Source organism: Pseudopodoces humilis, chromosome 27, assembly GCF_049639895.1.
Source record: "Pseudopodoces humilis isolate 2021_Gansu_Grassland_sample_001 chromosome 27, ASM4963989v1, whole genome shotgun sequence".
NCBI lineage: Eukaryota > Metazoa > Chordata > Aves > Passeriformes > Paridae > Pseudopodoces > Pseudopodoces humilis.
The window spans coordinates 5,367,628-5,437,642 of NC_142226.1; the positions used below are offsets into that span (position 1 = coordinate 5,367,628).

Sequence of the window (70,015 nt, forward strand, 5' to 3'; positions counted from 1 at the left end):
CTCCTGGAATTCCCGGTCCCCGCAGGTGTCCCCAGCTCCGGTGACACCGGCAAAGGGTTTGGGAACGTTGGGAGCAGGCGGGGCTGTGATGATCCCGCCGGCCTGCGGAGGTCAGCCTTGGCTCGGGAACCTCGGGAAGCGCTGGGGCTGCGCCTCTCCCGGCCGGGCTTTGCTGCCTCTCGCTGCCCTCCCGCAGCATCCTCCGCGTTTTTCCTGCTGCTCCCCTGAGAGCTCGGGCACCTTCTTCGCCTTGGAGAAATGTTTGTGCCCCCATCCCAAGCCTGCCACATGCCTTGTGCTCTGAGGATGCAGAGGTGACCACGGATGGACCCCGGGACTCCTTTTGGTGCTTTTCTGTGCTTTGGGTGGTGTTTTTTTGGGGGGGTTCTCTGCATCTGAACCCTTTGGGTGTTATCAGAGCAATAATTCTTCCCATTTCCCACCCAGTCAAGCCAGGAGAGCTTTGGGGGCCCAGCAGCTGCTGCCAGGCCCTGCTCCAGCACAGCCAGGAGATGTGGAGAAGGCTTTGGATCCCTGTTTGAGACGAGCTCGTGCTCTTTGCCATTCCCAGGTTCCTCTGGATGCCACAGAGAGTGTTATTAAGCAGATGAAAGGCCAAGGAACGGGTTTGCTGTGCTTGTGCTTGCCCAGGGCTGAGCTTTCTGCCCCTCCCCAGGCTTTTAGTGCATCCATCCTGCATCAAAGTCACTCCAAGAAGGGTCTGTGATGGTGGCGATGGAGCAAAACCAGAGCGAGTTTTGCTGCCTGAATGGCTGAGCCCAGTGACAATTTCATCTTCTGCTTGCTGCAGCCTGATCTACCCAAAAAAAGGGCAGCCCCTCCTTCCAGAGCCTCCTGCCCCTGCCCTGCTCTCTGCTGATCCCTGCACTCCTTGCACGTGTTCCAAAGAGGAACGGCCCCAGCTGGAGGGGCCAGACGAGGTGTGAGATCTCTCTGCTCGGGCTTTGGGGCTCACCCTGGCCAAAATGTGCAAACTCTTGGAGCTGGGCCGCTCCTTGTCAGGGCACAGAGCTCCTGGCAGGAGGGATTGCTCATCCCAGCATCCACAGCTGCCTCCTGCTGCTGCAGATCCCAGGATTTACTCCGGAGAGCAGAGGGCAGGGAATGCTGCTGTGCCGTGGGGCAGGAGAGGCTGATTTCGAGGAGCAGATAAATCCCTGCAGGGCTGGGGAGCTTTGCTGGCACCGTGGTCGGGGTCTCTGGTCTCTGCTGTGCCCAGGGCTGGTTCTCCCTGCTTTTCCATGGATTCTGGAAGTGCTGGGATCTCTGCCAGAGCTCCTGGGCTCCTCAGGTCCTGGAGAGCTCTTGGTTCTGCACCTTCTCTCCAGACCCGAGGCAGTCTCAGAAGCACCAGGGATCCTCCTTCAGCCGCATCCCTCAGGATGTCCAGCCCCAGACTCGGGAATGTGGCTCCTGCTCCCCAGGAAGGACATCCCGAGCATGGGAAGAGGCTGCAGAGGCTGGCCCAGAGCTGCTGGAGGCTCCCCCGAGGCTTTTCCTGCCCGGAGCTGTCGGGGCTGGAGGCTGCGAGGTCAAACCTGAGAGGTCAAAGTGACTTTTCCTGGAATTCCATGGAAGAGAGGAGGGACTGGGAGGCTGCTGTGGGATAAATGAAGGGAGAGGGAGCAACACCTGGAGAAACAAGGACTGGGAAGAGGCACCAAGCCCATGGAGGGCACTGCTGTCCGAGGGAGAGGAAACCAAAGGCGCAGATTGAGTGCTGGGGCAGTGCCCCCATGGGGGTGAAAGCTGAGCTGGAACACCCAGACGTGCTCTGGGTAAACAGCAGCTCCCTGGGGGCAGGGAACAGGTTTGGTGACTCCAGCCGGGATTTGTGGGCTCATCCTGGCCTGGGCTTTCCCTGTCCCACCGAAAGCACACGCGCTGGATCTGGGACAAAAGTTCACATCCATATTCCTTTGCCTGGGCTCTGTCATCTACTGCTGGTCTTGTTGAGAGCTGCAAAACAGCCCCCGGCCCTGAGAGGGATTATACAAATGAAGCTGTTGTAGGGCTGTAATTTCAGAGATTTTTTTTCTTTTCTTTTCTTTCTCCTTTACTAAAAAAACCTTTTGTGCACTCTGGAGCAAGCCTGTCATATTTCTTGGAGTCTCCAGTGACTCCTTCATCCTACAGACTTTCTGGAGTCCTCCTTGTTAGGCCAAGGACTGCATGATTCATTGTGTGCTGGAGATTTAATACTGCACGGAAAACAGGCCCAGTTCAAATTTGTTTTCTTTCTTTCCCCCCTCCTCTCTTTCTTTTTTATTTTTTTCCCCTTTTTCTTGGCTTCTCACTTACATCCTGGAATTTCTTTTTCTTTTTTTTTTTTTTTCCCCCAAGATATAAAATAAATACGTTCCCAAATATGTCCAGGAGGAAATGATCCCGTTGGATTTTTCAGCTGCTGTTTTGAGGCCGTTAAAAACAACTTGGAGCTGTTCAGCTTTCCCAAGGGCTGGCTGTGTTTTGGGAAGATCCTCTCCCATCTCTCCTGGATCTCCATGAACAGCTCAGCCTCTGCTGCATCTGCAGATGTGTATCCCCAAACCAAAGGATTTTAGGGTTGCTTTTCCAGGGATGTGATGTCGATTTTTAATGCTAAAAGGGACCTTTTTGGTTGTTGTCCCATCCTGGTGTGGATCAGCAGGTGATTCTCTGGGTCTGGAGTCACCCCTGTGCTCCCAGCCGTGGCTGGGATTGGGGTTTTCCCAGGACAAAATCCTCTGAGGGGCAGTGGAGCGGTGACCTGACCCTGGGAAGAATTAGTTGAACCCTTTAATTAGAGGTTGCCTGCAGTGAGGTGCCTCTGTCCTGCCCAAGCTCCTCTCCATCTGCATTTTCCAAATCCATGGAAATGAATTCCCGTCCCGCTCGGCCACAACCTGAGAATCGATGTTTCAGAGGAGCCCAAGGCTGGGTTTCTTGGGATTTGGTTCTGGTAATGAGCTCCTTGAGCAGCTCCTGACCTTTCCTGCAGCACTCCAGGAGCCTGATTTCCCAAAGGGCCTCGGCATTCCCACAGCAGGGCCAGCCTGGAGCCCATTCCCGGGATCCAGGAGCAGCCTGGAGCCCATTCCCGGGATTTGGGACAGCCTGGAGCCCATTCCCGGGATTTGGAACAGCCTGGAGCCCATTCCCGGGATTTGGAACAGCCTGGAGCCCATTCCCGGGATTCAGGAGCAGCCTGGAGCCCATTCCCGGGATTTGGAACAGCCTGGAGCCCATTCCCGGGATTCAGGAGCAGCCTGGAGCCCATTCCCGGGATTCAGGGCCAGCCTGGAGCCCATTCCTGGGATTTGGAACAGCCTGGAGCCCATTCCCGGGATTTGGAACAGCCTGGAGCCCATTCCCGGGATTTGGAACAGCCTGGAGCCCATTCCCGGGATTTGGAACAGCCTGGAGCCCATTCCTGGGATTCAGGAACAGCCTGGAGCCCATTCCCGGGATTTGGAACAGCCTGGAGCCCATTCCCGGGATTCAGGATCCCTGCAGGAAGGTGAATGAGCTCCCTGAGCCCGTTGGGTGCAGCCGATGCTGGGGCTGGACCCCGGGATGCCGATCCCACCCCTCTGCTCATTCCCACGGGAATGTGGCCTCATGGCAGAGCTGCTGCCCCTGTGCCCCCAAGCAAAGCCTGTGAGAGAAATGGTTTCCACCCCTCTGAAGGACTTCTGGGCCACCCTGGAGCCGCAGCTCCCACACCAGGACCCTCAGCCCTGCGGCCAGCGCCCCCCAAAGCCGCTCGAAGCGGAGCTGGGGAGGGCGGTGGGGCAGAAGCCGCAGCTCCAGCTCTTTCCTTTCCCCTTGGAGCAGGGTCTGGGGTTCTGCACAGAACCGAGAGGTCACGGCCAGGAGCTCCTGCAGGTGCATCCACCCATCCCCTCGGGCTGCCGCCGCCTCTCCAATCTGCAGCCATCGCGGCGGGGCCGCCGGGACCGGCCCGGGCTCCCCGAGCTCCGCTCCCGCCGCCAGCCCCGAACCGCGGCCGCTCCCGTGCGGTTCCGACCGGGGGCTGCAGCTTCCCGGCCGGGGTGGGGCCGCAGCCGGGGGCTGGCATTGCTTCAGCCTTTAATCCCCGGCTGAGGTGACTCAGTGCCCCGGGGCTCGAGTTAGGTCGCTGTACATGAGAGATGTTTATTCCTGGCTCGGGGCCCGGGGAGCGATACCCGCCGTGGGCAGCTCCGCCAGCCTAAAGCCGGGCCCAGACAAGGAGCCCATCTGCGGTCTCCAGGGCAGCTGAGACTGCTCCTCAGAGCCGGGCTGTGCTCCTCAGAGCCGGGCTTTGCTCCTCAGAGCCGAGCTTTGCCCCTCAGAGCCGAGCTTTGCTCCTCAGAGCCGAGCTTTGCTCCTCAGAGCCGGGCTTTGCTCCTCAGAGCCGGGCTTTGCCCCTCAGAGCCGGGCTTTGCTCCTCAGAGCCGGGCTTTGCTCCTCAGAGCCGGGCTTTGCCCCTCAGAGCCGGGCTGTGCCCCTCAGAGCCGGGCTTCGCTCCTCAGAGCCGAGCTTTGCCCCTCAGAGCCGGGCTTTGCCCCTCAGAGCCGGGCTTTGCCCCTCAGAGCCGGGCTGTGCTCCTCAGAGCCGGGCTGTGCTCCTCAGAGCCGGGCTTTGCCCCTCAGAGCCGGGCTTTGCCCCTCAGAGCCGGGCTGTGCTCCTCAGAGCCGGGCTTTGCCCCTCAGAGCCGGGCTTTGCCCCTCAGAGCCGGGCTTTGCCCCTCAGAGCCGGGCTGTGCTCCTCAGAGCCGGGCTTTGCTCCTCAGAGCCGGGCTTTGCCCCTCAGAGCCGGGCTGTGCTCCTCAGAGCCGGGCTTTGCCCCTCAGAGCCGGGATTCCCTCCTCGGGGCTCTGCCGGCGCTGTCCCCTCTCCTGCCAGCCCCGGCTCCCCCCGGGCTCCGGGGCCGCCTCCTGTCGCTGTGTCTGCAGCCGCTCCTGGAGCCCAGCTGTCCCCGGCACCCCTCAGAGTGTCCCCGGCACCCCTCGGAGTGTCCCCGGCACCCCTCAGAGTGTCCCCGGCACCCCTCGGAGTGTCCCCGGCACCCCTCAGAGTGTCCCCAGCTGCTTTTCATCCCATTTGCAGAATATTTGGCGGCCGTGTCCCCTGCAGAGCACGCGGGCACTCAGGGCTGGAGGTGCCGAGCACGGGGCACAGAGGTCCCAAAACTCCCTGGATTTAAATCTGGGCTCCCTCTGTGCCTGCCGAGCACACTCGGCTGCTGGCAGGGATGTAGCAAATCCCAGCACACATGTTGGTGGTTTTGAGGGCTAAATTGGACCTTGGGAATTAGCAGCCTTGTAAGTCAATAACAACATGTCCTAATGAATGCAAGATGTCCCCAGGAAATGAAAGCTCCTCTGCTGGACTGGGATCCTGGGACTGGGGGAGAGGACCAGTAAACAAGCAGGAATGCTTCAGCTGGAGATGAGCAGGAGATACAAACTCGACATCTCGGCATTGCAAACACACCCCGAGTGTGGGTGGTGGTGGCGGGGGGAGCCCGAGCCACCGGCGCTTGTGAAACGTGGCCGTGTCTGACTCCCGAGTGTCCCCTGTGTCCCCTCGGGGCTGGGATGTCCCTGCTGCCCCTCACCAGCACGGCTGGGGTGACTCCAACAGCCCCCGACCCTCCAGAGCCCGCCCTGGGAATGCCTGAACCCTGTCCCTGTCCCCACCGGGAGGCCTGGATGTGGCTGAGCCATCGAGGAGTGCCGGGAGCAGCCGCAGAGGGGAGGTTTGGGGCTGGGATTGGCTTTGGGGGCGCTGGGAGGAGGGGAGAGGGGCTGGGTGACACGGGCTGTGATGTCCCCTGGGCTGCCCCCATGGCAGGAAGGGGCTGTGGGGGAGCTGAGGGGGGCTGTTCCTCTGCTCTGGCTCTTGGGACATCACCAGTGCCACATCCTCATGGGACAGGGGACAGGGGACTTTATCCTCACGGGACAAGAGAGCAAGTGGCCTCATGGATCCCTCAAGGCGATGGGGCCTTGTGGGTCTTGTCTCTCAAACCAAAACCTTTTCCCCAAACCTGAGACCTCACCCAGCTCCACCGAGCCTGGAAATGGGCTGAAATGGTCTGGGTGCTGTGATTCCCACCGGAGCCGGGCAACTGGGAGCCCCGAGAGGCGGTACTGGGTCAGGATGTCCTTGGCAGGAGCAGGGAAGGGAGCCGGGAATGGCAGCGTTGCCCAATCCACGCGCATGGAAATGAAATGCTTTGTGCGCAGAAAATGCCCTCGTTCTGCAGAGGCGCTGGGTGTGTGCGCGTGTGGGAGTTCAGACTCCGCAGGAGCAACCTTGGATGCCTGGAAAAATCTCCTTTGTGCATTTAATTAGCGGTAAATCCCATTTGCATGCGAGATGCCTCTCGGTCTGAAGCTGCTCGTTGATCAGCGACTGCGGCCCGTTTGTGTTGAGAGCTTTGTGAGCCTCAGACCGCAGCGGCGCTGCCGGAGCGGAGCTCAGCGCTTTGCATTTCAAAGCCGGGCAGGTACCGGGGTTTATTTCACAACCCCGGCCTCCCCTCCCACTTTCCCTGCGAGCTGGGGACGCTGCAGCCGCTGGTGAGGGATCATCCCTGCTCTGACAGGGTCCAGCCCAGGGAAACGGGGTCTGAGCTGGGACCGAGCCTGCTGCGCCAAGCAGAGCTCCCAAAAACCCCGGGTTTGCTGTGAAACAGCGGCGCTGGGACTGGGAAGGGCTTTTCCAAGCGGGAAAAGTCCTGGTGGACCTCGGAGGATGCAGAGAGGATGGAGGGGGATGCTCCATGGCCGGGTGTAGGTGGGAAATGATGGGCTGGGGTCAGCACATCCCTCCTGCCTTCCCTCCGCCCATTTCCTTGGCACTGCTGGGACCCCACAGGTGCTGCCCAGAGCTGGCTGTTTTTCCTGTGGTCGCTGTAAACCCTTCCCAGAAAGCAGCGGAGTGTGGGTTTGGGCTCAGGTTCCCTTTTTCCTGCTCTGGCCCCTCCGGTGCCTGTGCCAATGACCCGGTCACCTGCCCGGGCTGCGCTTTCCCCTCGTCCTGGCAAATCCCAGCGGGAATCAGGGACAGCCGAGTCCGACCCGGCCCATCCAGCACCGGCTGCTGGGCAGGTCCCGGGGGATGGGAATGGGCTCAGAGCAGGGTGTGAATCCCTGGGGTCTGGGCCCCAAACGGAGCTGCTCCTGCCCCCGGTTCCTGCTCCTGCCCCGGCTCCTGCTCCTGGCCCCGGTTCCTGCTCCCAGCCCCTGTTCTCGCTTCCCGATGTGGCCACAGGGGCTCTGCTGCGCCTCCATGCCTTGGAGATGTGGGGAGGGGGCTGATGGTGAGTGCAGGAGCTCCCCTCTGATGCCCAAATTTCCTCCCCGTGCTGCAAACACTCAATTCTGCATTTCTCACCTCTTTTCGAGCAAACAGGGGTTTGGGGATGCTCCCACACTGGGGGGAGTGGGTGAGGAGTGCTGCGGACAGCCGAGCTCGGTGGCTCCCGGGACAGCCGGGCCGGGAGTGGCTCGGCCTTGGCTCAGCCCCCGGTGCCAGCCCCCGCTCCCTCTCCCCGTCCGCAGCTCCGGGACGGGGCGAGATGAAAGCAGCGCCTGAGGTCATTGCCCGAATGTGGGGCAGAGCTCAGAGCCTGCACCTTGCCCGTCCTCCCCGCAGCCCCGCACGGCTCATCTGGGGCACGTTTCTGTCTGTTCGTCCTCTCGCTGGCTCTTGTCCACGGCTCCGAAACCTCCGGACCGCTTTTCTCGGCTCCCCCCCGAGGGGCCGCCAGCCTGTCCCGGCCCGAGCCCCAGCCCGGTCCTGTGATGCTCTTTTGGCTTTTCCAGCCTCGCCAAATCCCCGTCACCGCATTAAAGAGGTGCCTGAGGAGGCGGCCGAGGTCCCTTTGCTGAGCTGGGGAGGGACGGGGCTTTCTCTGGCCCCAGCTGGCCCCAGAGAGGAAAAAAATCCATCCCTGATGGGAGGAGAGGATGGGGAACATCCTTGCCTCCCCCGGGAGCCGCAATCCCCGCGGAGATGAGTAATCCCTTCCCTCCCCAGCTGTCCCGCGTCCCTGCGGGCTGGGAAAGGGATTCTCTGCTCGCTGGTGGCCCTGGAGCCAAGGGGAGCAGCAAAGGATCCCCGCTCCTGCCCTGCGTCCCTGCCAGCTCATCCAGGCTCCCCTGGGAGGTCTGGAGCTCCTGCTCCTCCCGGGAGGCTGTTGGGAGCTCCAGGACACGTCTGTCCCTCAGCAAGGTCCATGTCCAGTGCTCCTGTCCCTGTGCTCCAGCGAGGCCGAGGCTGAAATCTGGGATTGGAGGGGAAAAAAGGGCCGGATCCAGCTCCTCCATCCTGGTGTGGATGTGTCTTTCCTGCTCAGCCCAGCCCCTGCATTCCTTACCAGCCACTTTCTGGGCACCTCCAGCACCTTCCTGCAGTGGCAGCTGGCACGGAGGGGCTGGAATTTCCTCCTCTTGCCCAAAAGGCCTGGCTGACATTTTTAATTTGTTATTTTATTTAATTATTATTACTTTATTTGCATTTATTTGGCTTTCCAGCCAAGCTGTGGCCAGCGGGGCCGCTGGCATTTGTAAGGAATTAAACTGGACTCACCATGCCCAGGTTTCCTTCAATGAACCTCGGCCAGCCCAGACCTCCCTGAGCCTCACCTGAGGCTTGGGGCTGTGGTTCCTCACACAAAAATCATCATTATTACCCTGGTTTTTGTTTTAAAAACCCAGAATAAAAATCCCTTCGCAGCTGTGAAGCCTCACAAGGTTCCTGCAGCTGATGCCAGCCAGGGGCCATTCCATGGATATGGAAACCCTTTTATCCCCAGGTTTTCTCCAGCACAGGCAGTGGGAAGCTGGGTTGGAGCCTGGCTTCCAACCTTTTCCTTTAGTCCCAATTCCTGCTTTTCTCTGAGCCCATCCTGAGCACCTCCCTGCGCTGCTGAGGCTGGGATTTGTTCCCCATCCCAGAACTTTGGTCCCTTCTGGAGCAGCCCTGAGCTCTTCCTGACTCGGCAGGGGGTGAGATCGGGGAGCAAAGAGTTAAATTTTCTCTCTCCACCTGTATATTTTCCCAAGCCTTCCGACAGCAATCGGGAATGCAGGAAACGCTGCATTGAAGGGCTCTGAACTTGCCAAAACTGTGCCACGAGTCAAACGTATAAAGCAAAGTTTATTTGTGAAGTTTCAGCAGGCTGAAGCATCTCCTGTGAAGCGTTGAGTTCTTTCAACCTTTCCCAGGTTTCTTTTTTCCCCCCCCCATTTTCCTTTAAAGGATAAAAGGGCATTTTCCTGCCCTTTAAAGTGACCGGGCTTGGGAAGAGGGACAGGATTCATGCGGAGGGGCTTGGTTTTAATCTAATAAAGGTTTTTTTCTCCCAGTAGGAAAATGCTGGAGTTCTTCAAGGCACAGATCAACCTCGGGCTGGGTTACAGAGGGGCTTTTGATTGGGATCATTTCAGCTCCTTTGGAGCTTTGGGAGGGACCTGGGGGAGCTCAGCCATGACCCAGCTGTGGCTGCCCAGCTCCAGAGGGGCTCAGCAGCCCCAAAACTGTGGGATGCTGTTTTGGGATGCTCTGATGGGATGTGTTGGGATGCTCTGATGGGATGTTGTGTTGGGATGTTGTGTTGGGATGCTGTGTGGGATGCTCTGATGGGATGTTGTGTTGGGATGTTGTGTTGGGATGCTGTTTTGGGATGCTCTGATGGGATGTTCTGGTGGGATGCTGTGTGGGATGCTCTGATGGGATGCTGTTTTGGGATGCTCTGATGGGATGTTGTGTTGGGATGCTATTTTGGGATGCTATTTTGGGATGCTGTGCTGGTCCATGGCCACACAACAACCACGAGGTCCTTGGCCATTAACCCAGGCCAGCTCCACGCGCTAATAAACAATTAACAAAGATCCTCAAATCCATAGAGGCTCTGTGAGGGTGTTTCATAACCTCGCTCCTCCAGTGGCAGCTGCCGTGGGGAGCTCATTAAAACTTCTTAATTAGATATTAATAAATTAATGCTGTTTGTGTTTCTCGTGGCGGGGGGGAGGAGGGTGCTGGGTTTGGCTCCTTGCTCGGGGGCTCTGGGCATTCCCAGCTCGGAACCAGCCCCGTCTCCTGCTGCTGGTGCCTGCCCGGAGTGAGAGGGGAGCGTGTCCCGTCTTTATCCCGTCTTTATCCCGTCCTTATCCCGCCCTGGAGAGGCGGCAGCTCCTCCTGCCTACGTGAGCTCTGGCACACTCCCGCTCTCCTCAGCTCCCGGAGCCCTGGGGCAGGAGCCGCGATGGGAGCGGGGATGGGCAGAGCCGTCACCCCCTGCCCGGAGCTCTGCAGGGGACAAGAAGAAGCCGTGAGCCCGCGTTGTTCCCACCTCGGATGGGCTCATTCCTGCCTGGAGAAGTGCAGCCCCATGGCCAGGCTCCCATGGGACCTCATCCCATGGGACCTCATCCCATGGGATCACATTCTATGGAATCACATCCCATGGAATATCCCAGCCACTCCAGATCTCTGCTGCTAGGACTCAACACACGCCTGACTCAGTGAACTGAAGCTCAAATCCTGCTTAAACCTAGCTCAAACTCATCTCCAGACCCTGCTCCAAACCCAGCTCAAACCCAGCCCCAAACTCAGCTCTAAACCAGCTCCAAACCAAGCTCCAAACCCAGCTCCAAACCCAGCTCAAACCCAGCTCCAAACCCAGTTCCAAACCCAGGTCAAACCCATCTCCAGACCCAGCTCAAACCTCGCTTCAAACCGGCTCTAAACCAGCTCCAAACCCAGTTCCAAACCCAGTTCCAAACCCAGCTCCAAACCCAGTTCCAAACCCAGCTCAAACCCAGTTCCAAACCCAGCTCCAAACCCAGCTCAAACGCAGCTCCAAATCCAGCTCCAAACTCAGCTCTAAACCAGCTCCAACCCAGCTCAAACCCAGCTCCAAACCCAGTTCCAAACCCAGGTCAAACCCATCTCCAGACCCAGCTCCAAACCCAGCTCAAACCCAGCTCCAAACCCAGTTCCAAACCCAGGTCAAACCCATCTCCAGACCCAGCTCAAACCTCGCTTCAAACCGGCTCTAAACCAGCTCCAAACCCAGTTCCAAACCCAGCTCAAACCCAGTTCCAAACCCAGTTCCAAACCCAGCTCCAAACCCAGTTCCAAACCCAGCTCAAACCCAGTTCCAAACCCAGCTCAAACCCAGCTCCAAACCCAGTTCCAAACCCAGTTCCAAACCCAGTTCCAAACCCAGCTCCAAACCCAGTTCCAAACCCAGTTCCAAACCTAGCTCCAAACCCAGTTCCAAACCCAGTTCCAAACCTAGCTCCAAACCCAGCTCCAAACCCAGTTCCAAACCCAGCTCCAAACCCAGTTCCAAACCCAGCTCAAACCCAGTTCCAAACCCTCTTCCCAAAGCGCTGGGTCAGCACGGCGGGGCTGGAGCCGGGGTTTGGCACTCGGTACTCGGCTCCCTGGGGTTTATGGAAATCCCTTTAATCCTCTTGGGAAGAGCCGGGATAAATCCGGGCCGGGAGCGCTGCAGGTGCTCCCCGGGCACGGGGCAGCGGGGCCGGCCACTCGCGGTGGCACCGGGCCACCGCAGCCTGGGTGGCCCTTCTGGAGCGGTGATTAATGAGTGATAATTGAGCTGGGGCCGAGCTGCCACTTGGGGAGGGGCAGGGACAGCGATAGGGGCGAGCACGGCCGGGTTTGGGTGCCACGGGCACGGCTCAGCCGGTCCGGCCGGTCCGACCGGCCCAGTTTGGGCAGCCCAGGGCTGGGCTCGCATCTCCTCCTCGGCCGCTGCCTGCCCAGAGCATCACCGAGGTGCAGGGAAGAGCTCGGCTTTGGGGATTCCTGCGGGAAAAAGCACAAAGCCGCCCCAAAATTCCAGCTGGGGTGGGGTCTGTGTGAGGAGGGGAGCTCTGGGGGGTGACACTGGCCGCTGGCTCGGACACAGCGGCAGAGAAAAGCTGGAATAAATCCTGGGAAGAGAAACCTGGGGGTGGCTTGGGGACATTCCCTGGGGTGGGAATGAGCCCTGGCTCTGGAGGGGACACGGGGCTGTCCCTGCCTGGCATTTGAGCACCCCGGGGCTCCTCGAGCATCGCTGGCACCAGGTGAGGTGGGGGGTGATGGGGAACTTACTGCAGCCCTTTAAACCTCACCCTCAAAAACGCCAAGGCCAGGAACCTACTTTACACTCACTAAAAAAATAGAATTAAATTACATTAAAAGGCTGATCTCCTATAAAAGGGGATTTAGAAAAGCCACCAGCTGGTGCACCCAGGAGCAGGGATGGAACACGGCAATAAAATCATCTCTTCAGGCAATCTCCACAAAAACTGGAGATGATTTAGAGGGCTGAAAATACCTCTCAGCTTCTCCCAAAAAGGGCTCAGAGAGGTACGTGGGTGCCTGCATGTGCTGAGTGACCCCGCTTCCTCTCCATGGAAAAAAAAATAAATAAAAAATTAATAATTAAAATCCCCCTTGAAAAAAAAAATAAAAAAATTCCTGCAGCGTTTTCCACCCATTTCTTTTTCCCCCCACGTGGATTGTCTCCTCTGGTTCCAAAGCCACAAGAAAATATCATCTCATTTTTAAAACCGAAACCTCAAGGTAAATAAAGGAAAGGGTTTGGATCTGCATCCAGCCCTCACCACTTCTATCAGGGAGAAAAACGCCGGCGCAGCTCCCTGCCGATATAAGATAGAAAGGTGGAGAACATTTTTTAAATGTTCTGAAAACATTCCATCATCTATAGGAATCAAAGCCCCATTGAAAGCTACAGAACCCCTCACATTCGAGGGTTTTAATGAAAACCAAATCTTTTTTTCAGGCCCTGTGTTTTTCTTTGCGAGGATTTCCAGGGGAATACAACTGGAGCAGGGGGCGGACGTGGAGAACTTGGCTGGAGTTTCTCCTGCCCCAATAGGGCTTTTACTGTGAGGCTTTTTAAAAAAATGGCTTAAAGATAATATGGCCTCGTATTTTTGGACTTGTCAAAGTGCTCCGGATCAGTGCTGGGTTATTTTCCACTGGAAAATAAATGATGGAGCAGGGGCAGGAGGGGAGTTGGGGGTCTTGGGAGCTTGCCATGAGAGGAGGGCTCCCGAGGTCGGGCTGCCAGGCTGTGGGCAGGAAAGCAAAGACCAAATTCCGGGCTTAATCTTTAATGGTGTGGAGCTGGGCAAAGCTCCCGCCTTCCGTGCCAGGGAAAAACATCCCCCGAGCTGCGAACTGCCCGGCCCCGGGAGCGGAAACCTCTGCCCACCCTCCTCGGAAAGCAGCAGGGGTTGTGTCCCCGTGAAAAAACTCGGAGTAAAAAGCCCGGTTGCTTTGGGTCAGCTGAAAGGCAAAGAGCAAACAGCTCTTTGGTTTGGGTTTAGGTATTTTCCCCATTCCTTTTTGTCTATCCCCATGTGGATGTGTGGCCGTGAGGAAAAGATGAGGAGATGAGGATGAGGAGATGAGGAGATGAGGAGATGAGGAGATGAGGATGAGATGAGGATGAGGAGATGAGGATGAGATGAGGATGAGGAGTTGAGGATGAGATGAGGATGAGGAGATGAGGATGAGGAGATGAGGATGAGGAGATGAGGAGATGAGGAGATGAGGAGATGAGAATGAGGAGATGAGGATGAGGAGATGAGGATGAGATGAGGATGAGGAGATGAGGAGATGAGGATGAGGAGATGAGGATGAAGAGATGAGAATGAGGAGATGAGGACGAGATGAGGATGAGGAGATGAGGATGAGGAGATGAGGATGAGGAGATGAGGATGAGGAGATGAGGATGAGATGAGCATGAGGAGATGAGGATGAGGAGATGAAGATGAGGAGATGAGGATGAGATGAGGATGAGGAGATGAGGATGAGATGAGGATGAGGAGATGAGGATGAGGAGATGAAGATGAGGAGATGAGGATGAGATGAGGATGAGGAGATGAGGATGAGATGAGGATGAGGAGATGAGGATGAGGAGATGAAGATGAGGAGATGAGGATGAGATGAGGATGAGGAGATGAGGATGAGGAGATGAGGATGAGATGAGGATGAGGAGATGAAGATGAGGAGATGAGGATGAGATGAGGATGAGGAGATGAAGATGAGGAGATGAGGATGAGATGAGGATGAGGAGATGAGGATGAGATGAGGATGAGATGAGGATGAGGAGATGAGGGGCTGGCAGAACTCTCCACCAGCCCCATTCCACAGCAAGGACTCCCCTCTGGTTTTTCCCTTAGCCACCGGTGCCCCAAACCCCCCGGAGAGGTTCCCGGTGGGGCTCGGATGAAGTTCTGTTGCCCACCCAGGCAGGGACGGGGTGCTGGACCACCCAGGTCCGAGGCAACACAAGGGAGGGGTACAAGGAGCCCCAAAAACGCCCAGTGACAGTCGGGGCAGCCCGGGGACCCCCAGGATTCGCAGGAACATTTAATCCCCTCTTTAACGTCCCCCATTAGAACAATTCATTCTTTCACTCCGGCTTAAACACCCGACTTTGCTTTACAGCTCATTTCATTTATGACTGAGAAATGAAATTACTGTATCGATTTCATGGCAGACAGCAAAAAAAAACCCCTGTGTGTTCCCGGCCGTAATAAACCCAGCAGAGACAACCAGCAAAACCTGCCAAGGGGGGATGTGGCTGCAGTCACCCCGGAGAAACACCGGGAACAGCACCGGGAATAACCCCGGGAGCTGCACCGGGACCGGCACCTCCGGGACCGCCCTCAGCCGCCAAACCCAGCTCTGCTGTGGTTATTTTCCTGCCCGAATTAAAACCCTCCCTGTGTATGTTTGCAGGGACCCGGGGGCTTTGCAAATCGCTGGGATGGAAAGGAAATACTGCTCCTGGTAGCACTGGTGTGAAATATCCCTCCTGGAGAGCCGCCAGAGCCCGGCCGGGGCTGGGGAAGGGGCTCCAGGAATCTCCGCAGGGGGATCACGGAGTCTCCGGGCGGTGATGGAGACCCCGAGCCGATCCTTGGCAGCCCACCCCACCGGCATCGCGGTGTGGGTGCTCGCAGAGCCTGAATTTGGGTCGTCCAGCCCCAAAATGTGCCTGGGGTTTCATTTCTCTGCTGCTCTGCTGCGCTGCGGTGCTTTGGGCAGGAGCTCGGGGCAGCACCCGGCGCTCGCAGCGCTCTCCTGATGCTCCGCTGCCATCCCAGGGATGCTTCGGCTGCCCAGCCAAGGCACCCGTGGCTTTTCCAACCCCGTCGGGCTCAAGACAGGCGGTGCTGTCTGCCAGGAGCCCAGGGAACATCACCGACACCCCCGGGAGCCCAGCCTGACCCTCGGGGGACTTGGGGACGCTCCCAAGCCGCTCCCCAGGCGGATCCAGCCCCGCCAGCGCCGCTCATCCCGGGGGGGAGCCGGGGCCGGGGGTGCCCGGGTGGGGCCGGCGGGGAGCGGAGGGAGCTGTGGGTGCTGCCGGTGCCTCCGGGAGGCTCCGGGACCCGCCGGGCTCAGCGTCCCCCGCCACACGGACCTGCCCGGTCCCGCGTGAGCCCGGCCCACGCAGCAGGTGCCCGCCCGGGGCGCTCACCTGGGGGATGCTCCGGGACGGCCCCGCGCACTCACACACGGGACGCGGCCCCGGCTCCCCCGCCAGCCCCTCCTGCCCTAATTAGAGCCCGCTATCGGCCCATCTAACGCCATCCCCGGGTTAATGAGGCCTCGCTCTCCACCGTGCCCTGCCCCGGCGCTTTGAAGTGGAGCTGCGCTCAGGGCCGGGTGTCTGACAGCGGCGGGATCCCGGCCCTGCGTCGCTTAACAGCGTTTTTAGCCTCTGTGGGCTAAGCCAAGAATAAAGGCTCACATGAGCTCATTTTTATTTAAACTCTTCTGATCTCCCGGCCCGGCCCAGTCTCTGTGCAGGAAAACACCTTCCCTGCATCGCAGGCAGGAATGAACAGTTACACGGGGGCCTTGCTTTGCATGGACTAAATAAAAATAAAATGCGTGATTAAATCACAGAACGGCACACGAGGTGCTCGCTGAGGCTTTCAAGATGTGGTTTTTGGGGCTGCCAGCACCGGGATGCAGGTTCAGGTGCCATCAGGAGGTGACATGGACCTGCCTGGTGGCATCTCTGATGTGGTTCAGGGCTGGAAGGTGGTGTCAGGACAGGCGGAAGCTGGGGAGAGAGAGCTCCCTGAAAAATGAAACATCCCAAAAAAAGCAGCTTCTATGACCTCAAAACAATGTTTTCATCGGGTTGGTTTTATATTGCAGCAAACTGGAGAAATTCTGAGTTATCAGGAATGAAGGATTGGAAGGTTTTTCTCGAGTTTTATACTTTGGACACTGGACCAGCCCTCCACCCCCTGCTCCTCTCCCAGCTCTTGTTCTCCCCCAGGCAGCGCTGAAGGAGCAGTTGGGGATCCCAGCCCGCAGCTCCTGCCCTGGCCATGGATTTGTCCTTTATGGATCCTGAATTAAACAGCTCCTGCCTTTTCCAAGCACTGGGAATGGCACTGCTCACCCCCGGGGCTGGGAAGGGGACAGAGCCCAGCGAGCCCAAGCCAAGGGGAGCAGCAGGTTTTGAAGAGAGGCAAAAAAAATCTCATTTTTGTGCCAGTCTGGAAATTAAACGGAGGGGGAAAAACAACCCCCAACCACTCCTCTGTATAAAATCCATGTATATAAATGTATATAAATATATCTCTCCCCCAAGGCGCGAGGTCCCGCTGAGTAAGTGGATGTGAATGACGTGTAACCCAACACTTGCCCAGACACCCTAATGAATTTTCCATGTTTTCCATCATTTAGCTTCTAAATAGGCAGCATTCACAAAAACACCCACCCCAGCCCCACAAAATCCCCATCCTTTCCAGCAGGAAGGCCCTGCAGGAGGATTAACCCCCCGTGGATGCCCACAGAGATGATGCCAGAGTGGGAACCTCGCTCTGCTCCAGCTGGGTGCTCACAGGGGGGATTTTTTGCAGGTTTAGGGGGTCCCTGGGGGTGCTGGGTGTGCGTTTTGCACCTCTCAGGCCCATCTGGTTGTATTTCAGAGGAACGGGATTTAATTCCTGTTTCAGAGGAACAGAATTGGGCCTTAATGATGCTGATTGCTCGTTTGGGCATGGTTCATTAAGGGCTTGATGTGGGCAAGGCAAGAGCCAGATCCTTCCCTTATATCCTGTGTAGTCTCAGAATTTGTGCAAGTTAAAAGATTATTTACCAAGGCAGCTTGGACACAACAGAGTCATTAAAATAGAGGCTGGGCTTTAGAGTTTGGGCTGCAATGAGAATAAAACAAGCTTTTTGCTGAGACTTTTGTTAGCTCTGATCTCAAAGGAAATAGTCTTCGTTTTTCCTAGGAGATTTTTTAGTCTAAACTCCATGCAATTTAATATTTGAATGCTCAAAAAATAGCTTTCCAAACTTCAGCTATTTTTTTTCCCCCTTTCAGTTTTCTGTTGCAAAAGAAAACACAAACGTTCCTGCTGCTGTTGCTTCCAGCCCTGTTTTTCAGCTTCCCCCTGGAACAGAGGGAGCCCTCGGGTATTTGGGAGCCTTTTGGAGAGGCTGATGCACCCCACAACCCCGCATTGAAGTGCTGGGGTCCAAATTTTCCATTTAAATTAATTAAATTGGGGCAAAACCTGTGTGGAAGCACGATGCAGTAGCAGCACGTTGGATGCCATGCAGGGTAAAAAAATATCCCCCAATATAAAACCATCAGCCTTATAAAAATATCACCCATAGAATAACACAAATAATAATAATAATACCCATATAAAAATCACACCACTCCAGCCCTCAGGTGCTGGGCACATTTAACACCATCTGGGCCTCCCATTGGGATTTTTGGTGTTGTTGTCCCACTGGTTTGGTCTGACACATCCTCATCCCCTCCACGGGCACCAGCACCAAATCCCCCTGGACCCCACGGATTTCACGGCTGATCAGTACAATAAATCCCTTTTTATTTGTCCTCTTTCTTCACCCATCCCTTTCCTTCTCCTTCTCTCTTCCCTCTGCACCGAAGCTGTGAGAAAATCCCGGATCCGTTTGGAACAGAAAGTTCCTGTAAATAACAGCTGCACCTCGGGGTGTTTCCTCTCCCTGTAGCTGTGAAGAAAAGGCGGCTAACTCTCGGATTTTCCTTGGAACATATTCCCGCTGGCCAGGGCTGTGGAGCCGGCTACCAGCATTTATTGTGGTTTGTTTTGGGCTTTTCCTAATTTTTTGTTCTCCCTCTTTCCACGCAAACGCCTCTGTGGGCTCCGCTCAGGGAGATGCTGAGAGGGGATGCAGAGCTTTGGGAATGGTCCCGGCGCTCCTGCCCCGGGCTCGTGAATAATTCTGGAGCTGAGCTCCCCGGCTCCTCGGGAACCCTTGGCATCGGATCCTCTTGTGGGCTGGGATCTTTTTATTTTTGCCGTCATTTGAGTTCTGGAGGCGAGGGCTGAGTGCTGAGGGCTGCGGGATTTGTGCGGAGCTTTTGCGGCTCGGGACGGCGCTGACAGGAGGAGGGCAGGGAAGGAGGGGATGCCGGGCTGGGATGAAGCGCTCGCCCCTCCAGGGCTGCCCCCGGGCACGGGGAGTGCTCCAGAGCCCTCTGGAGAGGTTTAAATGGGTTTTCAGGAAGTTCAGGTTCTCCCATCCCACCCCTGCCTGGCCTCCCCTGGGTACCCTTGTGGTGCCAAACTGCGGCCAAGAGCAGCCTCCAAACACCGAATCTGGTTAGCGGGGTGCTCTGAATGAGCCGAAAATCAAAGCGTGGAGAAAGAACAGCGTGAGGAGCCTTCCTCTGCACCGGGACAGGGACAGAGCAGAGTGAGGAACCTTCCTCTGCACCGGGACAGGGACAGAGCAGAGTGAGGAACCTTCCTCTGCACCGGGACAAAGAACAGAGTGAGGAACCTTCCTGTGCACCGGGACAGGGACAGAGCAGAGTGAGGAACCTTCCTGTGCACAGGGACAGAGCAGAGTGATGAACCTTCCTGTGCACAGGGACAAAGAACAGAGTGAGGAACCTTCCTCTGCACCGGGACAAAGAACAGAGTGAGGAACCTTCCTGTGCACAGGGAGAGGGACAGAACAGAGTGAGGAACCTTCCTCTGGACCGGGACAAAGAACAGAGTGATGAACCTTCCTCTGCACCGGGACAGGGAAAGAACAGAGTGAGGAACCTTCCTCTGCACCGGGACAAAGAACAGTGATGAACCTTCCTGTGCACAGGGACAGAGCAGAGTGATGAACCTTCCTCTGCACCGGGACAAAGAACAGAGTGATGAACCTTCCTCTGCACCGGGACAGGGAAAGAACAGAGTGAGGAACCTTCCTCTGCACCGGGACAAAGAACAGTGATGAACCTTCCTGTGCACAGGGACAGAGCAGAGTGATGAACCTTCCTGTGCACAGGGACAGAGCAGAGTGATGAACCTTCCTGTGCACAGGGACAGAGCAGAGTGTGAGGAGCCCCCTGGGCCGGGCACGGCGAGCAGTGACAGGCGGGAGGCAGCGGGGCCGTTGTAACCATTCGTTTATTGTTCCACATGGCATTGACAGGATTACACGGCCACGGGCAGCGGAGCAGAAGTGACCCCATACCAGAAAAGCAGAACCGTCCCCCAGCCGTGGCTCTGTCCCCACGGCAGCCCCGCGGAGCCCGGCTGTTCCCAGGGGAGCCAGAGCCGGGAGACTCCTCCAGCCACAGCTTCCCCAATGACTTCTCCAGGAGCAGACCCTCCTCTTCCTCTTCCTCTCCCCGCCCCACCTCCCCAGTGACAAGTGCTACAGGTTAAAAATTGGGCTACATATTAAATATAGGGTATTACCTTCAAGTAAGGCTGGGGTATTACACAAATAACCACATTTTTTGGTATCGCTAGCATTATTTTCTCTTTTTAATGTCCATCATAAGACACCATTAAAAAACCCAACAACAACTTTCGCCTTCTTTATCTACAAAGATCTCTGATCTCATCTCCTTAGTCTGGTGTTATTTTACCCTGCACATACACGTATTAGAAGCATTATTAAGAATCGTATCCTTCAACACATTTAAGAATTATATTATTATAACAAATAAGACCAAAAATTAGATTTTATAGTTAAATATTCTGTGAGCCAGACAAAGGGGCTTTACTGTACAAGCGATTGTGCATTTTTTTTTAAAAAAAAAAGCAAATTATAGTGCAAAGCAAAAAACATTGGCCTGTCTCGTGACCATTTGCATACAACAGAGGTGCATCTATTTACACCTTCATATGACAATATGTCATAAAAACAACATCGTTGCCATTCTTTTTATTATTTTTTCTTTTAAAACTCACTACAAACAGTCTTAAATTAACCTACAACTATGAATGCCTTGTTTCCTTTGTGCTTTCAACCAGTGGGATGGGATGACAAATGCAAAAAGGCATCAAAACACAGGCTGCCCTGTCCAGCTCCAGAGCTGGCGAGCGCCGGCGCTAAGGCAAGTGGAGGTTGCAGTTTTGCTGGGGTAAGGCTTTGTTTTTGTTTTTTTTTTTAAATTATTATTATCATTATTATTATTATTACTATTGAAAAGAGTTGTTCTTCGTTGTTTATGGAACTGTGAGTGGTCATGGCAGCTCTCCAGGGCAGCCAGGATGTGCTGCTCCAGCCTCACCGTGGTAGTGCAATTCCAGGGCTCTGTGCTGAGGGTGACCGGCTGCCAGCTGGGAGCTGGGGACAGGTGACAAGGCTGGGATGGTGGCACTGAGGCACAGGGACCAGGAGGGCAGCTCTGGGGGTTGGGTTTTCTTGTGTTTATGGGAGGGATGGAGACAGAAAGGCACGGTGCTGGTGGCACTGGGGCTGGGAGTGTCCCCTGGCTGCGGGGAGGGCTCTCCAGGGCAGTGGGTACTGCAGGCATGGATCCCCAGGAATCTGTGCCCTCCCAGCACGAGGAATCCTGAATCCAGCCCCGATTCCCGTGCCAGCAGAGGGCACAGCTGGCCTGCAGGAGGTGACAAACCCTGTGATGTGACCAGAGCCAAGCCCCTGAGCTGGTTTTGGAGGAGCCCTCAGTGCCCCTCCAGCCACCTCCCACCATGGCCCTGTTTGGTTGCCATCTCTTTGGTGTGTGGTGCTTGGCAGACCTGGTTCCTGCAAATGCCACCTGATGCCACCAGTGGCACCTTGAGTGCCCTCTCTTCAGCTTATCCCTCTACAGCGAGGTCCCCGTGCTCGGGGTCACCTGGGGGAAGGACAGGAGCGTGAGGGGATGGAAAAGGCCACACAGCATCAATTCCCAACATCCCCACCACCAGGAGGAGAAACTGCTCCTTTCTCCACATCTCAGAGCTTCCAGGATCGACTGACACATGTGAGTCAGAACAAGAGGCTGTTAATCCTCTGGGTGAGAACATGGGAAAGGACCAGAACAGATTTATGATGCTTTGCCACCAGCAGTGAGTGTTGTCGCTCAGAGGGGATGGAAGGAACACCTGCAGAACGGTGGCAAGGCCGTGCCAAAGGCTCCTGAGCCCCTTGGAAGTGCATCTCAAATGTCTCAGATTGTCCTGAACGCCGCCTTCACTTCAGCCACCATCACTGAGGTTTGCTAAGGGGAGCAAAGAGCTGAATGGTGAGGTCAGGACAAGAGAGCAAACAAACAGAACAAAACATCTCTGTAAAAAGTACATTTCGTGTGTAAACATAGAGGGGAGGGGTCAGCCAGGCCCGGGGTCAGCCACGTTACTGATTGACAAAGGGCGACAATGACACCAAAATGAACAATACAGCTTTGGTCATCAACAAATAATAACAATAATCACATCACAGCTCTTGTTCACGTGGCTGACTGAGCCCCGGTGCCCCTGGCTGTGCTGCAGACCCCACCGCTCTTTGGTGCTCAGGGACCCTTCACCAGCGGGGAGGGAAGGACAGGAGACAATGGGGGTTTTTTTTCTTTTTTTTCTCCTTTTTCTAAAAGTTCAGTCCTCGTGCACTGGCAGAGAGATGGCTCGGATGACTCCCTGGTGTTTTTTCTCTTCTCTGAACCATTTTGCAGAGGAAGGGTGAGGTTATCCTCACTTCTGAATGCTTTGTGTGGGGAAGAGGTGTGAGTGAGATGAACGAGAAGTGTTCTGCAAGTACCAAACATCTGATTCCACACGTCCTTGGGGTTTTTTTTTCCCCTATGTACAATCCACATACCTAAAACATACGGAAGGAACCACATCAAGCGACACATTCAAGCCTCGTGGGTGTTCACCTTGAAATGTAGCGAAGGTCTCGGTCCGTCTTCGCTTGATGTTTGCATGCAGAGAATCCTTTGCTTTGGGTTTGGAAGACTTTGGTTTACCTTTTCCCTTGGCATCACTTTGGTCGCTCCCAAAAGGAGCCACGTTGGCTGATTAAGTTAAAGACACGGGCGCCCAGCTGAGTTCCTCCTCAGTAGGGTCTCCAGACGGACTCATCCATCCTGCCAGTGGTGCTCATGGTGGTGGGGGAATTGCTGTGGCTGCCGTCCGCGTCCACGCCGTCGTTCTGCGCGCCCAGGCTGGGGTTCATCAGGTTGTTCCCCGCCGAGGCGCTCGTGCAGGACGAGAGCATGCGGGTGGGCGAGCGCTCGCCTCCCGCCACCATGGAGAACTGGTAGGAGCCCGAGGACGTCCCGTAGTACAAGTGGTAGGGAGAGGGGTTGGCCTGGAAGGGCCCGCTCTGGTTCTGCGTGGAGCTGGGGTACGGGGGCGGCAGGTAGGTGTGGTGGAAGCGGGTGGTGGTGGGCATGCTGGTCATGCTGATGCCCCCGATGCCCGTGGCCGAGGGCGTGGCCGTGTAGGGGAAGGCGGCGGACATGGCACCGGGGTAATGCATCCGTGGGTCGGAGAAACGCGTCTCCGTCAGCGCCGGCAGCGTCGGGAAGGAGCGCTCGAACTGCCGCGGGTCCGAGAAGGGGCTCAGCTCCGACGTGCCTGCCGGGGTGAGGGAGGAGAGGGGGTGGTTAGAGCATTCCCAAGGAATTAGAAGGGAAAGCACCTCTTGGGTCCGCCAGGGAAAAGAGCTGAGGGACTTAAATAAAAACCCTAAACCCATTTGTTTAAGTTGCTCCCATTTCCTGTCCTAAAATTTGTTGTTTCCTATCCAAGAAGGGACACGGCTAAGCTGACTTCTCTTAGGGGTCTATTCATCTCGGGCAGACTAAAGCAGCACACCCCATAAACACAGAAAAAAGATGTTTAGCCATGACATCAGCTGTGTAGTAAATAAATGGAGGCAGGCCCCAGACGGCCGGGCCCTGGGATCATCCATCCCTGCTGTATACACACACACACACACATGGAGACAGGCAGGAAAAGCTGGAGCCCAGACCAGCCTGCTAAGCCTTCTTGTGGGTGGCCTGTTCGTGCTGATACCATCAGGGGATGGAGCTGATAAACACACAGCTGAAAACTCCCAAGCCAGGAGCCACAATATCCCTCTGCTTGAGTTCTCTGTGTATTTTTCTCCTTCCAAGAGGATAAAGAGAGTGAGAAATTCAGGCTCTCTGCTGGGGGAAGGGAGACTCGGGGCAGCGTGGTGGGGATGTTCCCCAGCTCCACTGGATATTGGAGCCCCCCACGCCTTTTTCTGGAGGGTCTAAACCCAAAGGGGGTCGCAGCCAGCTTGGAGCTGGAAAGGGACCTTGGCTTTGGACCCCATCCTCCTGCAGAAAATCCAGGTTAGAGGTGGGAATCCACAGCAGAAGCTCCTTTGAGGAGCTGGAGGGATTCCTGTGGCTGTCTCAGCTGTCCCAAGGCTGAGACAGAGCCCAGGAACCTCTGGCCTTGGTGCATCAAGGCACAGAGAAATGAGGTTTGCTCTCCAAGGAGAGAAGTGAAACTTCTGTCCTTCAGACCTTCTCAATTGCCCTCTTATTAAAAAGCAGGACCTTTCTCCTTTGCTAGTGGGATGCAATCCAGCCTCAAAAGTGCTTTTTTTTGGTCACATCAGCTGGATTTTGTATCCCTCAGAGCAAGAGAAGGTGAGGTGAGTATGCTAAACACGCCTGTTGGTTTTGGAGATGCATATACATACAAACACACATCCAGAGGGTTGTGTGGCTGCTCTGCATGCACAGGGACGTGCGTTTCAGATCTATTCATTACAATGAAGCATTTTTAACTTCTCAGGGCTGGTATTCCAGGCCCCGAAGCATTTCCCCAGGAGAAAACACTCGATTCAATCCCTTCCAGCTACCTGGTGACACGGGCACGCTCTGGAGGAGCAGGTATGGAGGGGATTTGATCTGAACCTCCCTTCTGATCCCAGGTGAGTCCTTCAGCTGTGGAAGGAGAAGGGGAGGATCCTCCCTCCTTCCCCTGCAGCCCTTTTGCGGGCACCCAGCAGCGCCTGCCTTCCCACGCAGGCTCCACGGAGGGGAAAGGCGGGGGAGCACCTGGTTTGTGAACGTGGCTGTGGCTTTGGGGCGAGATAAGAGAGGAGCAGCTCAAAGCTGTCCCGAACCACACTGCTCTGCACACACCCGGAGCTGGAAAGCGCCCGTGGAAGCGGCTGCCCGGCCACAGGGCCAGCCCTGCTCCGTGCTGGGCTGGCTGGAAAAGCACAGAGGTAGGAAAAGCGCTCCCAACCTAATTTCACAGCCCAGAAAGACGCCAGGACCCATCCCAAAGCTGTGCTACAGCCACAGCCGCTGCCAGGCACTGGGAGCTGAGGTTTGGAGACCAACTCTGCAAGCACAGCCCCATGGCCGTAGCAATCCTGCAGCATCACAGCTTGAGGCAGGACCATGGGGCAGAAATCCTGCTGCACCTGGACTGGAAAGAAAAAGTGCTGTCTTCTGAATGTCTCCCCTTCAATTCGGCAGCCCTGCACTGAGAAAAAGCAGCCTCCAAACCCCCCTCAGCCCCCAAAACAGGCAGATTGCTGCTCGCTGCCTTCCCAGAATCTCCAGCGCTCCTTCATTACTTTTCACAGCTCCATAAATAATATTCCATAAAATGCAAATAGAAATCAAACCTGAGCGCTCAGGGCACATTTCCCTTTTCCTCTATAGTGCACTCAAAGAGTTTTTTTTTTTTTAGAGGCTACATTTTATTGGCCTGAATTTGCACCATTTGGCAGTGGGTCCCTGCTGCTAATTTAGACAGGAGCATGTTAAGAGTGTTAATTAGGGGCCAGGCACAGCAAGGCCGTGGGGTCTGGAGACACTCAGGTACAGCTCTGGCAGGCTCTGAACCCTTGGCCAGAGCACTCTGCAGGGCTGAGATCTGCGAATTTGGATCCTTCAAAAAGCGAATCCCTCCGTGCGAGCCCCTCAAAGGAATCCACAGTCAGCAGAGCCCTGAGGCGTTTGAGCGTCAGTGACCAGCTCGCTTTAACACCCGCCGGCCTTGGGCTCTAAGTCTGGCCTGGAATAAAGCTCCAGCTTTCCCTGACCAGTCTGAGGCTACAAATAAAGCCCCAAACCACTCCAAAAACAAAACTCCGCTGCCCGCGGCCCTCGCAGGGCCCGCCTGAGGCGGCCGCCCCCGCCGCCAGCAGGGGGCGCCCGGCGGGCTGAGGGAAGGAGGCGGGAAAAGAGGCGGGAAAAGAGGCGGGAAAGGGGAGGGAGGGAGGCGGCCGCCAGAGGGGGCTGGGGCCTCGCCATCGCCTCAGGGCCGGCACCTCAGGACTCCCCTCTGTCCTGAGTGCTTCACCTCACGGGTGCCCTCCGTGCTGTGTCCTTCACCTCAGTGCTCCCCTCTGTCCCGTGTCCTTAACCTCAGTGCTCCCCTCTGTCCCGTGTCCTTCACCTCACAGGTGCCCTCCATGCTGTGTCCTTCACCTCAGGACTCCCCTCTGTCCCATCTCCTTCTCATCAGGACTCCCCTCTGTCCCATCTACTTCACCTCAGGGCTCCCCTTTGTCCTGTATACTTCACCTCAGGATTTCCCTCTGTCCTGTGTGCTTCACCTCAGGGCTCCCCTTTGTCCTGCATACTTCACCTCAGGATTTCCCCTCCATCTTGGTCCTCGCCTGAGGGCTGCCCCTCTCTCCTGTATCCTTCACCTCCAGGCTGCCCCTCCATCCTGTCTCCCTCACTTCACAACTGTCCCTCCACCTCAGCTCTGTCACCTCACAACCGCCCATTCTATCTTGGTCCTCGCCTCAAGGTTTCCTCTCCATCTCATCTCCTTCACTTCAGGGCTTCCCCTCCATCCTGGCTGCCTCATATTGGAGCCTCACGCCCCTGCCCTGCATCCGAGGAAGTCTCCACTGAAACAACCCCGGCGAGATCCAAATAAAACATGGCCATTAACGCCCTCCATAACCACCTAACTCAGCAGCAAGGACCCTCTGCACAGCCAGGATCAAACAGCAACCTGGAGCAAACAGCTGCAGAGCAAAGCCAGGGAACAAGGAGTGGGTGAAGCTGCACCCTCAGACCCCATGTTCCCTTTGGAATCACAGCAGAAAATGGGCTTAAAAATCCCGTTTTGCTGTCCCCTTCCCCTGCACATCTCACACACATCTGCTCCGTAGTGCTGCCTCCGAGGATTTACTACGGTTTTCCCTCGCTTACTCGCCGTCCAGCCCCCATTTGCTTTTTTGGACCCTGGCAATCCGAGCTTGAGTACTTCAGTTGTCCAGTTGCCAATCAAAATATTTGAAGGAAATGTTTATTTTCTTCTCGAAATCACACCAGCTGCTGCACTAACTGAATAAGCCCATTTAGCTGTAAGAATTTAACCATTGTAAGAGTGAATTGAGTCCCCCAACTACTCCAAAATCTGACCCAATCTATCAGCGGAAATGTCAATGTTTTGGATGGGAGTTTGGGGAAGTGTGGAATGTGTATTAAATAAAAGCCATGTAAAGGTCAAAGCCCTGATTAGTAATGCCACTGTCTCCTCCTTAGGGCTGAGCTGCCCCGGGGACCGCAGAGGCCGGGACACACCCCGTGATTTAATTGTGCAGCTGTAATTTGCACCTTTTGAGGACCCCCAAGTCCCCCCCTCGCATGTGGGGCCGGATAGAAACATGCTTTGAAAGCTGCTCAGCCCCTTTCCAGATAAAACAACAGTGCTGCAGTGACACAGCAGCCCTCTCTCTGCCTCAGAGACAATTCAGGTCTTTCCTTGGGTGGGTGGCCAGGAGATAAATGCAAGGAGATGCCCCTGATGGCAGCCAAACCTCAGCTGGGTCATGGTGGCAAGGGCTGGCCATGAGATGGGAAGGGCTGCTTCGTGAGGCTGCCGACCACAGAGGTTTCTCTGGGTGTGTTCAGCCACCTCCCTTCAGACCACGTTGGGTTTGGGAGCTGCCTTGGATGGAGTGGAGCTGGTCCCTGCACCCTGGCGGGGTCAGGGCTGGTGGATCTGCTCTGAGGTCCCTGGAAGCCTTTGAGAAGATGAGGCAATGGGCCCTGCAGGTGGTTTTAGGGATTGATGTGCATCCATCCCAGAGGAGCAGTGAGTGCTGCCACTACCTCCCAACCCAGGAACACATCTGCTCTGCCTGGAGGGAAGAAAGGGCAGCAGAAGACACATCAGGACCTCTTCAGTGCTGCAATAGTACCCAGACAACCAGCTCACCCCAGGCGTGTGGCAGAGCACAGCACCGGGGCCTGGTGTACAGCAGGATCATCATTATCAGATTGTCTGGGGCCAGGCAGCGACGTGTGGAACCTGAGCAGCTCCTCAGCACCCCAGACACCAGCTGGTCTCCACCTTAGAGATGTGGGGAGCACGCGGTGGCTGATGAACCACAGCAATATACCTGAGCTCGTGTGGATGTTACACAACAAATGCTCACAGCGTGTGAGACACACAGAGAATAAAGGGAATTTAAAAGGAGCTTGATAGCGTGGCACTCTCCAGGTGCATAGAATATAAAATATCTTCAGCCTGGCCATCAATCACTATTCTAATTCTAGGTGCCTTGCAAAATTCTCATGAAAAATCTACCCCAGGGTAAAAAGCCCTCCTTTCCTGTCTTACTCCACAATGATTGACGACAATGTAAACACTAATGATACTTTACGCTTCTGTATATAACACACCAGCATGTGTGTGACGAGTGGGGACGGACATTCCCACTCTGGATATACCTTTGGCTGTTTTTGCTCATTTCTGTCACTCTCAGACCTCCCAGCCATCTTTGAGCATTTTTTTCTGATCTTGGTCCCTCTCCGCTTCCTTCCCCTGATCACAGTAACTCCATGTGGGAGCACGGAGAGGCAGGTGGCCACGAGAAGGAGAGAATCTCCATGGGAAGGTGCACGAGATGCATCTGATCTGTGAAGCCCCAGCTCATCTCTAGAGAAGGCGCCGCTCTCCTCCCCACCCACGCATGCAGGCACGCTCTCACGCCTCTGTCACGTATGTTAACAAGTTCATTTGTTTCCAAGTCAGAGCCAACTAAAAAAGAAAACGGCCCCTTCCTCCCAGCCCACGTAAAATAGAGCAAAATATATTTTGGGGGAGGAGGGGAGGTGTTGAAAAGAAAAAAAAAAGGAGGGTGTGAACAGCATCCGTTGTTACACGCCCTTGGAGCGCTGCTCTGTATCTGATAGAACCAGCTCACAAACTGGGTGCACGGACTTCCTCTGCAGGCTCTGAAAAAAAAACCAAACGCAAACCCCAAACCAAAACACAACAACACACGGGTCCTTATCACAGCATCGCCAGGCACCACCTCAACACTGCCAAGCACGTTTGCTGCTCAGTTTTGCGATTCTCCCCGGACGCCGTGTGCTGCCGTGCACACACACACGTGGCCCCAAACCCACCCTGCCGAGCAGCACAAACGCAGCTCCTGGGTCCTCTCCCACCCCAAATACTCCGGGCAGCAGCAGAGCAAGGAAATTCCCAGGTGTTCCCAGCTCAGTGAATCATGCGCCGCGTCTCGGCCTCCTCTGCAAACCCTTCCAGGTCCATCGGGATGCTCCAGTTGTCTGGACTCATCCTTCTGGGGAGGACCCTGCTCCTAATTCCGCTGTGGATTTATGCAGAGCCAGTTCAGCCCCATGTGCCTGCAGTATCCTCCAGACTGACATGAGCTCCTCTGCCTCTCCGTGCTCACCCCCTCGATGTATTTACGCAGAGCAATGGGCTCCGCTCCCCGCCTGCCCTTTGCTAGACTAAACAAGCCCAGCTCTCTCAGCTTCCTGCTCAGCCTCGCTCATCCCAGAGCCCTCTGCCCGTATCCCCCTGCCCTCTGCATCCCGCAGTCCCCTCGGCTGCATCCCGCCGAGCTAATGAATAACGGTGCTAATTGGAGCGGGTGGGTGGGCTGAGCTGGGATGGCAGGCACTCCCCTCCGCCCTGCCTGCGCTTTGCTCTTTACCTGTATTCAAAGGGTATTAAAACAAATTAACAAGCCCTGACTACATAAAAGGAAGCTGCTGGATTTATAACCCAGCCTGCAGCTAGACCACCTTGCCTGCCGAGCAGGTTTGGGCCAGGCCGCGTCTGCCATGGGAATCCCACTGCGGAGGGGTGATGGCACAGGGGGCTCCAGCGGGCTGGGGGCTCCCCACCCCGCTCTGAGCCTGGCACTGTGCATCCCAGCTCTCTGGGAAATCCTGTGTTCAAGGCAGGATGGCACCCCTGAGGCAACTCCTGAGGGATTCCTTGCTGTTGTGTGGGGACGGCCACGCGTCCACGGCACAAACGCAGCGGTCGCGGCTGCCTGGACTCTGTCCTGGGGGCAGCTCCTGCCCAGCACCGCTCTGTGGTTCATCTGTGACTGTTCCGCACCAAATTCACCGCAGGGACATCACAAATGTAAAGGAGAGGAGCAGAAAAGCAGTTTAAAGATAGACACAGAAGCTTGAAAGCAGGCAGGAAACCCATCTCGAGCATGTTCCTTCCTTTGAGGCTGAAGCTGAATCCCACAATATGTTTTCTTCCCACTAATGCTTGCCTAGCTTCCTTTGGAAACAATTTAGTCTCTGCCCATGGTAGAATGTTTTTATCCATTAAGAAACGGATATTTTAAAGAAACCATAAGTCAATCTGGACAGGGATTAGGAAGCAGCAATTCAGTGTATTTGCTGGGCCCATAATTCAGGACTTAACCTCAGAGCAGCCACGTTGCATTTCGGAAACAATAGGGGCACTTGCTGCCTATGCCAAGAGGCTCCTTAAAAGTAATGCAATACTTTAAAAATGTATATTTAAAAAGAAAATGAGAGAGAAAGACTTTACTTTAAAGGCATATGATGAAGCATTCTGCTGATGATAAAAATGTTGCGCTGGGCTGAAGTAATGGATTGGGAACGAAGCTGAGCAAATTCCAGATCAGGAGATCTGAAGCTCTTCACCAGTGAACAGAGTCTCCCCAAAACCATTCAGCAGGCACTAGGGCTAGGAGAGGCTTGCAAAAGGATCTGGCATTTACTGTCCTCCTGGTGAAATCAAGGGAGTTTGGCTTCTCTGGAGCAAAACCAAGAGTGTGCAGAGGGACGTGAAGCGCATCAATCAGAACAACTCGCTCTGGTACCGAGGAGATCCAATCTAAAACCCCTTTGCAATTGTCCCGGGGAGCACAAGGCCCCTCCATGCTGCTGGACAAGGCACACAATTGCTTTTGAGTGGTTGAAGATGTTTCCACCACAGAAGTCGAGCGTGGGCGGTCCTGCTCTGCTGCGCTGGGAACAAAATGGTTCAGCCTGAGCCACTGCTGACACACGGGCAAGGGAGGACACAGAGAACTGGGGGCTGCTCCTGGGGAGGACGTGTGTCTGTCACCAGCCCGCCTCCCCTGAGCCAGGGGGCTCTGAGAAGCAGCTGAAGGCAGGCAGCAGAAGCCCCTGTAACATCTTGCTTCACTTCTGGGAGCTACTTGATTTTTCTGAGCTAAAAGGCAAAACTCGACTGAAGCAGGCACGCGAGGCTCTGGCTTGGCGTGCCCGGTAATGAGGAACCATTTCGAGGCATCCTAATGACAGCTTGGTGTCTCGCTGTGGGGATGGCAGAGCTGGGATTGCAAACACTCAGATTTTCCAGACCTCTCTGGAGAAGCACTGGGCCAAATCCTCAACAGAGGCTCTGCTGGGCTGAAGCCAGGGAAGCAGAGCTGGGTGCTGAGGAGGGTCTGACCTGCCCGGCAGCTCAGTGAGAGGTGCACCTCATCACACCCAGAATTACCCTATTTACCCCCCAGAGCAGCACAAGTGGGAATGAGATCTGGTGTGTGCAGGGTTGCCAGTGCCCATCCCATCTGGGGACAGGCATGGGAAGGGATTGAGTCTCTGCCCAGCTGAGTGGGGCAAGGAGCCACTGAAATACCCTGACACTGGAGAGAGCAGGACCCGACCCGCTCGGCCTCGGAGCCGCGCTCTCTCCTCCCTTATTTCCTGGCATGCCCTTCAGAAACCATCGGCTTTCTCTTACCGGGAGGGTTTTGGTTTGAGACCATTTAACCTCAGGATGATCATTTTACATGGAGGCTATTTATAACCTCCAGGGGCTGCTTTACTGAAAGCCTCTGCGAGTGGCTGAGGGCCAGACCCTTGTCCCACTCCCAGCGGCGTCCTTGCCGTGATCTCCACCACGACCACAGCTTTCCCTCCTCAGGAGGAGAGACTGGACTGGGCCAGAGCAAACACACCTCCCAATAACCCCAGTTCTAAAGATAAACCCTGTCTCCTGCCTGCCTAAAAACCCAAACTCCACGTGCTGTGTTCAGGGAGGTGATGGGATCCCCCCACAGTGGCCAAGGCTGTTCCTGAGCATCCCAGCTCCCAGCCTGCTTTTGCCAGGAGCGGATTAGGAAGTTTGTGCTTGGTCAGCAGAACAGGGAGGCCGAGCAACCCCAGCACAGGAGCAGGGGGAACCGGGCACTGATGGAGGAAAAAACCTTCCTTGTCCCCCTCTTAATCCCTGCACAGAGATGCTAAAAACATTAACCTTGGGAAGCACCCCGTAAAAGATAGCGGGGGCTGGATGAACCCCAGCCTGCCCCATCGCCCCTCCCCGCTGGAATCTCATTCTGCTTCCCACTAATCGGCCTCTCCTGTGTGTTACCCAAGAACGTGCCAAGTCGTGAGAATTACAGGCCTGTTAACTCCCGTGTTATTCTTGGCACGGGCCGGGCTCCACTTGCTCAAGTAAAAATTATGATCTTTGTGAATAAGGCGTGTGTGTGTGCGCGAGAGAAAGAGGGGTTTTTGAAATGATGGTTATGATTGGTCATAGCCAGAGCTGTGTCAAAAGGACGGGGCTGAGTTGAAAATTACTGAGCTGGTCCTGCTCCGGAGCCCACAGTCATTTTAAGAGGGTTCCTCCGACTCGGGAACAAGGGAGCCAAGAGCAGAGCGTGCACAAACCGCCTTTTGCAGCATTCCTGGGACTTGGGATTCACTCTGCAGGAATGATTTCAGAGGCTAATTTTGTGTGTCTCCACTCCTGCTGTCACTTGACATTTGGGAATTTGGCAGGGGCGGTAGCTTGTGGCCAACTCCATTTTTTTTCTCGTTGAATTTGTGTCATCACCTGATTCTTCGCTCCAAACGACGCTCTTTGGGTTTCTGGCACTGCAGGGGGCTGTGCTAATTTAAAATACAAATCTTTTTTTCTTCCCTCAAGAATCTCTTTCTTTATGATGCGGCCAACGGGACAAGCCTAGGAAACTCTTTCTCTCTCTCCTTGTGCTTTTAAAAAAACCCAAATGATAATCCTAAACAAAATGCCCGTGTTCTTCTCATAAAGCCTGCTAATATCAATGAAAATTCCAAGCATGGAGATTTGCATTTCAATGAGAAATAAATTAAATTTTCTCTGTAATTTTGGGCAGGGAGGAGCGGCACAGCTTTTACAGTTTGGGTAACATTTTCAAACATGTCTTTACACCCAAAACCCCTTCTTTGCCAATGACACCGAGGCTTTCAAACCACCATATCCCTTCTGAAAACACAGCACGAGGCTCTTGGGAGCTTTTTCTATGAAACTTTCCCAGAAGTGCCACTTCTCACCAAAATTCCAAACACAGACAGCTTAAATGCTATCCCTTGAAGCCCTGTTAGTATCTCTGCCGATTTCTGAAGGAAAAGAGCCAGCGAGACCGAAAGCACACGGAAAAGCAGCACCGAAAAGGACAGGAGAACGGTCCCTTAATTCATCCTGGTGGCATCTGCCCGTGCAGAAAGCCAGGAGCAGCACAGCAGCTGAGATATTTTAATGCCTTGCTTAGTTTGGGACTGAAATTCTGGGATGAGCAGCCTGATCTCCATCAGGTAACTCCAGTGGCAGCTCCTGGCAGCAAGCTTGCAGATTCCTGGGGAACGCCCAGGGACTCGGGCGCTCTTTGCCGCTGGCAGATCTGGGAAGAGCAAAGGCTCTGTGTGTGTGTGTGTGTGTGTGTGTGTGTGCCCATGCAGGTGTGCATCCGTGTGGGGAATTATGCTGGAGCTGGGAGAGGGATCACCGCACTTGGCAGCCTCACAATGATAAGAAACCGTTGGGATTAGCATGTAAAGCGCGGAACAGCCTCTCCGGCTGATGCATAACCATAGCGCGGCTGCCTTCATGTCAGAGGAGCTGCTGGGTTCAAAGGGTGCTGCTCGCACCTCCCTCGTGCTCCTGCTGCTCGCTTGTTCCTCAAAGCCCAGATCTGATGCTGCAAAAAGCGACTTAATGGGTGCAACGAGGCTTCCAAGGTCAAGAAATCCACACAAACCCCTCCCTGGCTCCTTAAGCAGGGAGACTGCAGCTCTAAAATCCCATCCGGAGGGTGGCTCGCACTCAGCCGTGCCAGGAACACGAGGGTTTGGGGGTGACACTGGGACAGCCGGGGGGTTACCTTGGATTGGAGTTTGAGCCTGGGAGCCGAAGTGGCTCGGGGTGCTGAGGGATCCGCGGGGGTTGGGTGTTGTCGGGGTGACTCTCATGGACTGGCGCAGCCGCTCCAGCTCTCCGTAGCGGTCGGTGAAGGGTTTGGCTTGGTCTTCCAGCTTTTGTCTGTGCCCTGGAACGTGATAAAAGAGTTTGGTATCTGATCAGCCCCCCTTTGGCTGCAGCAGCCTGGTTATGCAGGGAGCCAGCGCAGCCTCCGTCTCTGTGGTTTGCTGTTATTCACGAGGGATAATAATGGGTGCCAGAGAGCGGAGAGCAGCTCCGGGGGCAGATGGACACACAGTGACCCACGGGGCAAGCTCCAGATCATCCAGAAAGTCTCCAGTCAAGGAGCTGGATCAGTCCCTGCCTGAGCGACCGACCTCCAGCAGCCCTCACCGCCTCTCAACACGGAGGGGAGACGTGCAAGGCAGGAGAAACCATGTCCTGGCAAAGCGGGGACTGGGCAACCAGCAAACATTGAATTTAAAGCGTTTTCTACAGCGTTTGCTCACTGCATCGAGAACAAACTCTCGTCTTACTCCAGCCCCCACCCAGCTGTGCCCACCCAGCTCGGTCAGAGCCAAGTGGGGCTGGAGGAGGCACAGGAGGGATGGGATCAGCCCGGTACCACACCTTGGCCACCTCACTTTGTCTCTCTCTGTTCCTCTTTCCTCCTCATAAAACGGGCAGACTAATCACCCTCCTCCCCCAGGCAGGCCAACAGCTAATGAGCGTTCATCAAGCACTCCCAGCTCCTCAGGTAGCAGCTGCTGGCACAGGGCAATAATTATTAAATTTATGCTAATTGTCCCGAGGCGAGAGGCGCGTGAAACGCACTTGATACAGAACTTTCACATTTTACTGTATTATTCATTGCCAAACGGCTTCGCTCTCTCTCTGGGCCGGATTCCAGCCTCAGTTACACTCAGTTACTGATGGAGGGGCTCCAGAGGAGCCTCAGCTTTCCATCAGTGCGGGGTTCAGACCTGGCCACAGCCCGAGCGCCCCACAACAGCCCCAGCTCTCTGCACCTGCCGCCAAGGCGCCTTCCCCAGGTGGCACCGCCTCGCCCCGGCACAATCCCGGCGCTCAGGGCACTGGAGATGTGCAGGCACGCCGGGAGAGAGGATGGGAAGAAACCCTCATGCAGCACTTCAGAGAGCTGGGCCTTGTCAGATCCTCCAGCCCGACATCCACCGAGCCAAGCTCGGCTCTTGGTGGCTTTTAAAGAAGAAAAGGAAAGAGAAGCAGAGCGCTTTAAAGGCGATAAATGCAGGCGCCTCTCGCCCTCACCCCCTCTGCCCTTCCCCCTCGCATCTGCACAGCTCTGTGAGCGCGGTGTCAGTTCATAGCAAAGTCACAGAAAGTCCCCACACTTCCCCCTCTTTAAATCCAGAGTCTGGTATCTCCTGATCTCGCGCTTGCCTGGCTCGGGCTGCGCTCGCCAGGCTGTCTGAGAAGCTCCAGAGGGGAACTCACACTCCCAGCTGAGCTCCCACCAGCAAACCCCTGCCAGCCACAGGTTCTGAGGGGCTTTCACCCCTCTCTGCTCTCTCCACATCCAGGTGAGCCCCACCATCCCCTCCCTGCTCTATAATCCCCAGACTTCCAGGGATGTGAGTCCAAACCGAGGGAAAACGCGCTGGCACCGGAGAGGAAAACTTGGGGAGGACGAACCCAGCAGAAAGCAAAAACCCAGCGGTATTTTCAAAATGTATTTTCCCTGCTGTGTGAAGTAAACCAAGGAAACCTCAAAGCAAGACCATAAACGATCTCTTCTCATCTCTGTGTGTCCCCAGACCTCAGGCACCTCTGCATTATCCAAGGCCTTTGGAGTTGTGAGCAGCATCCATCACATGGTGCTTTCTCCAGGGGAAAAGTGTGTGCACTGAGGTATCTCGTTTTAGCCCACATTTTATTATTTCATTATACATTTAAGCACAGAAGAAGAAAAAGAGGGTTATATTTCACCTTTACCCGGTTTTATTTTGGGCAGAGCTTCACAGGAAAGCCAAAAGGACTTCAAAGACCAAATTCCCCAGAAATTTAATGAAAATTAAATTCCCTTCCTCTATCTCAGCACAAACCTGTGGTGATATCTGGGGAAAATCCTGGAAAAAAATTTATTAATCTCTATGCTGATAGAGTTTTTTTAAGATTATTCAGCCGTGCAGCCCCACCAAGGGTTTCACGTGGCTGTGTCACGTTGCACCGTGGCCGCTCCGGTGCCCGCCCTGACCCAACGTGGGCACAGCCTGGAGAAAACACCCTCCAGAAGGGTTTGTTTTGTGGGGAGACAATTACCAGCCCCCTGAAACAAAAGTGGAAAACCTGATGGGGATGTAAGTCAAAGCAAAGACGAGGATGGTGGGATCAGGGCTCTTCCCAGCTCTCCCAGACCCTCTGCAGTCTGTGTCCCACCCTGTCCCCACGTGTGGGACCTGGAGGTCCCAAACCCTGTGAAAAAAGGCAGAGAACGAGTTAAAAACCACCAGCTTGGCCTGGCAGCCCTCTTTAGCTCAAGCTGTCTCCCCAGGACTTCCTGCCGCTTGTCACTTAGGGCTGGGGACGTCAGACTTTGTCACGCAAGAGAGAATCGCTGTTAATGGGTTTCTTTCATCAGAACAACCTGAGCTTTTTAATTTCTGCAGCGGTTGGCTTCATTAAAAGCCCTTCCCCATCTGCCCACAGCTGTCATGGAGAGGAAACCAGTGAACAATAGCTCATACCTTAGAGAACAGGAAGGTGGTTTCTACCTTCACCCAAGCACTGACTCAAAGCCTCCCGATGCCAGTGGGCGGATTTTCACTCAACTTCAAACAGCCCCAGCCCTCGTCCCAAGAAATGTGTCTGAGAAGCCTTAATCACCCCGACCTGTGAATTTTTGGGGCACAAAAGGCAATGTTGGGGTTGGAGATGCTGCACTGAGTTTCCAGCTGGGCCAGCACTGGCTTGCAGGTCAATATTTATGGCAAAAGCAGAGCTCGGGGCGATCAAGTGGTGGCAGCTCCTGACCTTGGGCACTCCTTGCCAGGGTCTTAGCGCTGGGTCGGGTTTCGGGATCGGTTAACTCCGGTATTGAACATGACATGATGTAAACATTGACAGATCACCTACGATCCTGATGTAATAACAAGATCTGTATCAGCACATCAAACAAACGATCCCATTGAACACTTCCCAGCTGGAAGAGCCGACGTGAATTTGACACTTTAGGCCGGTAATAAGAAGCATACTGGAAGTTTTGGGTGTTTCCTTGGAATGCAGACAGCGAAACAGTGTGTGCCACACGAGCTCAGACCCTCAGAGCTATGATTTAAAGACATGCTTTCTGCATTAAAATATTTCAAAGACCAAACAGAGCTCACTCTTCCTTCTAGGAGCGTGCAACCTGATGTGGCTTCCCAAGCTGGGACTGGGATGGGGTTTCCAGGCTGTGGAGGGGGAGTTCTGAAAAGCAGCTGATTTCCTCAGGTTACTGAGATGCAGAATATCAAAGGCAGAAAGGGGTTCCAGGAACTTCATGGCTCGAGTGACACCAAGATCTCAGAGCTGAGAGATTTAAAAAAAACCACCACTTTGTGGGGTGAGTGGGAGCCCCGGTTCCCTGATTTCTCTGTAGATGGAGTTAGATGAGAGCCGAGGAGCTGCACAGCCTCCTCCCAGCCCTGCTGGGTGTCACGCTCATCCCCAGCCCCCGGCTCAGCCCCGTGCTGCCGGCACAGCAGATGTTGGGAAGCGGCTGGGCCCTCCCCGGGAGCCTGGCTGCGGAATGCTGGCGGCAAGCTGGAGCGGAGGAAACGCCGAGGGACGTTCAGGAGCGCACAAACACACACACACACACACGCGCTCTGCAGATCGTTGCCTCGGCTCCAGACAGGAGGAGATGAGAGCCAGGAGAGGGTGGCATGGGCTGGCACAGCAGCTGGAGCCACACTCAGCCTCCTTCAAAGCATCCAAGCATCCCCCTGGCATTCCACCCTCCTCCCACCAAGGCTCTGCCCAAATATTCCCAGCCTAACTCCAGGAGCAGTCCCTGCCCATAAAGCCATGGCTCAGTCTCTACACGTCCGTGAGAAGGGACCACAAGAAAGCAATCAGCAGTGGATAAAACTCAGTCTCAATGTGCAAAACACCTTTCAAATCCCTCGAAATAGGTACTTCAGAGAGACACGCCAGTCCTCTGCAGAGGCTGGAATTTTTTCCCAGTCTGAGTCTGGGCTAGACTATCAAGTCCCAGCATGTGCTCCAGAAAGAAGCCACGTGTGAAACTCCTGTGTTATGGGAACAGCAGGCCTGTCCCTTGCAGCAGATGCTGGGCTGGTTTCATCTTTGCACACCTCGAACACAAGGCAAGAACCTCGCTCAGGTTCTCCCTGGAGTCCTGGACCTGCCATGGGAAACTCCCAGCCCAGAGGAATCCGGTGGAGCCCCACTGGCAGGGAAGGAGGGAGGAGAGGACAGCGCAGAGCTGGAAGGGAGCTGGAAGGGATGAAACGTGACGCAGGATGACGGAGGTGCCCTCCAAGCCCCAGCGAGCTCAAATCAGAGCCCAGGAGTTCACAGGAGGGAGCAGGAGGGAAATGTTGGGAAGCACCATCCTTTGTGCTGCTGAACAAAGTCAGGCACAGATAACTCATTATTCACATGTTTGAAGTTGGCCTGCTTACGCCATTTGGAAGGAGAATCAGTCACGGCCGGGCTTTGCTTTGGTTTCCTCTGGATTTCGTGAGACACTGCCGCTACTGTCTTTCTGCAGCTCGGGGAGAAAGGGGAGTGTGGCGCAATGCGCCCCGGCTCGCATGTCCTGGCACAGCGTCCACACCAACAACCAAAGGAAAATAATATTTAAAGGGGTGGGGGAGAGAGAATTAGGAAGGGGAAAAAAAAGAAAGAAAGAAAAAGAGAGAAAAAAAAAAAAAGAAAAAAAAAAAAGCCTGCTAATTTATAAAGCTTTTTTAGCTGGTGGTGGTCTGAGATGAATTGGCTGCCTCTAAGAGGATGAAAATAAATATCCCTCTTTTTGAAGGAAATAGGCTGGCTCCAGGCCAGCTGGCAGGAAGCACAGAGATATGTTGCATTTACAGTAGGATTTTTAGTGTCTGAAGCTGCAGCAGCAGGAGAGATGTTCGTTCTAGGCAGGCTGGGATTGATTAGGAGGCTTTGGGAGCCCCTGATCTCCTGAGTTAGTGCTGAGACCTCGCCTGTGCCTCTCTCCTGTGCCCACCCTGTTTCTGATAACCCTGCCAGGGCCTTTGATTGTGCTGGGAGACCCCAAAACTGAGCCCTCTGGAAGGAAAACAAAGCAGGGCATTAATTTAAACAGAAATCCAGAGCTTCCAAAAGCTCCGGCCCATTCCTAAATCAAAGGGAACATCACGCCCGAATTTCCACGCAACTGCAACTCAAATGCCTGAAGGACACAGAATCCCTATTCCCAGGGCTTCAAGAGTTTCCCTGGAGTTGTAAAGATCTTTGAAGCCCTTCAGAACACAGGGAAAGCCGAGGGTATTCTCAGCAGCAGGTAAAAATCATCAGGTTTAAGCATTCAGCCCATTCGTGCCTTGCTGAAAATCCCCACCAGCTCTTCCTGCCTTTTCCCACCCGTAAGAACTCTGAAAATCTGCCCCTGAGACTGCAGAGCCAGCGGGGTGGGGGTTAAAAGTTGTGATTTACAGATGTGAAAGCTGCAGGCCGTGCAGCAGGTGGGTGCACATCTGCGGGAAATCGGGCAGCTTTCAGAACAGGGTGCAAAAACCACCAGCCCCGACGGCCTCTCTGCACTCACTCCCCATTCCAGGAAGGCAAAATTCACTCATGGGCTGTGATCTGGGTCTCACGGAATGGGGCAAACTCCCAGACTCCACATTTGTGAGCTGGGTGCAGGGAGGAAGCAGACAGATCTCAAGGACATCCAGCTGGTATTGCCTCAGCCCCGGCTGAGATCAGATTTTCAGATTCGATAGATCCATGGAGGGATGCCAGTCCCAGCGAGCTCCTGCTGCTATCTCACAAGCTGGGCTGGGACCTACCAGCAGAGCTGGTTTCTCCCAGTCCACAACCTGTTCCATTAGGGCAAGCACATCAGATTCCTTGGGGTGACACCGGTTAAGGACGCTGTGCCCGGGATGGGGAGCACCTCAGGCCTGTGTGAGGAATGTGCCGTGGTTCAGCTGATGGAGCTGAGATGTCCCTGGTGCTGTGGGCAGGGAGCAGCAATTTGCCAGCCCAGCCTGTGCCGTCGGGAACAGAACCTTTCCCAAGGTTTGGGGATGCTGAGCGCTGCTTTTGCCTTTCACAGAGCTGGGGCTGAGCCCTGGAATGTGAATCCTGATCCCCTGGACACCAGGACTGAGCTCCAAGCTCCATTTCCAGAGCCTGGCTGGTGTTATCCTGCTGGATAATTACAGCTCCTGCTGAGCTGTGCAGCAGAGCGATGGCACCTGCACAGCACACTCATCCTCATCCTCATCTTCATCCTCATCCTCATCCTTATCCTTATCCTTATCCTCACCCTTTTCCTCATCCTCATCCTCATCTTCATCCTCATCTTCATCCTCATCCTCATCCTCATCCTCATCCTCATCCTTATCCTTATCCTTATCCTTATCCTTATCCTTATCCTTATCCTTATCCTTATCCTTATCCTTATCCTCACCCTTTTCCTCATCCTCATCCTCATCTTCATCCTCATCCTCATCCTCATCCTCATCCTCATCCTCATCCTCATCCTCATCCTCATCCTCATCCTTATCCTCATCTTCATCCTCATCTTCATCCTCATCTTTATCCTCATACTCATCCTCATCCTTATCCTTATCCTTATCCTTATCCTTATCCTCACCCTTTTCCTCATCTTCATCCTCATCCTCATCCCATCCTCATCCTCATCCTCATCCTCATCCTCATCCTCATCCTCATCCTCATCCTCATCCTCATCCTCATCCCATCCTCATCCTCATCCTCATCCTCATCCTCATCCTCATCCTCATCTTCATCCTCATCTTCATCCTCATCCCATCCTCATCCTCACCCTCATCCTCATCCTTATCCTTATCCTTATCCTTATCCTTATCCTTATCCTTATCCTTATCCTTATCCTTATCCTTATCCTTATCCTTATCCTTATCCTCATCCTCACCCTTTTCCTCATCCTCATCCTCATCTTCATCCTCATCCTCATCCTCATCCTCATCCTCATCCTCATCCTTATCCTTATCCTCACCCTTTTCCTCATCTTCATCCTCATCCTCATCCTCATCCTCATCCTCATCCTCATCCTCATCTTCATCCTCATCCTCATCCCATCCTCATCCTCACCCTCATCCTCATCCTTATCCTTATCCTCATCCTCATCTTCATCTTCATCCCATCCTCATCCTCACCCTCATCCTCATCCTCATCCTCATCCTCATCCTCATCCTCATCCTCACCCTCATCCTCATCCTCATCCTTATCCTTATCCTCATCCTCATCTTCATCTTCATCCCATCCTCATCCTCACCCTCATCCTCATCCTCATCCTCACCCTCATCCTCATCCTCATCCTCATCCTTATCCTCATCCTCATCCTCATCCTCATCCTTATCCTTATCCTCACCCTTTTCCTCATCTTCATCCTCATCCTCATCTCATCCTCATCCTCATCCTCATCCTCATCTTCATCCTCATCCTCATCCCATCCTCATCCTCACCCTCACTCCACCCCTGCTCCCCCAAGCCAAGGGAGCAGAGCTGCCCATGCTGAAAGGGTTTCCCTGCTCCCACATCTGATTTGGAACGGGAACCTCCCACCCCTCTGCCCCCATCCCCGGAGGGCACCAGGGGCTCTCCCTGCTCGCTCTGCTCCTCCTCTTCCTCCCCTCCCTGCCCCTCTCCCACTGCAGCACTGCAAAGAGTAGGAGAAAATAATGCAAGCTCATGTCTGAGCCCCTTCCGCTGCGGGAGGTGATTTATCTCAGCCCGGCTGCAGGACAGGTGACTGCGCTCCAGCAGCGGAAGAGAAGGGTCTCAGCAACTCAATTTCATTTCACTCTGAGTCAAATCCTCTTCCTCCCTCCGCCACATCATTAAAGTGATTGGTTGCGCTGATAAGCTTTTTTGGGAGGGAGAAACAAGATGTGTCCTGCCTGACATCTGATGTGATCTTGTGGTTTTGGTCGATAGTTCTGCTCCTGTAGCTGTTGTGTTCCCTGAAACGAAACTTGCCTTTTAGCGCTGCCTTTTTGGGGTTTTTTTGTTTCCCCTCTCTCCTTTCTGATGTGTGACCCTTGGTTCTGTCCTCCCGAGCTCCTAAATCCTGCCCAGGGGAGCTGGGGCCACCTTAAAATCCCTGCAAATCCTCGCTGCCAGCCTCCTGCACCCCTGAATTAATGAATTCCCCATCCCCAGGTAAATTAATTCCCGATTACCAGCAGGTAAACTGAGGCACGGGACAAAATGCTGCTCCTTTGGGCAGGAGCGAAGTTCACCCACGGCCTCGCTGCCACGGTGCTCAAAAAATCCCTTTTTGGTGCCACCTGCATCCCATCCCAGCCCACTCGTCCTCCTGCACTTACACATCCTCCTCCTTTTGGATGCTGCTGCTGGATCCAGCGGGAATTCCTTTTGTTTTGTGTTTCAGCCGCATTTGAATTTCTTTTGCTGCGTCTTTGAACGGCCCCTGACGCAACCCCACAGCGAGCACCACCAACATAATCCTGGAAAAAGCCCTCAGTGCAACTTAATCCCCCAAACATCCCTAAGTGACCACCAAAAAACCATTTTTGATCAGTTTAATCTCTCCCAAACACAGGATCGATGCTCGTCTCTCTATTCTGAGTTTCCAAAAGCCACCCCAGGGCCAGGTTTGCCTCTTCCACCCCAGCAAAAAACCCTGCCCTGGGGTTTTCCCAAAGCTTTCAAAAGCAGGAGGTGTTGCAACCAATCCCAACAAAGATTCCTTTGTAGGACTCAGGCAAAAATAATTTCCCTGCTCTGACTTCCAATATCGCCGCACTCAGAAAATATTGGCGCTTTTCAAGCGAGATGATTTTGAAGTTGTTGCGCAGCAAAAGAGAGGTGGAATTTACTGCGTGTGGCACATGAAACAATTCGAGGAGTGCATTTACTGGAGCCCAGATGATTTCAGCTGCTCTGTTATTCCTTTTGAGGCCGGATTAGAGCCCGGAGCTGCAGCACCAAGGGGATGCAGACCCAGCTCTTGGGGCACTTTCAGCCCTGCCCTGCTCTCCCCAGGGAATTCTCCACACCCCTGAGATCCCCCTGAGCCTGGGGGGGTCTTGCACAGCCCCACCACAGACCCCAAACCTGGCTGGGTTTGTCCCTGAGGGGTTTTTATCCACCCCCAGGAGCTGAGCTGGGGTAGGACCAGGAGGAGGAGGAGGAGGAGGTTTCACACCGTCGCCTTCCCCGCGTGTGCGGACAGCGGCGCCGTGCCTCGGCAGGAAAAGGGGGAAAATTTTCCCTTGGGAAAAAGAGAAATGAGCCCCTTTTGGGATCAAAACCTGTCAGAGATGGGAATACAGGCAGAGAAACCTCCTGTGAGCAAGGGCCCATCTGCAGAGCCTTCTGCAGGATTTGAGGAGCCCCAAGGTTCCCAGAAGGGCTCCTGTGGGAACTGAGGAGCCCCAAGGTTCCTCCAAAGGCTCCTGCAGGATTTCAGGAGTCCTGAGCCGCCCCCAAAGGCTCCTGCAGGATTTGAGGAGCTCCAGGGCTCCCTCAAAGGCTCCTGCAGGATTTGAGGATCCCTGAGCCTCCCCCAAAGGCTCCTGCAGGATTTGAAGATCCCTGAGCCTCCCCCAAAGGCTCCTGCAGGATTTGAGGATCCCTGAGCCTTCCCCAAAGGCTCCTGCAGGATTTGAAGATCCCTGAGCCTCCCCCAAAGTCTCCTGCAGGATTTCAGGAGTCCTGAGCCGCCCCCAAAGGCTCCTGCAGGATTTGAAGATCCCTGAGCCTCCCTCAAAGGCTCCTGCAGGATTTGAGGATCCCTGAGCCTCCCTCAAAGGCTCCTGCAGGATTTGAGGATCCCTGAGCCTCCCTCAAAGGCTCCTGCAGGATTTGAGGAGTCCTGAGCCTCCCCCAAAGGCTCCTGCAGGATTTGAGGATCCCTGAGCCTCCCCCAAAGGCTCCTGCAGGATTTGAGGATCCCTGAGCCTCCCTCAAAGGCTCCTGAATGAAGCAAAGCCCTTCCACTCCCCCAAGGCAGGGCAGGATCGGCGCAGGGAGCAGCAGAAACCCACGAGCTGAGCAGGTTCCACCCCACAAAAGCAGAGGCAGGAGCACGGGCAGGATGTCTCCGAGGGTATCCCAAGGGAAATCCCTCACCCAGGAGGTCCCTCAGCAGCAGGAGCGATGCCAAAGCTCCAGGATGGGCACACAGAGTTTCCTCAAACACCCTCAGCCCTGCCAGATGAATTTCTGAATTTTCAAATAATTTCATTTATTTATTGAAATTATCTTCGATTGATCTTGTTCCATTTTTTTTTTCCTCTTGTTTTTTTTCCTTCTTTTTCCCATTTCCCTTTTCTTTTTTTTTTGTTTTTGTTTTTGTTTTTCCTTATTCCCAGACAATCTGGGAACTGTCTGTGTATTTATTTCTAGCTAAGGACAAGCAGGGGAATAAAACAAAAGAGCTCAATAATCCCCAAAACTATCACCCCACGGGAGCACTTCAGCACCGAGCCTGCTTTTAATTACAGAAAACATCTCCAGCTCAAGTTTTACACAGCCCCACGAGGGAGCCTTTTGGCCAAGATAAAGATCTGGAATTGGACAATACTGGCACAACCCAGCCCTGTCCTGGGTCTCCACTCGAGCTTCTGAGAGGCACAAGACTCTCCAATAATTTATTCTCCAAGCAGTTCCCAAATCTCTGAGGATAAATGTGCAGAAAGCACAGGATCTCTGCCTCGAGGTCCAAAAATTGCCTGTAGGAATCCAGGAACAAGGGATTGTTTTGCCCCTGCTCCTCTTTGGCTCCCATCCCATAACCTCCCTTCCTCATCCTCAGCTATTTCAGGCTGTCCTCACTCACCCACACTCAGTAAATCCCAATTTTCCGTGTCCCTGGATCGGGAGAATTTTATTTCCCCATCTGCAGGTTCCTGGAGCTTCATCCCAGCATTCCCACAGCGCTCCCAAACCCTGCAGAGCCCTCCCAGCTCCTCCCAGAGCTGCTTCAAACCATAACAAAACAAAGGGAAAACCTGGTTTTATCTCCTCTGAGCAGAAAACAGAGTGGATTTACACAAATCCCCTTGGAAAACAGGTCCAGGCCACAGATCATCCCAAGGCAGGGCGGCCAAAACCCCCCCAGGCTGGGGAGCAGCTCAGCTGAGGGGTTCCCTCAGAGATAATTCACTTTTCTCAAAGGTAACAGCAATGTTTCTCTGTCATATTTTCCTCTTTTTTCCCCAAAAATACAAAAGAGGGGAGCCCAAAGAGATGCTCTTTGTTACAAGCAGAGGAGAAACCATCAGTGCTTTTAAAGAATCCAAAACTCAGCGTGGAAACGAGCGAATCTGAGTAATAAACAGGACATTTGGCACTTGTGGTGGCATTTCAACCTCGAGGGCAGGAAAAGAGGGTGCTGCTAACCAGGTACAACATTGCACCTCTTCTCCCCTCCCTGTGTAAAACAGAGTTTCAGTTTTGCTGGTTCTGGGAATAAATCTCAGCCACAAGAGATAGAGGAGAGTCACTCATTTTCCTAGCACGGTTCTGTGCTTCCTTTTTCTCTCGAGCTTCTACTAGGAATTAAAGGGAAAAAATTGCTTCTGGTGGAGGGTTGGAAAAAGGTGAGGTTTTTTTCCAGCCTTGTGAGTCTGTGAAAGAGCTCACAGCACCCTCTGAGCCCAAGGGGAATGGATTCAATCAATGGATTTTATGGATTCCCATAAAATGTGGGAGAGGCTTTAGCAGGGTGGGATGCAGCTGTGGGGCTGGGGTGAGATGGGGCTGGGGCAGAGCTCTGCTTTTATCCCTTTGAGATGGACAGAGGAGCCCCAGCCAGCTGAGAGTGCTGGGAGAGCCCTTCCTGCTCCCAGGCTCCAAACTGGGCAGCACAAACTGGGAAGGGATGTCCCAGCAGCCAGGCTGGGGCACCCCTGGCCATGGGCACCCTCCTCCTGCAGCCCAGGTTAACAGAGCCCAGCCCAGGCTGGATCTACACACAAGATTTCCCTTCCCAGTCCGTCCTTCTCATGGTTTTTTGGCTTTTTAATCTCATATTCAAGCCAAGAGTTCGCAATGCACGAGGTGAGGGCAGCCAGCACCGTGGGGACAGCGATGCTACAAATACCTGCACAGGAGGGACGAGGGGGTGTCACCCCTGCACATCCCAAATCCTCATTTCTGCACATCCCAAATCCTCCTTTCTGCACATCCCAAACTCATTTCTGGACATCCCAAATCCTCATTTCTGCACATCCCAAATCCTCCTTTCTGCACATCCCAAACTCCCTTTTGCACATCCCAAATCCTCATTTCTGCACATCCCAAATCCTCCTTTCTGCACATCCCAAATCCTCCTTTCTGCACATCCCAAATCCTCATTTCTGCACATCCCAAATCCTCCTTTCTGCACATCCCAAACTCCTTTCTGCACATCCCAAATCCTCATTTCTGCACATCCCAAATCCTCATTTCTGCACATCCCAAATCCTCATTTCTGCACATCCCAAATCCTCATTTCTGCACATCCCAAACTCCCTTTTGCACATCCCAAATCCTCCTTTCTGCACATCCCAAATCCTCATTTCTGCACATCCCAAACTCCCTTTTGCACATCCCAAATCCTCATTTCTGCACATCCCAAATCCTCATTTCTGCACATCCCAAATCCTCCTTTCTGCACATCCCAAATCCTCATTTCTGCACATCCCAAATCCTCATTTCTGCACATTCCAAATCCTCATTTCTGCACATCCCAAACTCCTTTCTGCACATCCCAACTCCTCATTTCTACACATCCTAATCTCTTTTTTTCTGCACATCCCAAACTCTTCATTTCTACACATTCCAAATTCTCCTTTCTGCACATCCCAAACTCCTTTCTGCACATTCCCAACTCCTCATTTCTACACATCCCAAACTCTCATTTCTGCACATCCCAACTCCTCGTTTCTGCACATCCCAAACTCATTTCTGGACATCCCAAATTCTCCTTTCTGCACATCCCAAACTCCCTTTTGCACATCCCAAACTCCCTTTTGCACATCCCAAATTCTCCTTTCTTCACATCCCAAATTCTCCTTTCTTCACATCCCAAACTCTCATTTCTGCACATCCCAAATCCTTTCTGCACATCCCCAACTCCTTTCTGCACATCCCAACCCCTCATTTCCCAGCTCAGAGCTCAGGGCAGGGCTGTGAGCTCTGGTGGGAGGGAACCCCTGCCTCAGCTGGGGCTCTCAGAGCTCGGAAAGCCGAAGAGCAGCAGCGGTTCCTGGAAACGCCTCGCACGGGGGAGGTGAGAAACCTCCCCAGGCGCTGGCTACGTGACAGGGACAGCCTGGGGACAGCCACAGCCCCCAGGGGACCAGGAGCCTTCTCTGGGGAGCCAAAAGCCACCGCGGAGGGAACTTGCCAGGAAAAAACTGCAGGGACAAGGTGGGACAGGGGATGTGAAATGCTCCCCTCCTCCCCGATCCAGCCACGCTGGGGACGCGTTTCTGGCCTTTCCTGGGGTCACAGAAAGCAGGGACGAGGCAGAAAACACCAAATCTGTGATGTACAACCCAAAAATGAACACGGCAGGAGGCACCAACAACCAGGGAACAGAGGCACACAGGGTGGTGACAAATCCTCCTGGTCTCCCTTTCCTCCTCAGCAAGGACAGCAGCAATGAGGGGTGAGCAGAAAAAAGGAATTAAATCCAAAAGGGATTTAGAAAGTGGGGAGAGAGGTTAAAGGCTGAATGGCAAGGGGAAAAAAAAGTGCAAGAGGGGAGAAAAGGAATTTTAAAAAGGGAAAAAAGGCTTTGCACAAGAGCTCTGGGCAGAAAGGTGCTGGAGTTGTGAGAGGGAGAAAGGAAAAGTGAGAGCGGAGAAAGTGAGAGCCTTGGGAGGGAAAGGGAGGAGAAAGTGGGAGGAAAAGGCAAAAGGGAAGGAAAAGGGAAAGGAAAAGGGAGAAGGGGAAGGAAAAGGGAGAAGGGGAAGGAAAAGGGAGAAGGGGAAGGAAAAGAGAGAAGGGGAAGGAAAAGGGAGAAGGAAAAAGGGATGGAAAAAGGGAAGGAAAAGGAGAAGAAAAGGGGAAAGGGGGATGAAAAAGGGGAAGGAAAGGGGGAAGGAAAAGGGGATGGAAAAGGGGAAGGAAAAGGAGAAGGAAAAGGGGGAAGGAAAAAGGGGATGGAAAAGGGGAAGGAAAAGGGGGATGGAAAAGGGGAAAGTGGGATGGAAAAGGGGAAGGAAAAGGGGGAAGGAAAAGGGGGATGGAAAAGGGGAAGGAAAAGGGGAAGGAAAAGGGGGAAGGGGGATGGAAAAGGGGAAGGAAAAGGAGAAGGAAAAGGGGAAAAGGGGAAGGAAAGGGGGATGGAAAAGGGGAAAGTGGGATGGAAAAGGGGAAGGAAAAGGGGGAAGGAGGCAGCAGATGGGTGTGAGGGGAAGGCCCTGGGCTGCTCCCTTTCCCCAGGGACAGACTGAACACCCCTGTGCAGCTCCCAGCCTTTCAGCTCCCCACGCTGTGTGCTGGGGATGCTTTTGGAGCAGCTGTGGATGCGAGAGGGCTCTGCAGCAGGGCTCCTGCTGAACACAGGGCTGCAGAAAGGGGGGGAAAAGGAGGAAATTCCACAGGAAGTTCAAATATTTTATTACTTCCTGTTTGTACAAAGTATGTCAACACTTGGCACCCGCTGCGCTATTTGTTTAGAGCTAAGGTGCCAACTTGACAGAATGTCCCTTTTTATCCCCCTCCCCTCCAGATCTAACCCAGAAAAAGCTGGAGCAGAAGGAAAAAGAGCTCGGAGCGAGCGGGGCACCGGGAGGAGCTTGAGATGCTCCAGGAGATGCTCCAGCCCCCGGAGCCTCCCCCTTCCCCGGCTCCCTCTGCCCATCAGAATCCTCAGAAGCTTTATCTGGCCACAGCCCGAGTTAAAAGCCTCGCTCAAGGGCTGAGATGAAGCCATGGGCCAGGGCTGGAAGATGAATGGGATGCTCAGAGGTGGAGCCGCAGTTCTGGCCCCCAAACCCCACAAGGATGTCGGCTGGAGGGATGAGAAGACGCTGCCCAGGGCTTTCCCAGGGTACCAAGACAAATGGACAATTCTTTCCACATTAAGGATGGGTTTTGTCCTCTCCAGCAGCCCCACATCAGCCTCCAGCCCTGCCCAGTGCTGATCCTCACAACGCACACCGTGGCCCATCTTCTGAAGCCAAAAAAAAGGGGAAAAAATTCCATATATTTTTATACTCTCTCATCCATCCACCCACACATCAACGCACACACGTTAAAAAGTGCATTAAATGGATATAAACTCATAAAAATCGCAATTCCCGCTGGCAGCCTTCGCCTCCCACAGCCAAAGGAGGCAGAGCAGCTCCAGGCTCGGTGTTTGGCACCAGCAGGGCTGTGCCAGCCCCCGATGCCAGCCCGGCTGCCCCGGAGCCACCCAGAGGCAGGAGAAGCAGGAAAAACACCTCGGCTTTCCAGGATATCATTTTCCAGCTGTTTTCCCATCCTTCTGCAAAGCAGGAAGGGGAGAAAGGTGATATTTCATTGGTTTTTTGTTTTTTTTTTTTTTTGAAATTGTGGTCCTCAGTTGAAAGTGTGGCCAAAAAAAAAAAAAAAAATAAAAATAAATATGTTTTTTATTTTTGGTAAATGTTTTTCTTCCACTGGAAATTTGTCAACCGTGAGTTGAAGCTGGGAGCCAAAATATGGCCAACAAATCTATGATTCCCTGAAAAAAATAATCCAAAATAGCCACAATTTGGGTCTAAACTTTTTCTGTCAGCAATTTATGGGTTGGGGAGTGCAGGGATGGAGGAGAGATCAACCTTTGGGGGCCACACAAGGCGAGGCACAAGCAGCAAATGAAAACCACAGAGATTTCCTGAAGGAGCCAACACTTCCAGCACAGTTTGGGATCCAGAAATCATCACAAAAATAAAAAATAAAAGGGAAAACCCCAGGAAAACTCTGGGCTGTGTCCCAGGGAGGGAACCCCACTGCAGAGTATCTGAAAATTGAAATGGAGGATGGGGAGCTCGGGGGTGAAATGTTGAATTTCAGGAGGAACGGGTGTGATTCACCAGGGTTTGGCTGTCGGGGAGGCCAAACCGAGCTCCAAGAGTAGCAACTATCTCACCTTGTATTATTATTTATGTATTCCTGATGATGGTGATGATGATTATTATTATTAGAAAGGTGATCTGATGAAGCTGATAAGGGGCTGAGGCAGCAGTCAGGAGGGCTGGTTTCTATTCCTGACACTCCTGGAGTTGTGAAATTCCCTGCCCAGCCCCAGCACCCACCACGACCCAAAGGTGCCCCACAGCAGGACCCGCCTGATGTTTCTGGCTTTAAAAAACAACAACCCACAACAGCAGCGTTGGATTTCCTGCATTCCAGCTTCTAAATCCATCCTCGACAGGCTCCGAAATAAAATCAGGGAAGGGGGGAAATCCAGCGATGAATGAAATGAATGAAACCCCCCGGCCGAGGGAACGGCCCCCACCTGGCCTGACATCAAGGGGCACCGATGGCCCAGGGACAGCATCAACAGAAAATGTTTTCTGAGGTGTTTTTTGAAGGCTCAAATGCTTCCCCTCAATGCGGGCACTGACAGCTTCACACGCAAAGGGAACAAACTCGGCTTTATAGTCCCGGGCTGGTGCTGAGCGAGCAGGAGGGCGAAGCCGGCGTGAAAAGCCGGAGCTGGAGCCCCCAGGGATAAAATCCCACCGCACAGGGAGGGTCCCACAGGGCAAAGAATCCTCGTGGCCAGGGGAAACTCCAGCGGGCAGCGGCTCCGAGCAGCCCGACGCCGAAAGGGAGCCCAGGCAGGGCAGCTCCCGGAGCCTCCCTGAACCACGAGGCACCGTCCTGCCCCCGGGAGAGCCTCCCCAGCACAACAGAGACTCTTCTGCGGTCTCAGAGTCTCTCTGCTTTCTCCAGGCTCAGCCCCCGGGCGCTGCCAGCCCCAGCTTTTGGCAGCCCGAAAGCGAAACCGCTGCGGAGCCGAGGGGAAGGAGCTCGGTGACGGAGCAGCCACCGGGGGAACCTGCGCCGCTTTTGGTTTGATCAGCATCAGCCCCCGAAAGCGAGCCCGGATCCCCGATTTCACAACCCCCAAAACTCCAGGTTGGCTCCTTGGCGCTTTTACCAAAGAGTTTTCCCACCATCCCAAGTTGGAGGTGTGGAATTATCCCTCCAAGGTGGGTGAGGGAGCAGGGAGAGAGCAAAGCATCCCTCAGCGAGGGGATGTGGAGCTGGAGGAGGATGGGGAGGGACACACGGGAACACCCGAGCAGCTCACGGGGCGCCAGCTCCGCATCCTGCACCCCTCGGGCAGAGCTCTGACCCCCCAGAACTCGGAGCCCGAGCCCCCTCCCCACAATTGTCAGCGCTGCCCAAACCCAGAGCCAAGCCCTCACTCACTCCGGGGCTCCCGGGGTCCGTCCACGGTGACTTTGATGGCTCGGTGGTAGGTGGCCACCTGCGTGGGGTTGGTGAACACGGTGATGGTCAGGGTGAAGCTTTTCCCTGAGGAGGAAATAAAAACATCACGATACAAGTGAGGATCCCACGCGGTTCAGCTCTTGTGGGAGAGAGAGGCTGCGGTCGGAGCGGGCTCGGACACAAATCCCCGCACGAATAATTGCATTTAACGAGCCGCGAGTGCCAGGACGCAAAGCCCGGCTGCTGACACAGCCCCGGCATCTTCCCGTATGGAAAAGTCGCTCATTCCCGTACCCTGCCCTGTCCCTGTGTCCGTCCCTCCACCCAGAGCAGCTTCCTGGGGGTTTCCAGGCTCGGACATTTCCCCTTTTCCCGGGGTGAGCCGGGCCTGGAGCAGCGCTGGGAGCCGGGGCCATGGGATGCTCCCTTGGGAAGGAGCTGGGATCGTCCTGGAGGAGATCCATCCCCATCCCCATCCCCATCCCCATCCCTGTGCTCGCACCCACGGGAGGCACAAAAAGTGGGAAAAAGTGGGAAAACTCCCACAAAATGGGAAGTGAATGCGGCCGGCAGACAGGCAGCTCTGCAGGGACTGTCCCCTCTCACAGAGGGAAAGCCTTCGGATACCCTCGGGAAGGGTTTCAGAGATGCTTTTGGAGCACAGAGCTGTCACCTTTTATGGGAAAAAAAAACCCAAAATAACAAAACCAGGAGTAAAACAGTGAAAAGCTCTTGGGAGCCAAATTTTGGAAGATGAGCCCCTCTTGCCCCAGCAGAACAAGTTTCCACCCGCGGCATGAAAATGCCTTTATCATCACAGAGGGTGTGAGCACCCCTGGGCCCACCCTGACCCCAAACCCTGACCCCAAACCCTTCACCTCACCCCAGCCCCGTCCCTGGGGCTCCGTATCCAGCCGAGGGGAGGCTGTGGGAGGACAGAAAACCCCGCAGGAAAGGGCTCGGTTCTCCCTCAGGCTCCCCAAACTCGGGAAAGCCTCGGCTGGAGGAAGGAGGATGCACAAACCAAGCCCCAGCAGCAATCCCTGGGGGATTTCAAAGGTATCAGGTGCTTCAGGGGTCTGAAATCCAGCAGGATAAAAACCTCTCTGGGATGGATTTCTGCTCCTCCAGCCTTTATTCCACGAATAAAAGCAGTTTAAAACCACCTCCTTTCCCTTTTCCCCTGAAGCAATCGGGGGTTTTCAGGTCCCGACCTTCGTCTCTCTCTGCAGGGTCGGACCCACAGCAAAACCAAACAGGAATTACCCAGCTAGGAGGGGAAAAAAAAAAAGGAATAAACGGGAAAAATGAAATTATCTCTCCCGGAGAACACCCTGGAATGATCCCAGGTGGGAGAATTCCTCCTTGGAGCAGGGGAAAGGAGGGAATGCTGGTTCTAAATCCGACAGAAAGCACCAATCCTGCTTTCAAAGCAGGACTGAACCTCACAGAGCTTCAGCTCATTCTCCGCACGGAGAGGGCAAAAGAAATGCAATGAAATCAATTTTTAACCCCCAAGGATGCAACCTGCAGGGACCGCGGGGAAAAACAACCAGCAGCGAGGGTTTGAGGAGAAAAACGAGCGCGGGGTGAGGAGGATGAGGAGGAATTATTCAGGGAATTCGCAGGAGGAGAGGGAAAGGTGCGGCAAAACCGGGCTGTGAGGCACAGAAACCCAGAGCTGAGCCCGGCACCTCCCTGCCGTGTTTATACTGATTAATATTGATTTATTTTATTTATTATTACCTTTAATTTTCTATTTTCCACTTGAAATCACCTCCCTACCCTGTTTATACTGATTAATACTGATTTATTTTATTTATTATTACCTTTCATTTTCTATTCTCCACTTGAAATCACCTCCGTGCCCGTGTTTATACTGATTTATTTCATTTATTATTATCTTTAAGTTTCTATTCTCTACTTGAAATCACCTCCGTGCCCGTGTTTATACTGATTTATTTCATTTATTATTATCTTTAATTTTCTATTCTCCAATTGAAATCACCTCCGTGCCCGTGTTTATACTGATTTATTTCATTTATTATTATCTTTAATTTTCTATTCTCCAATTGAAATCACCTCCGTGCCCGTGTTTATACTGATTTATTTCATTTATTATTATCTTTAAGTTTCTATTCTCTACTTGAAATCACCTCCGTGCCCGTGTTTATACTGATTTATTTCATTTATTATTATCTTTAATTTTCTATTCTCCAATTGAAATCACCTCCCTGCCCCGGAGTCTCTCTCTGCAGACACAAACCCAGCCCGGGCCGCTTCTGCCTCTCTCAAAAACCCTGCTCTGAACCGAAAATGATGATTCTGCCCCAGCATCATTTTTAGTCATTTCCCTCCTTCTCAGGAAGCCGGGCTGAGGTTTCTCAACCCCACCGGGGCTGGATCGCTTTAATTTTATACAGCTTAATCTGAGTAAAAAAAAAAAAAAATCTGGTTTGGGTGTTTTGTTTTGTTTTTTTTTTCTTCGTCTTGCACATGAAGATGGGAATTTATTTATTTTTTTTTTAGGGGGAAGTAGAAGCGGCTCTTCCCAGCTCACAGCGCCGGGGAATAATCCCTGACACTTTATTACTAAAAATACCCAAATGTGGCACTTTTTAAGTGGTGTTTTCCCGAGGAGATCCTGAATTCCCGGGATTTCCACGGCGGGGCTGGAGCAGGATCCGTGTTTAAGGATCCTCACTTGGGATTTCCACAAACATTTGTACACACACAAAGGGAAATATTCCAAATTTCTGCCAGAATAAATGAAAGCAGCACCGGGCTGTCAAGGGATGGAGCCAAAAAAGGCAGAGAGAGGAATAAAAACTCAATAGGAGCGATTTTTTCCCAGTAAATTACTCAGAAAGAGCCCCGTGCCGGGAAAAGGGAGTGAAATCCACACGGCGAGAAAACCCCACTGAGCCGCCCTCGGGGAGCCTCGCTGGGTTTGTTCCTCTCTGAATATGACAAAGCCTCATCCCACACGAATATGTTAAAAAAATAATAATAAATAAATCAATTTAAATTCAAATAATGAAATCCCGCCCGTTAGAGGTGCCGCTGTAAATGAGAGGATTCTGCCCGAGGAAGGAATTTATTCACCGGGAGCTTTATGAGACCAAACTCCTGCTAATCCCGAGCTTGAGAGTGCAGAGGAAGAAAGTTAATAATGAATTCAAGAGTCACGCTGAGATTGGGTTGCGTTCGGTTTGGAAATTTGTGCGAGGATGAAGGAAAAAGGAAAAAAAAAAAATAAAAAAAAAAGCCCAACCAGAAAGAAAAGAGCCTAAGAGAATAATTGATTACAGAAATGAAAGCTTAATTCATAAAAGAAAAACATTTTCCATCCATCAACCTGCAACCAGTTAAGTGGAGAGTTTTAAAGAAACTGCAACATGGAGAAGGAGCCAACAGGAAAAAGGAAATGTATGAAAGAATGTAAACTATTCAAGTTTCATAAAGAGGAACAAGTAAACAGTTATTACATGCAAATAATTCCTAACATCACTGCTTTTAATTAATGCGGAGAAGTCAAAATATATCTGACAGTGTGTGTATACATTTGGAGCCTTTGAGAAAACGCTGCCATATGGCCATTAAAATATAGAGTTTTCACTCAAAAAGAGAATTGAGAGCTCCGATCTGCAGCGTTCATTGCTGAGGAAACGCTGAAATTCTATTTATACCCTCGGAAATTCAGGTACGGGGAGGGGCAGGCAGGAATCCGCGTTTAACATTTCCAGGGGATTTATTTCCCTCTGCTCGGGTGGCACGGATGGATTGGTTTGGAAAAGCCCGAGAAATCACCGTCCTGCTTTTCCCTGCCCACGAGAGCGGGGAAAAAGAGTAAAATCCCTCCTTTGGAGCAGAGCCCGAGGCTCCCTCCCCCTTCCAGCCCTCCAGGCCGAGCTCTGAGTTATTATTTCACTTTAAACTCTCGATTTTCGCTATTTAAAGTCGAGCTGCCAGGTGGGGTTTGCTCACCGAGCGCTCACCGCTGCGCGATGGGAGAAACTGGGAAAGATCCAGGCTGGGGCCGCCTTATTTATATTTAGATGGATTTATAGATATTTAGATATATTTAAGTCTGTATTTTAATTTTTTTTTTTTTTTTTTTTTTCATCTGCACCTCGGTAGAGAAGAAGCTCTGGGAGGAGGGAGGCTGCTCCTGCATCCCTCCCGCATCATTCCCGCATCATTCCCGCATCCCTCGGGGATCCCTCTGGGGTTCGGGGGCTTCTCCCGGCAAAGAAGCCACGGTTAAAATAAAATACAGCATAGCATAAAACAAAATTAATAATAATTACAAAGGCAAACCGACAAAATGAAATTTAAAAGCAAGATAAAAAATGGAAAAGAAAACCATAAAATAACAACAAAAAAATAGTTTTCTTTCATTTTTCTTTTTTTTTTTTCCCCTCTAAAAAAAAAAAAAAAACCAAATAAAAAGGCCAACCATTTCCTGGCCGGTACCTACCCCTGCCGCTTCTCCCAACAAATCTGAGGTCGTTAAATCTCGCTACTTGGTTTTTCATCACGGCAGAGGCGTTGCGCAGCTCCGCCGAGTAATTCTCGTCGTTCCCCGCCATCACCGTGACCACGGTCCCATCGGGGACATCTCCGAGAGCCACGACCTAGGGCAGGGCCAGAGCATTTCAGCCTAAAATGAACCTTCATCGAAGCCAAGCTGAGCTCCGGGTCCCCCCCTAAACCCGCACAAAAACCCCCAAAGTAAAACCAAAAGCGAGCCGAGCCCCCCCGAGGAAGGCTGAGAAAATCCGAGGGGGAAAGGGAAAATGAGCTCAAAAAGGGTTAAAAGCAGGCGGGGGGTCCGCGGGGAGGGGGTGAAGGGGACGTCAGGCCACTCTCGGCCCCGTCGGAGGAGTCTGGGAGTTTATTTTGTTGGATTCGGGATAAAAATAAAGCGCGGGGCGGCTGCGAGCGAGGCCCCGGAGCTCCGCGTCCGGCCCGGGGAAGCTCCGGGACCGGCGAAGGGTCCCCACCCTTCCCGGGGAGCAGCACCCGGGGCCGGGGGAAGCCGGTTTAGAGCCCCCCTGACCCCTCCGTGCTGCCGGGACTCCGCTGCCGCCCTACCCGGTTCCCCTCGCCCCTCCCGGCTCGGTTTGGGCCGGTCCCGGTCCCCGCGGGGGTAGCGGGGATGCGCAGCCCGGGGGTGCCCGGGGAGCGCAGCCCGGTACCGGGCTTCACCGGTGTTCACCGAGCTCTTCGCTCGGCTTTTTGCAGATTAGATCTCCCTGCCCTGCCTCGCTCTCCCTCTCCCAGGAAGGTAATTAACCTCCATCTCATTAAACTTCAAAGTCGCCTGAGAGCTCCTAACCGTACGGAATATCTAAGATGCCGTGACCGCGGGGCAATGCGGAGACTTGATTAAAAATAATAAAACCGGGCTATTTGATTAAAAATAATAACGCGGGCTCCCTCGGCGGCGATGTCAGCAGCGATTCAGAGCGAAAGGGGCGGAGGGGAGAGGACGAGCGGCTCCTCAGCTCGGTCCCGTCGGGGCTCGGGGCTTACCTTGAAGGCGACGGGCAGCGTCTTGTTGCACCTCCAGTGTGACGGCAGCACGGAGCACAAGAAGTTGGGGCTGTCGGTGCGCACCAGCTCGCCGGCGTGGTCGGCCAGGACATCCACGACGGAGCGAACCTCGGGCCGAGAGCGGGCGCCCGGGGCCGGAGCCGCCAGCGCCCCGCTGTTCTCGCCCATCTTACCGCAGGGGAAGGCCGTGGACGGGGGAGTGAAGCGCCTGCTGGTGCTGGGGTCTACGGGAATACGCATCACAACGGCGGGCGTCAGGGAGCCGGGCGGGACGGGCGGGCACCCGGCGGGGCTCGGCAGGCGGCGGGAGCGGCCGAGCCCCGCGCTGCCTCGCTCCGTGCCGGCGGAGCGCCGTCCTCGGCGGGGCGGCGCGGGGGAGCGGGTCCCGCGCGGCTCCGGGGCTGGCCGCCGGTGGGTGCGGTGTGCTCCGTGCCGAGTGCCGGTGCTGCTGCCGGTGCTGCTGCCGGTGCTGCTGCCGGGGCCGCTCCCCGTGCCGAGCCCGAGCCCCGCTGCCGGCCCCGCCGCGCCGCCCGGTACCGTATTTACTGCCGGCCCCGGCTGGGCGGGGCGACCGTGACGGACAGGCCGCTCCACCAATGGGAGCCCCCGCGAGGGGGGATGGCCCCGCCCACCAGCGCGTTCCCGCGGGGCGGGGGGCGTGGTCACGGGGAAATGAGCGCGGTTAATACATGAGTGGGCGTGGTTTGTGTGAAAGGGGCGTGGCCTCATCAGGACACGCCCATCGCGCCCGTCGGGGCTCCGGTGGTTTTTGGCCGCCGCCGCCGCCGCCGCCGGGAGGTTTTGGGGTGCGGTGGGGCCGGTTTGGGGCCGCGGCCGCCCGGAGCGGCTGAGGATGCATCCCGGGCCCCGCCGCCCAGCGCTCCCCCCGCCGTGCCGCGCCCTCCCCGCCGTGCAGCGACCGTGGCGGAGCGGCGGCCGCGGGGAGCACCGGCACTCGCCGGGGGGATTCGCCTCTCGGTCTGCGCTGAAAACCGCGGCTCTCAAACCTCCTCCTCCTGCCCTCCCCAAAATTGTGACCCTCCTCTCCGCCGGCGGTCTCGGGGCGCCCGCAGCCCCCGGCGGCCCCCGCAGCCCCCCCGGGGCTGCGGCTGCGGGCGGGGCCGGCGGCTCCGGCCGGAATCCGTTGCCGTGAAAATTCGAGGGGAAGCCTCCGGTTCTGCGGGAACAAACACAACGAAAGCGGCGGCTCCCGGCGCTCCGCGGGTGCCCCGAGCCGCGGAGGGGCGGGGGCTGAACCGGGACAGAACCGGGGCAGAACCGGGACGGAACCGGGGCAGAACCGGGACGGAACCGGGACAGAACCGGGACAGAACCGGTGCAGAACCGGGGCAGAACCAGGAGAGAGGAGGAGGAGGTTGCTGTGCCCACGCTGCTCCCCGGCTGTTTCCCGGTGCCCGACTCCGTCCGACGGTGTCTGCAGACCGGCGCTGTCCGTCCGAGAGGAGCCGGCCGGGCCGCGATGTTCCCGGCTCCGCGCTGCCCTGTGTGAAACGCAAATTTCCTTTAAACAAAGCAAAATAAAACCCCAAAAGCAGAAAATCCTCCTTTCCTGCTCGCCTCTCGCTCAGTAATGAACCATTTTCCTCCGCGAGCAGCGGAGCCTCGAGGAGCGAGCCCGGGCCGGGCCCTGCAAGCCCCAGAAACCCCCGGTGTTTCTCCAGAAATAAGAAACAACAACAACAACGACAATAAATATATATTATTTTTTTAATAAAATAAAGCGAGGAGCGGTGGCTCTGGCCCCGCAGCTCCCGTTACACCGCGGTAACCACCGGGCTGCACACCGGGCCCGTCGAGCCGCCAGGAGCAGCCCCGAGCCCCGGGCCGGCCCCCGCCGCTACCGGAGCTCAAATTCTGCCCTTTTTAGGTGAAAAGCGGCCGCCGGTTCTGTTCAATTTCGCCCCCCGTTCTCCAGCGGGGGGAACCCGCACAAACCCCAGGGCGGGGGCAGAGCTGCGGGCGGGGCCGGCGTTTGCGGGGGGTCGGGCACGGCCGGTCCCGGTGCCCCCCGGTAGCCCCGGGAGGGGCACGGAGGGTGAACGGGGGGCAGGCGGAGCATGCGGGGCGAGGCTGCAGTTCCGCAGTGCGGCCGCTGGTTGGCACCGGGGCTCCGCCGGGGCGGGACGGGACGGGACGGGAAGGAATGGAACGGGACGGGATGGAACGGGACGGGACGGGACGCTGACACCGCCCCGGCTGCTGACACCTCCGCACCACCCCGCCATCCCGACACCTCCCGGCCCCGGTGTTTCTCTTGCCCCTTCCAGCTGCTGAACCGACCCCCGGGGCTACCCCGCCTCTGCCCCCGCCCCGCGGGACCCCGGCGGTGTCACCGGTCACCCCCGCCCCGGCCCGCGGAGGGCAGGGGTCCCCACACGGGCCCGTGGAGCCCCGCTGGGGCCGCTCGGCCTTTGGGGTGGTTTGGGGCTGGGTCCCTGCAGGTGCCTCCCTGCAGCAGGACTGGTCGTTCCCTGCCTCCACTGATTTATCCAGCGGCTTTCACAGCCCCGCCATCCCTTTTTTTATTTCCCTGATCCCTTTTTATCCTGGGAGCACCCTGGGATCCTGAGCGCCTCACCTGGGTCCCTCCAAGCACCGTCCAAGAGCGCTCCCAGCTGCAGTCCCAGCTCTGCTGGCTACCGCGACCTGTTCCCTTCCCCAAATCCTCCGTCTCATCACTCTCTGCCCTCCCTGCTTCCCCCTCAGGGTGCCGGGGTGCAGCCTCACCCCAGAACCCGCAGCAGGGCCCTGCAGACTCGCAGCAGCGCAAAGATGAGCCCCGAACCACAGAGCTGTGACAAACCGGGCTGCCCGCACCCCCAAAAGTGTCTGGAGACCTCCCGAGGTGCAGAGCCCAGCAAATCAACCCCGCGGCTGCTCCTGCGAGAGGCGTGCAGCCGAGCAAAGCCGCCCCACAGCTCCGGGGACCCGAGGGGGAAGGAGTTTTCATTTGAATTCTGCTTTTCCAACACATCAGGATGCAGAGGCTGAAAGCGGCAGCGGAGCTCCCGCTGCTCCGGTCCTCCGCAAACCGGGAGATGTCGACACGTGGGGATTATCCCAACACCGCCCTCCCCGCGCTCCCGAGGAGCTTCAGAGAGTATCAGACCCAGGATTCGCATGGGCCTCTTTACAAACACTCAAAAGCTACTGTTCGCATGGCGGGGAGGTCAGCAGCTCTTTAAATCATTCCTCGCTGGGATTACTTCCCTTACAGGCTCCTCTGTAGTTTTTAATTCATTTGAGCTGCTCTTTTAGCAGCAGAGCCGCTCGTTTCCACAGCAGAGCAGCGAGAGCAGAGGCTCAGAGGAAGCTTTCTATTAAAAATTCATCGCAAACTCTCAGGAGCTCGGCGCTCAGTAGGGCCAGGCGGGTGTCTGGATCTATTTTGCAGCTCAGGGAAGGGGATCTGAGAGCAGCACGCAGGGAGGGAGCGTGCAATTCATTCATAAATCAAACAGCAGATGCCGGGGCCAATGGGGCGCACGGTGGTGACAATTTTTAACCCCTGAGTGTCACCGCTCGAACGGGCGCTCCTGGGGGCAGAGGCTCCTGCGGGGCTCAGGGGGAGGAATGAGGGGAAACTGAGGGAGGAAAAGGCAGCGGCTGCCCCTGACATAAATCAGGGAAATCCCGTCTTGGGCAAGGAGCAGCTGCCAGAGCGGCCCCGGGACGGCTCCAGGGGCTGCCCCGGGCTCTGCTGCGCCCTGGGGTCGGGGATTCCGCTCTGGGGGGCTCTGCTCAATCCCACTGCTGCTCATCCTGAGCCAGGACATGCGGTGACCCCTCGGGAGCCTCAGCTGCTCGCTCCCATCTCGCAGTATCCCGAGATCCTCGCTTGGGGCAGCAGCAGGAGCAGCAGGAGCGAGGTTTAGGCAGAATTTCAGGTGCTGGCACGGGATGTTCTCAGCAGGGGAAATCAGTTCGAGATTCCCACCTGGCTGGTGACCCCGAATTTGTGTTTCCCAGCCCAGATCCCCTCTCTGCCCGTGGGAGACCCGGAGCTGCTCCCGGTCTGGGACAGGGAATGCAGGGCCCCCAGCCCCTGGTGCCGTTCAGCAGCGTCTGAGTGACTACAAAAGGCTGCGCTGGAGAAATCGCCACCAGAGACTCTCCTGACAGCTTTGGGGACAGCCCGAGCTCCCGCTGGTCCCCAGCCGAGACCTGTCGGGTTTGTCCTCGGGGGATTTGTCACCTCCCGAGGAGATGCGGGACCCTCTGTCCCGGCTGTCGGGTGTGGCAGCGCCCGGGGATCAGACCGGCTTTTCAAAAAGCTGCGAAGTGACTCCGGAGCACGAGTGCGATTGACGTGAACGCTGCGGTTGTGAAGTCACGAAAGTGCCATTTTTCATTGTTCCGGGCCGCGATTCTGCTCTCCCCACGACGAGGAGCACGCTCGGGGCTCACATCCTCTGTGCTATTGATAGCACGGCCGCGCTTTTGGAGCGTGGGTCCCATCTGCCACTTCCACTCCTTCTTAAAAGATCCTAATGACTGTCAGATCCTCTTAGTTCTTAATTAATTTCAGAGTTCGGCTGCAAATAGGAAACAAGGCAGCTTTTGCCCTTACGCATATGAATATTACTGTTCCATTTAATGTGGTTATGGGTGGAATGCTGTTATTCATTCCTGCCTGCAATAAAAGCCACATGTTTTTAAAACTTTGCACTTGAAAAAAACTTTTAGGAAGGGAATCAAGTATGTTTTGTATGCATGGCATGAGATAAAAACTGGTCATAAATATTCAAAGAACAGTTAGAGCTTTATGCTTGGTTTAAACAAGTGAACAGAGGAGTCCGACGGTTGGGGCGAGAGCAGAACGAGAGCCCGACACTCCTCCAAGAATGTGCTTATGCAGAGAAAAGGAGCCATTCATGGAAAGGTTATGGAGCACCTAAGGACACCCCCATCTCCTCCAAAAATGTCCAAAGGTGCAGAGCACAACTGCAAACGCTGCGCTTTGTTCCGAGCTGCTCGAGTTCCACGGGAGTTTCTCCCTCGCAGGGGGTTTTGGAGGGGTTTTAGGGAGGGGTGATGCCGCCTCTGGCAGGTCCTGCGGGGAATGAGGGCACCTCCAGCCCGTCCATTCCCCATGGAAGGAGTTTCATGGGACTCCTGGAACCGCTGAGATTCCTTCCCTGGAGCCCAGCACAGCCAGTCCCACCCGGGAAGGGACGGAGTGCCCGGCTCCTGTCCCACGGCGGAGCCACCGGAGCCTGAGGTGCCGCCAGACCCCAAAACGCGACAGGGGGAGAAATTAAAAAAAAAAAAAAAATCCAAAGGAAAGAAAAAGGGGAAACGTCTGGATGGTGAAAAGAGGAACCGAAAAGCACATGACGGCGAGAAAAGCACAACGGGCGCAGAAAAGCAGGGTTTGAGCTCTGATGGCAGGGAGAGGAGCTGGGAGCAGCTCTGTCACGGAAAGGCTCCCGGGCAGAGCTCCAAGGCGCAGGGAAATCCTCCTGCACGTGCTGAGCAAAGCAGGAAAATGCTGCACCAAGTCGTTTCTTGCCTCGGTGCTTTGGTGCAGCCGGAGCCGGCGCTCCCTGCGGTCCCGGTGGGGTGGGGGATCCAAGCCCCTGTCCCTGAGCTCTGCCTGGAGGGGCAGCGGTGCCGCCCAAGGAGAATTTTCAGTGCTGTTCGCACAGCCTGGCCCGAAATGTCGGGATGGAAATCAATGGGATGATTTCGGGGATAAAGCAGCCGGCAGCGCTCCTGTGAGCGAGGCTCCTGCAGGGTCCTGGGGCAGGGTCAGCACCCACGCACCAAACGGGGATCAGGGATGTGCCCGAGCCCCTCGGGGCTCTGCTGTGGAAAGTTCCCTTTGGGGAAGGGGAACGTGAGGAGAGAAAGCGACCCCTGGGGAATGCGATAACACAGCCCCATCCCCATCCCCAGCAAGGGCAAAGCTCGGCCCTGAGCCACGGCCGAGGGTTCTGTCCCTCTGTGTCCCTCTGTGTCCCTCTCTGTCCCTCTGTGTCCCTCTGTGTCCCCCTGTCCCCCTCTCTGTCCCTCTCTGTCCCCCTCTGTCCCCCTCTCTGTCCCTCTCTGTCCCTCTCTGTCCCCCTCTGTCCCCCTCTGTCCCCCTCTGTGTCCCTCTCTGTCCCCCTCTGTCCCCCTCTGTCCCTCTCTGTCCCCCTCTGTCCCTCTCTGTCCCTCTCTGTCCCCCTCTGTCCCTCTCTGTCCCCCTCTGTCCCCCTCTGTCCCTCTCTGTCTCCCTCTGTCCCTCTCTGTCCCTCTGTGTCCCTCTCTGTCCCTCTCTGTCCCTCTGTGTCCCTCTCTGTCCCTCTCTGTCCCCCTCTGTCCCTCTCTGTCCCTCTCTGTCCCTCTCTGTCCCTCTCTGTCCCCCTCTGTGTCCCTCTGTGTCCCTCTCTGTCCCTCTGTGTCCCTCTCTGTCCCTCTCTGTCCCCCTCTGTCCCTCTCTGTCCCCCTCTGTCCCCCTCTGTCCCTCTCTGCGGGGACAGGAGGGGTTTCTCCCTGCTCTGGCAGCTGCCTGAGACGCTGCTGGTGTCAGACAGGGAACTCCAGTTTCCCTTTTTGGCTCGAGTCTCACAGAGGTCACGTCTCAGCAGAAGCGGCTTGGCAGGCTGGGCAAACGCCCTCCAGTTCTGCTGAACTCCTCTGTGGGACACCAGGATGGCCACAGGAACCCAGACTTGTCACCCTGAGGGCACCCCCTGGTCCCAGACCCCCACCCTGGGCAGCCCCCAGCTCTGCTCCCTGCTGGGGGGGATAACGGGGCTGGGCTGTCCCACCCGGCCTCACCACAGGGCACCGAGAAACCTCCGGGTTAAACTCCCAAAATATCCCCTGGCTGCAAGTGGAGAGGTTCCCCCTGTCCCAAACCTCAGCCTGTCACACCGTTTTTGCCAGGTTAATCTGATTTTTGCCATCATTCACCGCTTCCACTCTAAGAATAACCCCAAATGTGATTTCTGCTCTGGCTTGTGCTCCTTTTGCTCCTTCCTCAGTTTGTTTTTTCCTGTATAAACATTTCTTTCACATCCATCTTTCCATTAAGACTCTCACGGATGTGACTTTGCCCAACACAGCCCTTGAACAAGCCTGGAGGTTGTAGAGTATCTCCAAAAAACCCCCTGAGAGGGCTCAGCCTGTGAATCCAGCCGACATTTACACATCCCCCCAGGCCCAGAGCAATCCCCGGTTTGGGGGAATTAGTCACAGGCTAAAAACGAGGCAGGAGATGCTTTTCTGCTTCCTGGCCATGAACCCAGACAGCTCCAGCTCGTTGTTATTTAGGGCTGCTCTTAAGTCACTGTTTGCTCCTCATCCATCAGCTTGGAAAGGGAACTCATCCCCGGCGAGCTCGTTCAGCAGCGTGAGCTCATCTGGGCTTTTGCAGAAGTTTCTTATAAAAGTTCCTACGCAAGCAGGAGGTGCCTGGGTCAGCTGGCTGCCACCACGGGAGGTTCCTCAGCCAGCCCAGGGAAGTCACAGAAGCTCTGGAGCAGTTTGGGGCTGGGGATGGGAAATGGAGAACTTGACCAGACAGACCGGGAGCGGCTCTGGGTCTCCCACGGGCAGAGAAGGGATCTGGGCTGGGAAACACAAATTCGGGGTGTCCTGAGCCACCCTGCACCCTCCCACCCTCCAAAAGTGGGGGTTTGGAAAGCAGCTTTGTGGTTTTCCCCCAGGCTGGCTCTGGAGAAGGCCTTGGCACAGCAGGGAGATCACGGAGTCGTGGAACGCTTTGGGGTGACCCTAAATCCATCCTGTTCCATCCCAGGCTGCTCCTCACCTCCCCCAGGGACCAGGACTCAGGGCTGGGCTGCTCCTCCCAGCCTGGCATGTTCAGATTCTATGGAAAAAAAAGCAATTGAAGGTTCTCTCATTTTCCAAACTGAGCCTGGGCTAATTAAAAAAAAAGCTGTTTAATTACAGGGTTGGAGGTGATTGATACAAAAGTGTCACGGTGTGGCAAGAGGGACCCGCAGAACCAGGGTTTGGGGTTTGGAGCAGCACATCTGATTTAATTTTGGGGTTCCCTGGCACTTTCTGTGCCCTAAAGAGAGAAAACAGCTCAGCCTTTCCCAAATCCCCCTAAGGAATTTATTCCTGATCCAAATCTCCGGCTCGAGGTTTTCCCCACTCACACACTCCCAGTTTAAAGGGAAGCAGAGCTGCCCCTGCCTGGGATTTAATCCCTGCCGGTTGTAAAGAAACAATTTCCCGATTTTTCCACGGATCCAGGATCCTCTTGCACCGCCCCGGGATGCAGGGAACAACATTCCCTGAACCATTTCCTAAGCGGTGCAAAAAGGGAGTGGAAACAGGGAATATTTTGGTGTTCGGGCTCCAGCCGAGCTTTCTCCGCCGCTTTTTTTGGCTTCTCACCGGGAGCGAAGCCGAGTTCCAGCTGGGAAATCGCCGCGTGTCTGTCGGGAATGCTGCTGCTCCCAGGAATAACCCACAGCTCACGGAGCCACCGCTTTTCCTGCGGGAAAACTCCCCCCAGCCACGGGACAAGAGCTGCAGGGTGCAAAGCCCTGAGCGAGGCTCATTAACAAATTAATTATGCTTTAATGAGCAGTTCAGGCCGGGCAGTGCCTCTGTCCGTCTGTCTGTCTGTCCGGGCTGAGCCCCGGAGGAGCAGGGCAGACTCCGGGCCGCATCATTCCTGGGGTTTTTTTGGGAATTGTTTTAATAAAAACTTCTCAAATCGCACCCCAGTGCAGCCGCAGTGAACTCACAGCGGGGAAAAGCAGCCCTGGAGCCCCGAATCCCACGGGAAAACAGCCTTGGAAGCGTTTCCTCCTGGATGGGGCACAAATCCCTCGGGGATGTGAATCCTCGGGGATGTGAATCCTCGGGGATGTGAATCCCTCAGGGATGTGAATCCTCGGGGATGTGAATCCCTCAGGGATGTGAATCCTCGGGGATGTGAATCCTTTTTGGGATGTGAATCCTCGGGGATGTGAATCCTCGGGAATGTGAATCCTTTTTGGGATGTGAATCCTTTTTGGGATGTGAATCCTCGGGGATGTGAATTCCTCAGGGATGTGAATCCATTTTTGGGATGTGAATCCTCAGGGATGTGAATCCTCAGGGATGTGAATCCCTCAGGGATGTGAATCCCTTTTTGGGATGTGAATCCTCAGGGATGTGAATCCCTCAGGGATGTGAATCCTTTTTGGGATATGAATCCTTTTTGGGATATGAATCCTTTTTGGGATATGAATCCTTTTTGGGATATGAATCCTTTTTGGGATGTGAATCCTTTTTGGGATGTGAATCCCTCAGGGATATGAATCCCTCAGGGATGTGAATCCTTGGGGATGTGAATCCTCGGGGATGTGAATCCCTTTTTGGGATGTGAATCCTTTTTGGGATATGAATCCTTTTGGGGATGTGAATCCTTTTTTGGGATGTGAATCCCTCAGGGATGTGAATCCTTTTTTGGGATGTGAATCCTCAGGGATGTGAATCCTTTTTGGGATGTGAATCCTCAGGGATGCTCCAGGGTGGCAGGAGGTCCCTGTCAGTGTCCCAGGGATCCCTGAACGTGGAAATTCCAACCCTGGAGCCTCCTCTCCCTCCTCCCAGGATTCACCAATCCCAAACTCCTTCCCGACTGTGTTTGCTGAATAAAATCCCAATTTTCAGTGTCTCCCTTCCCAATTGAAGCCTTTTTTTTTTTCCTTTTAATCTCTCCCTTCTCCTCCTATTTTGGTTGTTTTTATATTTTACTTTACAATAGCTCGAGTAATTCATTCCTCATGTTCCAAAGGCGCTCTCCGCTTCCAGAGGGAATGGAAAATCATTGTTCCTGGTTTATTTTCCCTTTTCTTCTCTTGTTTTGTTTTTAATTTTTTTTGTTTCTGTTCCTTTTGATCCATTTACGTTGTGGAAAATAACTCCAGATCACAGAGGCTGTCTTGAAAATAATAGTAACAGTAATAGTAATAGTAATAGTAATAGTAATAGTAATAGTAGTAATAATTATAATAGTAGTAATAATAATGATAATGATAATAATAATAATAATGATAATAATGACAATGATAATAATTATAATAAAAATTATACTACTACTAATAATAATAATGATAATAATGATGATAGTAATAATAATAGTAATAATAATCAGAACCAGAATAATTTAAAGCATTTTTAGAGCTGAGGAAGAAGAAATAATAATAATAATAATAATAATAATAATAATAATAATAGTCATCATAATAATCAGAATAATAATCAGAATAATCAGAATAATTTAAAGCATTTTTAGAGCTGAGGAAAAAATAACAATAATAGTAATAGTAATAGTAGTAATAATAATAATAATAATAATAATAATAATAATAATAATAATAATTTTTTAAAGCATTTTTAGAGCTGAGGAAGAGGAGGATAAAGGCTGTGCCAGCATCCTGATTTTTTTGGAAGCATCCCAGGGTGGATTCTGAGGTCCTGCATGGGAGGAGGATCCTCTCCATCCTTTCCATTCACATTCCCCTGCCAGGACCGTGCAGGACGGAGCTTCATCAACGGGATGAAGAACCTCTCCATCCCTGGCATGAAGAACCTCTCCATCCCGGGGATGAAGAACCTTTCCATCACCGGCATGAAGAACCTCTCCATCACCACTGGGATGAAGAACCTCTCCATCCCTGGGATGAAGAACCTCTCCATCCCCACTGGGATGAAGAACCTCTCCATCACCACTGGGATGAAGAACCTCTCCATCCCTGGGATGAAGAACCTCTCCATCCCCACCGGCATGAAGAACCTCTCCATCACCACTGGGATGAAGAACCTCTCCATCCCTGGGATGAAGAACCTCTCCATCCCCACTGGGATGAAGAACCTCTCCATCACCACTGGGATGAAGAACCTCTCCATCCCGGGGATGAAGAACCTCTCCATCCCCACTGGGATGAAGAACCTCTCCATCCTGGGGATGAAGAACCTTTCCATCCCGGGGATGAAGAACCTCTCCATCACCACTGGGATGAAGAACATCTCCATCCCTGGCATGAAGAACCTCTTCATCCCTGGCATGAAGAACCTCTCCATCTCCACCGGGATGAAGAACCTCTCCATCCCTGGGATGAAGAACCTCTCCATCACCACTGGGATCAAGAACCTCTCCATCCCAACTGGATGTGACCAGAAAAGCAAAACCAAACTGTGGCAGTGGCTGCATCCCAAAAAACCACGAGGAGCTGGAATGAAGATCCCAGGATGTTTCACACTCCTCCCAATCCAGGCAGGAGAAGACACACTGAGCTCCTTAAAGAAAACAAGGATTTCCTGTCCTAATCCTAAACAAATGTTTCATTATTTGGCCACATTCCAGCCTTGGTGCAATCATTTAATTCTCCCCTCATTTAATAAAAAACCATGTCTGAGACAAAGATGTTTATTGCTTTTATGAGTTCCTATTTGTGTGGAAATTGCAGACGAGACGTGAGATTTCTGCCGGCTTTTTATTTTTAAACAAGCAACTTCAACCCCGACGTTTCTTCATCTGGCTCAGGGAGGGAGAAGGAGAGATTCAAAAGAAGCCTGCAAATGGTTTTTATAAATTTCTCTTCTTTCCTTGCCATGGGACTGCCTTTAATTAACTGCAGGGATTTACAAAGAACGCGTCTGTGGTGCCACCAGCTCCGAGCAGAGGGCAGGGACGTGGTGCTCCAGGATGGGTTTGGCAAAGCCAGCCTGGATTTTCCATTTCCATCTTATCCCATCCCTGTCTCATCCACAGCTCCATCCTTCACCCATGGGATGATCCAGGCCAGGTTGGATTTTCCATTTCCATTTCCATTTCCATTTCCATTTCCATTTCCATTTCCATTTCCATTTCCATTTCCATTTCCATTTCCATTTCCATTTCCATCTTATCCCATCCCTGTCTCTTCCACAGCTCCGTTCTTCACCCATGGAATGATCCAGGCCAGGCTGGGTGGGGTTTGGAGCAGCCTGGGGTGGTGGGAGGTGTCCCTGCCGTGGGAGGGGTGGTGGCACAGGGTGGGATTTAAATCCAACCCAAACCATTCCAGGATTCTGTGCTCCCGTTCCATCCCTGGCTCCTCTGCAGCTCCAACATCTCCTGCTCAAAAAGAAACTCAAAGGTGCTGTCATGACCCCAAAATCCATCTCAGAAGGACACAGAACCTTCTGCATGCTCCAAACCAGGCCCAAATCTGCTGTGCAGGAGGAATTTCGGAGTGTGAATTTAATTTTTATTAATTTTTTTTTATATATATTTTATTTTAAATTTAATTTAATTTTTATTAGTGGCCAAAGACTTGAAGGCGCTGTTGGATCCCATCCTCTGGGCCAGGCAGGAGGAAGAGGAGGGCTGGGAGAGGCAGCGGTGAGGAGGAGGAGGAGGAGGAGGAAGATGAGAGGGAGGAGGAGGAGGAGGAGGGGGAGGAGGAGGAGGAGGAGGAGGAAGATGAGGAGGAGGAAGAGGAATATGAGGAGGAGGAGGAGGAAGATGAGGAGCAGGAGGAAGGTGAGGAGGAGGAGGAAGATGAAGAACAGGAGGAGGAAGATGAGAAGGAGGAGGAAGGTGAGGAGGAGGAGGAAGATGAAGAGCAGGAGGAGGAAGATGAGAAGGAGGAGGAAGATGAGGAGGAAGATGAGGAGGAAGATGAGGAGGAGGAAGGCCCGGTTGGCCAGGCCGGTGCGAGGTTCTGTGGTCAGCTCGGGGTCAGCCCACGGTGACCTCAGTGGGGCTGTGGCTTTGGGGCTTTGGCTTCTTTTTTCCTGCCCATTTTCCTCCAGCTGAGAATTTCATGGTTTGGAGCTGGGAGAGCTCGCTCAGACTCAGGGCCAGCAGCAGACGGGAGCAGAGGGGAGGTTTCTCCCTAATTAATTCAATCATTGCCTTACAACAAACGAAGCGGAGAGCCCGCAGATCCCTTAATTGGGCGGTTGAAGTAATAACCCGTTTACACGCCGCGGTTTTCTCCTTTTAGCTGCATTTCCCCACATTCAGCGCTCGTCTGGAGCCTCCAGCCGGGCACGGGCTCCGTGTGCCCAGACTGATTCCACATGTGCGGATGGACGGCTCCTCTTCCCGGGAATCCGCTGGGAATTCGGATA

The 70,015-nt window shown here is 54.3% G+C and overlaps 1 protein-coding gene across 1 annotated transcript; it reads right to left on the reverse strand.

Moving 5' to 3' along the window:
- Positions 1 to 19,522: 19,522 nt before the first annotated feature.
- On the reverse strand, positions 19,523 to 57,172 carry RUNX3 (RUNX family transcription factor 3). The gene is made up of 5 exons (XM_005529711.3): positions 56,900 to 57,172; positions 55,842 to 55,998; positions 51,341 to 51,445; positions 33,708 to 33,872; positions 19,523 to 22,894 (listed from the first exon to the last, which is right to left on the reverse strand). Exons 1-5 carry the CDS (start codon positions 57,158 to 57,160, stop codon positions 22,371 to 22,373), a joined length of 1,212 nt encoding a protein of 403 aa, XP_005529768.1. The 5' UTR covers positions 57,161 to 57,172; the 3' UTR covers positions 19,523 to 22,370.
- Between the last annotated feature and the right edge of the window lie 12,843 nt (positions 57,173 to 70,015).

Excerpts from the sequence above, each read along its gene's own strand:
- RUNX3 (XM_005529711.3), bottom strand. The coding sequence starts at position 57,160 with ATGCGTATTCCCGTAGACCCCAGCACCAGCAGGCGCTTCACTCCCCCG. Across the intron at positions 55,999-56,899 it reads CGCTGCCCGTCGCCTTCAAG|GTCGTGGCTCTCGGAGATGT; the intron begins GTAAGCCCCGAG and ends GCCCTGCCCTAG. Across the intron at positions 22,895-33,707 it reads GGCTCAAACTCCAATCCAAG|GCACGTCGGAGCTGAGCCCC; the intron begins GTAACCCCCCGG and ends TCACCCCGGCAG.